Here is a 60,948-nt window from a genome sequence, read left to right as displayed (position 1 = left end):
CTGGCTCAGAGGATGTGAGCAGTTCTGCTTTATGATGACCTTCCACAGTGATGTCCTGCCTCACCTCTGGTCCTTGGCAAGGAGCAGGCAGCTAGGGGCCAGAGCCTCTGAAACCGTGAGCCACAATAAGCCTCTCTCCTCCAAGCTCCTTTTCTCAGGTATTGGGTGATGACAATGAAAAGCAAACACAGGAGGACCCCGGTGTAATGGGCCCTGAGCAGACCTGATTGTAATGATGATAGAGAGTTCATCTTTAGCAGACTGGGCAGCAAGCAAACCTCACTCTGCTCTCGAGGGAGGTTCTGCAGCCATCTAGCAGTTGGCCCACTCATGTCCTGGACAGGATGGTCAGAACCAAGGGCTCAGAAGATAAAAGGGAATGGAAGACACGCATGGAGAACCATCTTCCAGCAAGATCCCCTGGCAAAAGTCATGAGGAGTGGTGGAGGGATCGTTGCAGGGAGGCAAATAATACATTTTTATTGCAGTGGGGAAAATATTTACACAAAATGATGGCAGCTGCACGTATTTATTAAGTGATGACTCCTAAACCACGGATCTGATGGCTTGTGTACCTTCACTTGGTCCTTTCTCAGTGGCAGCCTCTTTACGAATTAATAAACAGGTCTTTTTGAGATGACTTCAAACAAAAGATCACTGTCAACAAAACCACTGGGTACAAAATGATGGAAAATGCTGCTCTCGGCTAAATGTGTTTCCTTCCCTTTTTTTGTTTTTGGAAAGAGTGGTGAGTCTCCACTGATTAATTTAATAGGATGATCACATTCTAAGCACATATTTTCAGCTTTTCGTGACTTTTTGCTAAATATTTTGCTAAACACCCAGAATTTTGTACCATTTCCTCCCAAAGAAGGAAGAGGAAACGGTGGGTGAGCCAGTGGTAGGGGTGGTGGTGGCAACTTGACCTCAATTAAGTTGAATTAATCAAGAGGATGGAAGTGGTGATAGCCCCGCTGCAGAGATCTTCCAGGGTGACAAGGGCCGGGGAGTCATGTTTATGGTGTGGTAGCAACGTGTGGTTTAGAAAACACCTCTTTTAATGTCTATGTTTTCCCCACCTGCGTATCTTAGTACTCCTGAAGCTCCCATTTATGTCTTTCCCCTCATGGGGTGCATGGATGCTCTCTGCAAACACTAATTTCCTTTTATTCAGTCCCTTAACGAGCTTGTACTGTGCATGTCCCAGGCCCTTGCCGATGGCTAAAAAATGTTAGAGAATGACGCAGGCAACAAACAGAGACTGAAATATGGTGCTTTTGTTCCGGCACCAGGGAGCTGGGCACCAGGCCAGGCTGCACCCCTCAGGCCCCCTCCATGAACGTCACATGTAATGGGGTCCCAAAACATTTAGTAATCAAAAATCGATGGCTTATTGATTTCATTTTGTAGTGCTGGGGATCAAAAACAGGGCTCTATGCGTAAGTCCTTTGCCACTGAGCTATGTCCCCTGCCCTGAAATAATAGTTTAAAGAACCAAAAATCAATGTAAAATCCACAGTGAACAAGATGCCAAAATTTAAATGTGTAATACGGTGTGGGGAAGACGCAGATGACACAGGATGGGAGGGAGGGCTGATGTATGGGTGCTCTTTTAGAGGGGACACGGAGAGACAATCGCCCTGGGAAGGAGACGCCCAGAGGGTTAGCCTGAGTCACGGGAGGGAGTTCCTGGGCAAATACTGGGGAAAGAGAAGATTCCGCCCGAGAGAGGTGGACAGCACACTGCTTGCTGGAGGTGGAAGCAGAGAATATTCTTAGAATATTTCCCTAAAACTAAAAATCAAAAGTAATTTTTGTCTTGAATTCCTTTAGTAGTCACCAAATTTCCACCCAGGCCTTCATGTTTGCTAAGCAAAAACTCTTCCTCCCACTGAATACAAACTACCAGTAATGTTTTGTATGTGCTCAGAGGCAGTTTTCTGAGGATAAGTCTAAAGTTTTCATCAAACTCTGATAGAGATCCAAGCACTCTAACACAGGTTAAGAAACACCCCGTTGTGGGTGGGGTACAGCTCAGTGGCAGAGTGCTCACCTAGCAAGTGTGAGGATCTAGGTCTCCCAGCATAAATGAAAAATAAATATGGGTTTCACTAGAAGTTGATCTTTTTTCTTTCTGTGGCCATACTCTTTCTTCAAATCCACAGCTCAGTAGGAACAAAGCTGTCCCCAAGGGTCCTTGTAAGGAAATCTCCTTTACTGCTTCCTTCAACAAAGTCAGTGGGGGAGGAAGCAGACAAGAATTACACCGGTTTTCTAGGTGGCTGCCAGAATCGAAGGGCACAAATCAGTAAAGTGCATACAGCACCCGACAAGGCAATCAGCTCTCACCCCCCAAATAGTGGCTATTCTGATGACAATAAGCCACACTCAAGTTTTATCTGGGCACAGTGTCATGAAAGCACAAAGCCTGGAGACCCATATTCTAAAAGAGGAAACCAAGGAGAACAGGGACCTCTAGCTGCCTGAGCCGCTTGAGCGCAGCTGACATTGCTTTTTGAGCTTTCTGAGCAGCCATTTAACACAGGCTGGGGTTATTCTCGGGATACAGATTTACATGCTAGATTTGGGATAAGCCTCTTGGTGGAAGAGTTTGGAGGGAGTCTTCATGTACCAAGAGCCCTGCAGTTCTCAACAGTTTTGGGGTCAGCTCGAACTTGGCTTATCATCCCTCTCCAAAGGAGCCTGTGCCTTCTTTTGGTAAGGAAACATTATCTGGAATACAACAAACAGACTCTTCTAGGCACTGAGCTACAACAGGGAATAACATAAATTCCTAACCTTGCAAGGATTACAGTTCTTGGGGACTGTCACTGTCCTAAACCAATTTAATTTCTGTCAATCACAGTAACAGATACACCAACCCCATAGACCCTTAAGTTTTCATGTCCAAATACTATTCTGGGCAACTGTTACCAAAAGGGGACTACTTTCAACACGGTCATTTCCAGGCATGGCGGTCTGCAATCTGGGCAGGGGAAGGGCTTTTCCCTAATGTTTCTGATACTTCAAGGAGCCTGACACAATCACGGATTTTGCTGTTCTCAATTCAAATAACATAGCTTGTCTCTTGGAATCAGCATGGAGATAACAGTGTATTCTTTATACGAACCAATGTACTGCATAACATGTTAATTATATACTTCTTCACACATAAAAATTATTTTAGCCTGGGCTTCAGAAGACTGTGGAAGAAATTTCACACCTGTACCATTGGCAATCTCCTATCACCTTGCAGCGGGGTCGTGGATGCTTAAGTCACAGCGCTCCACGCGAATCAATACACGCACGTATACCGAAACGACAGCTTCACAGGTTGCCCATATCTGCAGTCACACAGGCTAGGATGGGATGGGGCTGAAGAGCGCCAAGCGCTCCTGAGTCACCGCCACGCTCGCTGCCCTGCCCGCGCGTGGGCGAGCGCTTCCGAGCGTCCAGCAGGAGCCCACGGACCTAATGGAAAGAGGAAGAAGGGACGACGCACTGGAGCCTGGCGTGGCGGGACCGCCCTCAACCCGGCGCGCAGGAAGATCCGCCAGCTGTGCGTGGGCCAAAGCACCGGGCCACGCCCAGCAGTTGAAGACGCTCTCCATGGCAACTGGCGCTTGGCAACGGCATCATCCCGCCCTACCCGCAGCCAAGCCCCAATTCAAGGCCCGGCGCGTCACCGGAAGTGACGTATACAAGGAGCGCCGGAAGTGGCTGTTGCTTTCACTACCCGCCCAGGAAGTGGCAGCTTCAAGACTTGGGGGCTGGTTCTGACTCCGGTCCTAAGATGGGTTGCGACGGAGGCACAATCCCCAAAAGGCATGAACTGGTGAAGGGGCCGAAGAAGGTTGAGAAGGTCAGCAATGCACGGTGTTGGAGAGAATGTGGGTGGGCGCACTCAGGAAGGGACGGGACGGGGAAGGAGCCAACGGAGCTCTAGACCTAGGTAGCTGCGTTCCTTCCTACTGTCCTCAGGATTCCGCATTAACAATAATATTGACAAGTGGGAATTTTTTGAGTGTTTAAAAATGTTTCTGTTGATTTGATACTACGCTTAATGTGGGATATTTGTCTAATTCTCGAAACATTCCTGTGGCTACGTACCGTTTTTTCAGACGGAAATTTGAGGCTCAGAGGAGAGAGTTCCAGAGCTAGTTAAGTAGATTTGAAACCTACCTGCGATTAGTAACGATGATAAAAGTGGTTGTTATTTATTGAACTTTGTATAACTTACTTTCACTTTCTTAGAAGTCTTCCCAATGGCTCCCAATACCATGAAATCAGATCTTATTAAACTATTTTGTCACCGTGCACACTGATTTCACGGTTAATCCATATGTCTCCTACCTCAGAAGGTAAGTTCCTAATGGAGGAGACAGAATCTCTTTTCCCGCTGGATCTAGCAGAATTTCTGGCACAGTAAATATTTTGAATAAAAGAATGAGTGAGTAGTTTCCAGTTTTCATGAGTAATGGAGCAGATTATACATATTTTTTCATGGCAGAGAAATGAGAATTCAAGGAAGTAAACGTGCATGGCTAAGGTCACATAGCTGGTGGGTAATGAAGCCAAGATTCCCACTTTGGGATTATTTTCGAGTCCAAAGTTAGCAAGAGTAGTGACTTTTTAATAATATAATATATGCACAAAACCTAATACAGTGTCTGGTGCATGTGCATACTCTGTTTTGATTCAGCAGTACAAGAAATTGTCTTTACTATACTCAGTGTCACTATTATATTTGAAACACTCTGGTGACTTCCTGTCGCATTTGGAATAAAATCCTATCAAGCTCTGTGGGAACAGATCCTTGCTTACCTTTCTCTTCTCATTTTTTGTCTCAGTCCAGCTCTTTCATTCTGTTCCAGCTACATAGGCCTTGTACCTCAGCCTGGAGTATTTCATCAGCCTGGCGTTTTCTTCATTGAGAAACTGATACTATTTTCTTCATGCAGTTCTTTACTCAACGGTCATGTAGTAAAATACTCCTTAACTTCAGTCATTCCCTGTCTTACTCTGTTCTTTTATTTACCTTCCTTCCGTCACCTCTCTCTCCCATGGTGAGCAGGTCCTTGTATGACTTAGCTTTGTAGCTACTGCAATATGTCTACCACGTAATCAACACCCAATAAATGTGTTGAATTCAAGAGTGAATGAGCCAGGTGTGGTGGTGAACACTTGTAATCCCAGCACTTAAGAGGCTGAGGCAAGAGGATCTCTGAGAGTTCAAGGCCAACCTGGGCTACAAAATGAGTTCAAGTCCAGGCTGAACTACATAGTGAAAACTGGTCTCAAAACAACAACAAAAAAGAATATTCAAGAGGATGAAGTGTGCCCTCTGATTATATCTATATATGTACAGGTTAATTCTAGATATTTAGCACTCAGAGCTTTTGTCAAAAGAAAAAAGCATTCAGCTCACTTTTGCTATCTGTTGTCTAGGACTGAAAGGCTTGGCAAGAAACAGATGTCAGAAGGGAATAGAAAAAAAGAAATGATAATCCAAAACAACAAATTCTCAGGCAGGATGGATTCTACTAACCTTACTCAGAAAGACAGACTTACTGTAGTGTACGCTGCTTTTAACCAAGGACAAAATAGTGCACCTCTTATAGCGCTTATATTTCAAATCCTTGTTGTGAATAAGAAACATGTATTATATGCACAAAAAAAGTCTTTATCTGTGTCTGTGTCTTGTTCCTGACCCAGAGTTCCTAAATCCCTTGGAATTTCCTGGATGATAGGACTGTCACTGTTCTAAAGAGGTGACTTGAAGAGTCCCAGCTGGTCACCAGAAAGCCCAGTCATGATTAGAAGGTTGTCATTCTCAGCACCATCACCCATAGCTCAGGAAGGGGAGGGAAGCTGGAGGTTAAGCTAATAATTGGTCGTGCCTGCATGCTGAAGCCTTCATAAACACCCCTGAGCAGGGGTGGCCCCACTGGAGTGCGGCTCCTGTGCTTGAGACCTTTTTAATCCTCACCCCAAGTACCTCTACCTGACTGATCACTTGACTCATTTAAAGTACTTTGATAATAAGATTGTGTTCTGTGTGCCCCAAACTATCAAACCTGAGGATGGGCTTGTGATCCCTGAAACAGAAGGATCGCCAGGAGTTCAAGGCCACCCTGGGCTGCACAGTGAGTCTAAGACCAGCTTCAACTACACAGTGAGACCCTGTCTCAGAAAAACAACAACAATAAAAACAAAAACAGTCTAGAGCCAGCCTGCCTGGTAGCTCCTTCATTAGTTTGCCACATTGATTTGGGGCATGGAAGTTAACTTCTTGCTGCTTCGATTTCAAGTTCAGTTCTCTCATCTCCAGCAGTTAAAAATACTCCTTGGGTGTTGGTGATTAAAAAGCATCAGACTAGTCACTGCTTAGTGCAGGTCCTGACACACAGAAAGCGCTAACCAGCTGCCGCTGCAAAAAAAAGGGTTCAAAGCCTGTTCTTCTTCTTCACCCTTTTCCTGCTTTCTCTCAAGTGTGCTGTACTGTTAGAGCATTTGGGTGTGGTGCTGTGCTATTGAGGAGTGGATGTGAAATCCTCCTGGGGGATGTTGTCTGAGAGCGAGGAGGGTTTCACATCTGATTTCCTTAGCTTAGGCACTTTGACACATTTTTTGTAGCTGTAACAAAATATTGAAATTGAATGCTTTATAAAGAAATTTATTTCTTACATTTTTGGGGGCTGAAGAGTCCAGTGTCAAGGTCCCAACTGGGTGAGGCTTTAGAGATTGAACCCAGGGCCTTCACACTGAACTATGTCCCCAACCCTTTTTTATTTTCAAATTTTTAAAATGCAATTATTTTTGAGGAATTGAGATTTAACCCAAGGCCATAGCATAGGGAGACACCCTCAGCTACTTCTTACTTATTTTGAGGGTCTCGCTTTGCAGGCAGGCTGGCCATGAACTCATTATGTAGCCCATGCTGGCCTCAAACTCACAGTGATTCTCCTGCCTCAGCCTCCTAAGTGCTGGGATAACAGGCGTGCACCAGCCTGCCCATCCCTCTTTATAGTTCTTTTCAGACAAGACTCCCCATAAGTTACCCAAGCTGGGATTGAATTTGTAATTCTCCTGTCCCAGCTCCCGAAGGGCCCAGCACCTGCTCTTTTTATTTTAAGATGGGCTCTCCCTGAATCATTGAGTTGCCGAAGATAGGGGGATCCTGCAGTCCTCCTGCCTCAGCCTGCCAGAGCTCTGGGATCACGGGTGTGCAGCACCACACCTGGCTGCGGTGAGGGTCTTCTTACTGCAGACTTGAGAGGCGGCATGGGGCATCACCCCGTAAGAGGTGGGAAGAAAAGCAAGCTGGCCTTTGGTACACGCACACTTTGAGGCAGCCCACCAGCTGGTGTTAGCTCATCAGTCTAACTGGCACCTGGAGACCTGAGCTCTCCTGCCGCTCAGTGCCTCTCACCAGAGACTCGGTGTGAGTTTCACTGGGTCGTAGAAGCCACAGTAGGAGGCAAGGGTTTGATATGCCGCCCGCAGGGGACTCAAGAGCAGTGGCTGCTGTGGGATTGAGCTGGTGGTTTCGAAGAGAATTCCTTAGCCTTTGTTCTGAATTTTAAAAAAAAAGCAGTCTCTTCGTTTCTTGGTCTTTAAATTCTGCCACCGTGTTGGAGCCTTCCCCAGTATTAACAGTTAGTCTGTGCTGCTCTGTTGTGGTGTGGCCTTACTCCTGTGCTGTTAATGTTTGTACGTAGCTCACGTAAATGGTTTAGTGCTGTGATGTAAACTTTCGTGTTGTCTTTAGCTGGACCTTTGTTTACCATAGTGTTATTGACTTATGACTTAAATTTCCAACATCTTGTATCACTGTGATTTACAAACTAAAAACATCACTGGTAGGTAATATTAAATAAACTGTAATGTACACACACATGTCTTTTAGGGGCACAGTTAATTGAGAGTTTTTGTTTTCTTTTATTAGGTTGACAAAGACGCTGAATTAGTGGCCCAGTGGAACTATTGTACCCTAAGTCAGGAAATACTGAGACGCCCAATAGTTGCCTGTGAACTGGGCAGGTATGGTCCTGTGCTGAATCAGACGGGTTTATTCTGTGATTTCGAGAATTTTCACGTGTAAATATAGTTCCTGAGTCATGTAGTGGGATTCATTCCCAGCCAGCCTGGGAGGCGTGGGAGAGGAGAGTATTCCTCACCTCTGAACGGTATTTTATGCCCTGGTCAGTGTGGTTTATTTCATCTATGGTTTGGAAACCCAAGGGCCGCGGGAGGCGGGAGGCGGGAAGGGTGAGGCGCCTCTGCACCGGCGGCCGAGGTGCTTCCTGTTCGCCACGAGCTGAACCAGTGTTTCTGCAGAGGGAGAGCTTGGGGGCCGGGTCATAGCCCCTGAGCAGGAAGGAGCCGTGTGAGGCGAGGGCAGAAGGGACAGAAGAGGCCTCAGGTTCCGGGTGATGGGGAGAGGCCGCTCAGGCCAGTTCTTACAGTTCCAGAGCCCAGGCCTCGTGATTCTAAGTCTTCCGGGTTTTATGTCTGAAGAAAAACTGAAAATTGGAGCTTTTAGAGTCAGTTTCCCAGTTTTAAAAATCCTCGTTCAGGGTGCATCAACCCCTAGGCGCTGTGCTCAGGCAAGGCGGGCACGTCCTTCAGTGGTCAGGGCCTTCAGTGGTCGGGGCCTCGCTCGCTCCTGGGGCTGCAAGTGCACCCTGAGTCACGGCCAGGCTGCCTCTGCCCTCCTGCTGTCTGGAAGTGGGCTGTGGCCCCTGTAATGTGCCCGATCCTCCTTCCTGCAGGCTTTATAACAAGGATGCTGTCATCGAGTTCCTGCTGGACAGGTCTGCCGAGAAAGCACTGGGAAAGGCAGCGTCCCACATCAAAAGCATGAAGGTGAGCCAGGGTCCTTGGAGCGCAGCTGTCCCCTCAGCACAGACAGCAGACACCAGCAGCCAGCAAGCGCTTGCAGCAGGGAGAGCAAGCTCCTGCCATCTGTCAGACAGGTTTACCTGATTTACAGGTGGTCTCTGGCTTAGGGTGGGGCAGTTTAAAAAGTTTTGTTGTCATGCTGATGCAAAAGTGATCCACGGTCAGTGCAGTCATACTTACGCTTGGATTTTGATCCTTTCCTACTGCGAGGGGTGCAGGGTAGTGGCATCAGGGGCATCGGGCCACAGCCCCTGGTTGGCTTCGAAGACACAACTGGTGCTCTCGGAGCACAGGTGCCTGAGCTGAGAGACTGGGGCTGCAGGTTTACCCCAGGCCTGTCTGGGTGTCACTGCAGCACAGGTCCTAGAGCGTCTTGCTGGTCCGTGGGTTTTAAAATACCTTGTGTACAGTTTGTGATTTAATTTTACACTCACATTTCTTGATGGCCACGGCAAAGTGATTAGGAACAAAGGTTCCTAAGGGGAGGAAATGAAAGCCCTGTTTCTCTTTTGATCTGGGTGGTTGTGGAGGCAAAGAATGATCCGTGATGGATTCTTAGCATACCAGTTGCTTTCCACAGAGCGTGACGGAACTGAAGCTGTCTGATAATCCCGCCTGGGAAGGGGACAGAGGAAACACGAAAGGCGATAAGCACGACGACCTCCAGCGGGCTCGCTTCATCTGCCCGGTCGTGGGTTTGGAGATGAATGGGCGGCACAGGTGGGTGTTTGTGGGGGGACGCCTGGGGCGACACGGTCCCATCGGGGTTTCCCTCTGTGACTTGGCTGTGCCCACGAGGAAGCCCCTGCTTGGCTGCCACTGGGCCCCTGCCTGTCATGTCTGTCCGGGGCATTGGCCATGGCTGTCTGTTCTTCAGTCAGAAAACCTAAAGTGAACTTTGAAGTCTCCATGTGGTACAGGACCTGGGTGTGAGTATATCATCATCTCATTCTCCGGGACAGAAAGCGAAAGGCAGATGTTTGCTGTGAAACGGCTCGTGTTCCTTAGGGCTGTTAAGATCTGTGCATTGGTCAGCAGTATGACTGGGTGGCCAGTCCATCAGCTGAAGTCCCAGCTGGTGACCCCAACTTGCCCTGAGTTTGTAGCTAACACAAGAGTGTCGGAAATCTTGAGGTTGAGATTTATTATCACAGATATAAGTGAGCTGTACATTTTCCTTTTTAAAAAATAAACTCGGGGGCTGGGAATTTAGCTCAGCGGCATAAGCATCTGCCTTGCAAGCAGGTAGTCATGAGTTCGATCCTTGGTACCAATAAAAAGGAAAAAGACCAAAAAAAAAAAAAAAAAAAAAATATATATATATATATATATATAAATAAACTCAGAACAGTGGTACACACTGATAATCCCAGTACCCTGGAGGTTGAGGTAGGAGGATCTCCAGTAGTTCAAGACCACCCTGGACAGCATAGCAAGACTGTCACAAACAAAACAAAACAAACAATACAAATGTTAAATGAGCCACCACGTGCCTTTTTATAAGATGCAGGCCTTCAGCTCGGTGTGATGGTGCATGCCTGTAACCCCAGCATGCAGGCTGAGGCAGGAGGATCACTGCAAGTTCAGCAGCCCAGTCCATATAGTGAGACCCTGTCTTTAAAAGAAGCCTTTTCCCTGCCCTTTAGAAGTACCCTCAATAACAGATGGTCAGACTGGAGTCTCGGGTCTAACCCATGACCTGGAGAGACCGCGTTTCCATCATCTTTCCATCAGAAGAGAAGCCTCCCAGGCAGGCGGAAAGGTGCACTGAGCTCTCAGCAGCCGGCGTGGCCATGCGTTCTGGCCATCGGTGTCTGTCCCTGGGCCAGACGCCAGCGGGCGGCTCCCCTGGACCAGGCCGTGTGCTGAGCGGCACCCTGTGGCAGGTGCCACTGTACCCGCCTCGGGTGGCCTGCAGCTCGTGGCTCTGGGGAGGAGCGAAGCATAGGGCCGGGGACCTTTTGCTTTTACAGGTTTTCCTCTTCCAGTAGTTTGAATTTAAACCTGTGGGGCCCCAGACTTTGTATAGATTCACAAATTTTGCTGCCAACAACTTATAACTTCCTAGCTGCAGGCCACTCCCACCTCCCCAGTGTACTTCTAAAATCCTGCCTGTGGAATCCTTTCATGCCTTAAAAAAAGAAAATAATTTAGGGTCCACTCTATCAACCTCATCGCTGGGGTCAAACAGAGAATGTTCTGGCTTCCAGAATTGTGTACCTGACCTTGTCCCACTTTATTTTGTATTTTTATGTATATATCTGTGTGTTGGTGTCTTAACATTAATGGCCCATGATATGACACTGACCGATTAAAAGTGTGTGCACAGTGGCCATGATATGCGCCCATTGCTGGCAGTCACTGCCTCGGCCTCGCTCCAAGTCCACTGCTGTGGTCCTCGGAGAAAACCCCAGACCCCACTGCCCCTGGCTGCGCGCCTCGTGGGTTCCTTTTCCCAGGATCCTGCAGCCAGTGGCCTGCTAGGTCTGCTTCCCGCCTGCTTGAGAATGCGGTGGTTCACCCCTGGAGGGCCTTAGCCTGGGCAGGGCCTGGGCAGGGCCTGGGCAGGGCCCCACTTCCTCGCCTTCTTGGGCTGCTCCATCTGTGCTCCTTTTCCTCTTCCCAGTTCCTTGAACACTGCCTACTTTTCCCTCTATACATCCTCTGCACCAGAAAACGTTTTTTTGGGGTTTTTATAGTTTGTATATTTAGTAAACTTTAGATAATAAAGATTTAAAAGTACAGAAAAACAGAAGTAAATTTCTAGTGTAATGAAATTATCGAGTCTTGTTTAAAAGAAATTTCCCAATTTCCTAATAATTGGTAAGCATTCATAAAGTAGGATTTTTTTTAAGGTGAATGAATTCACTGCAGTGGTGCTAGATTCTTGTTGGGGGGAGCCGCGTGTGCTGGGCTCTGGGAGGTGAGGGGAAGTTTGTGCTGTTGTGCATGGGAGGGAATGTGCCCAGTGTGCAAGCATTGCCCACGCCCCCAGTTTCTGTGGCAGTCGCTCCTTCACCTCATACGTGGGCACCAGCTCACGCTTCTCCACCCTCCACGAGCCCCTGCAGACCCACCTGCTCTCCAATTGTAGTGTGTGTGCTGCCCAAGTGAGTGCAACAGAGTTGTGGGATCTGTGTGCGTGTACACGCGCACACTTGTGTGTTTCTAAGGCAGTGTCTTGCTGTGTAGCCCAGGCTGGCTTCAGACTACAGCAGTCCTCCTGATTCAGCCTCCCAAATGCTGGGATTGCAGGTGTGTGCCACCTCGCCCAGCTCTGTTACGTACCTTGTGACCTCCTCTTTGTATTTTATGTCTAATTTGATCGTGGTTTCATGGCCTTGTATGCTGGTTTACCTTTTATTTTTCTTGTAGTAAGGATTCAGTCCAGGGCCTTCATACTGACCTATATCCCACTCTCTTCGTTTTGTTTTGTCTCATTTTGTTGCTAATTTCAGGAGTGTTTTGCGGAGTCACCCTGGCTGGGCTCAAACGCGTGATCCTCTTCCCCAAGAGCTGGGATTCCAGGCGTGTGCCCTGTGCCGGGCTTATTCTGTGTAATAAGTACGTGGGAGTGCGTAATTTATCTACCCCTTTTCCTGCTGAGGGTTCAGCAGGCTTCCTCCTTTCCCTTAGCACAGCTGCTGCTGCGCTGCACGGCCGGGTAAGGACGCGTTTGTGCCCTGTGGGCGCAGTTCTGCAGAAGGGATCCTGAGCCGATCTTTCACTTGCCGTTGTGCAGGCTCCTCCTGGGATGTTGTACCCACAACCAACAAGTGTGTTTGCGTCTGTAGATAGTTTCCAATTAGATACTTAAAATCTATTTAATTATTAACTGATAGAGAAAGCATACGGCATAATTTTGAAATGCTTTTTAATACATTTGAGGTTAACTCTTTTTATAAGTGTTAACTTTAAATTTCTTTAGTGAACTGTATATTAATGCCCTTTGCTCATCTTTCTGTAAAATTACTTTTAAAGACCCCTTCAGGATATGGGGCCTGATGATACATAGCTATAATCCTAGTACTTAGGAGGCTGAGACAGAAAGATTGCCTGGAATTAAAGGCCAGCCTGGGCTACATAGTTCAAGGCCAGTCTGAACCATATTGTGAAACCCTGTCTTAAAAAGAACCCCAAAAAAGGAAAAATTAATAATAATAATGAAAGAGTCCTTCTAGGGGGCGATTAGCATAGTGATACACGAGGTACTGGGTCCAATCCCCAGCACTAGAAGGAAAAAAAAACCCTAAAGACCCTTTCAGATATTTGTAAAATAAACCCTGAACGTCACATAAATCTAAAATACTCAGATGAGTGTCTTCCTGAGTAGTCAGCCAGCCTTTGGACTCTGTGTGTGATTATAGTGCTTGTGTATGTGTGTCTGTGTGTGTGTGTGTCTGTGTGTGTGTGTGTGTGTGTGTGTGTGTTAGATTCTGGAGGTGCCTGTCCTGCGGTGCTGGGCCTGAGCCCTTGGCTGTGTCCTGCCCTCTGGCTTGATCCTAGGGTGGACACAGCCATGTCTGCTCTGCAGTCCTGGGCTGTGTGAGCTGAGCACACGTTGGTGGCGCAGCACTTGGCTCCGGTCCTGCTGAAGCCACCCTCCGTGTCGCCCTTCCCCTCCAGGTTCTGCTTCCTGCGGGGCTGCGGCTGTGTGTTTTCTGAACGCGCCTTGAAGGAGATCAAAGCGGAAGTTTGTCACACGGTGAGTTCCCGACCCCTCCGGGTGCCCCTTCTCGGCAGGCAGCCGAGGGAGCTGGCTGTGGGTCCCCCCTCTGGTTGGTGAGCATCCGTGAGTTCTTTCTGGAGCACAGGTCTCTGGGCGGCCGCTCTGTGGGAACCTATTACGCGACCTCACTGTGCCGCCATCAGCCTGCCCTGCTCGGGCTGCTGGAGCGGGGCCTGGACGGCCACATCCTCGCCTCGTCCTTGCTGCTGGGACCTTTGTCTCGGGTCCTTCCCGCTCCCCTGCACCTTCTTCCATCCCTGACCTCACCACAGTGCGTGCGTGCGTGCATGAGTGTCCCCGCCAGCCAGGCACGTTTGAGGGTGGGGAAGAGTGTGTTTGTCACTAGATCTCTGGGTTCATTCTCTCCGGGACGCCTCAGTAAACAGCCTGTACCTCGGCTCCTCTGAAGGGAGGCTCAGGCTTGGCTTTTGCACGGGCACCGCTGAAGCCCGAAGCCTTTGAGTCTGGCGTGGGCTTAGTGTTGCCGGTCCCCGCGATGTGGCTATAGGTGGCCTGGGTTCACTCAGCCCGAGTGTCTGAGGCCCTGGAGCGGAGCACTTCTCCCACGATGGGAGACGCAGCGGGCAGCCGTGCTGGACAGCAGCCCCTGTCGTAGGCACTGGTGGGGTTCTGAGGGAGAGCTTGTGCAGGCCCTGCCAGGCAGGACAGCAAGAGCAAGCAAAGTGCCCCTGGTGACAGAGGCCTGGAGGGGAGCATGTGGGGGCTGGGGCGGCGAGGGATGCCCTTGGGGGTTCATCTGAGGAAAGACCTGAGGGGCACAAAGGAGCCCGCTGTGAGCCCCGAGCATCAAGGAAGCTTGGCAGAGGAGGTCGTGTGCAGCCAGGAGAACCGAGACCGATGCTCTGGGAGCTCAGGGAGTGGGTAGCCCTGGCGGATAAGAAGGGGTGAAGTGGGAAAGACGAGACTAGGCGGTGGCTGTCTCATGGGGCTGGGGCAACCATCGGTGCTTAAGAGCAGAGTAAAACTGGCAGCCACTTTCGGCCCCACGAGCATACTTTAGACCTAAACTGAGCCCTGTGTCAAAGATGCTGGAGGTGGTGCGAGCCTGTACTCTCAGCACTCAACAGGAGGGTCACCACAAGTTTGAGGCCAGCCTGGGTTACACAGCAAGATTTTGTCCAAAAGAACCAGAAATGGAGGAAGAGACTTCATTTATACAGGATTCAGGGACAGTAGAAAACATTTGGCGAGGGACGTTGATGACGTTGATAACGTTTTGGAACGTGGCCCTAAGTGCATTTGGGGACTGATTCTACACTAGCTGGTGTGGCCTTCTGTCGCAGGGGTGTTAGAGATGTTCCGGGACAAATGAGGTTGATAGCCTGGGCCCCTGTGCTCAAGCAGGCTGCAGCCCTGCAGGAGCCGTGGCTGTGGACGTGTCACGCCATGCTTAGCCCTCTGTGTCGGAACCCAGCTGGTGGTGGCGGTGTGACAGGTGTTTGGGAGCAGAACGCTGGTGGGAAGAGGCTTCATCGGGGGCAGTGTTTGTTCTGGCATGGAAGGAAGGCTGGTGGGTGAGACTCTGGGGCGGGTAGGGGTGCTGTGGGGGCAGGGTATGTTCTGCAGGCAGGATGCGCAGGTCCCTGTAAGACTCATCGAGGGCGATGGCTGCTCCTTCTGTGCTCTCCTGCAGACCTGCTTGCTTCCTGGGTGAAGCCTGGGGCCCCCATGTTCGTCTCCCCTTTCTCACACTCACTGGCTGCATCAGAGGAGGACTTAGGCTTGGCGCTTTGGAGGAGGTCAGGACCTGGGAGACTGCTTTGTACTCTCTGCATGTGTCGGGTCACCTTGGAAGGGGACAGCAGCAGTTCAGGGGCTGGAGTGAGAGTTGCAGAGCTGGCCTGAGCAGGGCTCCTGCGGGAGGAGCACCATGAGGGACAGGAAGGCAGCGGGCACAGCTTCCTGCCAGCCCCAGCCAGCTCGGCACACAGCGTGTGCTCAGGTGTCTGCACGCTTAAGCAGAGGGGTGCAGGGTGGTAAGGGCTGGGCCCGCTGACAGGTGCACAGGTGCCGCCCGAGGGGCTGGGTTTGTGACTAGGGCTTGTGAACTGGGAAAGGCGTGGTCCAGCCGCAGTGCTGTGGGGTTAGAGAGCCGCGCACACTGGGGAGCCCTGCATTCTTGCTTGTTTCAGTCTCCTGTGCTGTTACTGCAGAGGACCTGGACCTGAGGGATTCAGTTTTTTGTTTCATTTTTTTTGAGGCAGTGTCCTCCTCTGCAGGGTCAGGCTGGCCTAGAACTCACTGTGTAGTCCAGGCTGACTTCGAACTTGTGGGGATTCCAATTGTGTACCAGCATACCTGGCAGAACTGGGCGATTCATAAAATGCAGAATTCTACTTCCTCAGAGATCTGAGGTGGGAAGTCAAGAGATACAGGAGCTAGGATAATGTGAAGTACACTTTTCTGAGTCATAAAGTAGTAGAAGCGAGAGGGAGCAAGGAGCAGCAAGCATGAGTTAGTGAGGGCCGGACCTGCCTTTTCCTGGAACCTAAAACTGGTGCCCATGACCTAGTTACTTTCCCGGCACCGTGACACAGTACCTGATGTCCATAAATTAAAGGTGAGGTTTATTTAGCTCATAGTGTGTAGTGGTTTCAGTCCACTTGGAGTCAGCTGGCTCCAAGGCAGGGAAGGACAGGGCAGCCAGGCAGTGGTAAACAACTTGCAGCGTGGTAGGAAGGAAGCAGAGTCCTCTGGGGAGGGTGGAGGGAGATCAGCCTTCTGGGCCCCCAACCAGCCATTCCCTCTTGATGTGATGTTAGCTATGAACTCAGCACTGATGAGTGTTACATACAACCCCCCCCCCCATGATCTAGACATCCCCCAAAAACCCTGTCTATGAGACCGGGAACATATGAACAGTAGCATTTGTCTTGGTTGCTTTTCTCCTGTTGCTGAGACAAAATACCCAACACCCAAAATTAAGGAAAGAAAGATTTATTTGTCTCACTGTTTGTGAAGGTTTCAGTCCACAATCAGCTGGCTCCACGGCAGGGTGGTGTGGCACAGGGGCAGCAGTTCATGGTGTCAGAAGACAGCAAAAGCAGCAAGAACAAAAAAGGGGAGAACAAGCCCCTTTCCTCTCTTACACTGTAAGCAGACTCCCCTACTCCAGGACAGGCTGGCACTCACACCAGCTGCTGCCCTCCTCTTGCACAGGATGAGGATGTTTACATACTGAGGGCCCTGAGTCTGTCAATAAGTTATTAAACTTCTCAAGTTGACACAGTGTATCGACCATCACAGTCCACCCCTTGTCAATTTGGCAACCAGATGCGTTTCTTTAAACAGGTTTCCAGATACAAAGGCATGCGTATTCTTATCATTTGTTGACTTGGACATGATAACACAGGTTTAACAATCCTTAGGAACCAATAACTGAAAGTCTGTCAACTCTATATTCCATTAGAACCATAACATTCCAACCCTGATCCCCTAAAGACTCATGCTCATCCCTTTATGCAAAGGACATTTAGTCCATCTGCAAGAATTGCTAAAGTCCTAACCATTTCAGCTTTGCTGAAAAGTCCAAGGCCCAAGTCTCCTCCAAGATGGAAGGCAGACTCCTAGCTGGATACTCCTGTGCAAATGAAAAGTTAAATATTGTCAGCGTACAGTGGCACAAGGTAAACATTTTCATTCCCAACAGTTACAAACTGGAATACACAAGTCCAGAATCCAGCCAGGCAAGCATTAAGCCCTGTAGTTCCAAGTGCACCATTCCAGGCAACCTGGTAAGCTGTGAGCTCGAGAGGGCTGGAGGAGCTGCACCCCGCAGCACTTCTGGTGGTGGTCACCCCACGGTTTCTCTCTTGGGGTGGCTTTGCTCCCACTTGCAGCTTTCCTTAGATGAGCCACACTCCTGTCTTTTCCAAACCTCTGGGGTCTCCACTGCACCTCTGGCTTCTCACTCACAGCACACACACTGCCCTCACGGAAGCACTGCCTGGCCTCCCAGGCCTTCTGAGATCAGAATGGAAGCCTCTTGAACCCCATAACTCTAATGTTCTGCATGACCTAAGTCCAGCAGCAAATGTGAAATCCTGTCATTCTGTGTCCACATCTGTGGCACGATGTGAATTCCAGAGGCTGGGGCGGCCCCGCCCTCCAGCTGGGCTCCGGCTGGCTTCACGCCCTCGTGGCCTCCTAGGTGGCGCCCACTCCTGCCTTCTCCACCATGCTGGGGTCTCCGTGCACTTGCAGTCTTGCTCCCTGCCCTCTCAGTCAGGAGCCCACTGCCTGGCCTCCAGGCCGTCCCTGACCCTTCCTGACCCCGCAACTCTTGCGTTCTGCATGGACCTAGCTAGAACCAGAACCAGAACCAGTGGGTGGTGCCAGCAGGAGCGGTAGTTGAGCCCTTTCACGTCTTGCACAGAAGAGATCCCAGCAGAGACAGTCACTGAGTGCAGGGAAGCCTCAGCAGCCTTGTGAAGGAGCAAGAGTCCCCACCCCAGGGTTGCTTGGTTTGATGATGCCAGGGGTTGACCCTGGGCCTGCTCACTGAGCCACGTCCCACCCCTTTTGGTTGGAGTGAGTTTGTTGTCTCGCAGAATCATCAAGTTTACCAGCCTGGGTGTGAACTTATGATCCTGCTGCCTCAGTGTCCTAGAGTGCCAGGACAACACATGAGTGTCACCATGCCCATGTCACCCCAGGTTAATTTTATTTTACCCAGAGAAGTAGACTGCTGAGTGTTTTTCTAGGGTTTGTCAGAATAAAGTGACACTGTTCTCATCCAACAGAAACAGCTTTAGATAAGCATGTTTGTTTTTTTAGTGGGAGGTTGTTTGTTTGTTTTGCCCAGTTAAGAGTTTGGTCTTTATTAGTATCTCATACACAGGACTCTCCAGGCCCTCAAACCAAAACGCATTGTTTACAACCCAGCGTGACCCTGGGTTATGCACTTGGTTTCCAGGAGTGCTGGGGCAGCTGGCCTCACCAGTAGCTGCTGCAGTTACTGTTCTGTGGTTTCGTCCCAGAGCTGGAAAGCCATCGTCAGCAAAGGCTTGTTGATAGCGTGTTTCTGAGTTCACTTCCGGGCGATCTGTGTCCAGGAAGTACCGTCCATCGCCCCTCCCTTGGTCTCATGCTGCGTGGCTTCGGCCCAGCAGGTGGGAGGGTGCCCATGAGGCTGCAGAGCCCTCAGTGGTGCGGCCTGGTGCTGAAGTGGCTTTGCTGTGGGAAATGCCAGTGCGCTTCTGTGGCGACTTCCGCCTGCTGCAGGGCCTTCCGTCTGTGCTGCCTCTCCAGGCATGTGACCACGAGGGGGTCTGCCGAGCGCTCAAATCTGTTGGCAAACAAGGAAGCTGACCGAATGATCCACGGCAGGTCTCCCAGGCCGTACACGCAGGTGTCCTGCACGTAGTGCCCTGCAGAGAAACACAGACGCTTAGCCGCCTCTGCCCCCCGCCGCTCGCATTCATGCAGACAGGGCCCCCCACCCCCTCTTCATCAGGAGGCCTCTGCTTCACATGAGTTCAAATTAAGCAGCTTTCGCTTGGATAGAAGCTATGTTGAATTGGGGGTTTACAGCCGAAAACAGCATTTTCATTCTTTTTGTCAGTGATTGGTGTTTGGTGGCAGCTGTAGATGAGCACTGTGGAGTTTCAGCTGGTCGGGGCACAGCAAGATGAAATAGTTTGCCTACTGAAGTCCGAGTTCTGGAGGGCTCCGGTTCTGACCTCTGGAATCCAGTGCCAGTCAGACCTTGTAGGGGTGGACACAGTGGCCCTTCTTAGCGCTGCATGCCGCGGCAGGCACTTGCTGCTCTCCTGGCGCTCCCCCACCACCACAGGGAAGTGGTTCCTACTGCACCTGGTTTGCAGGTGGACGGGTGAGAGCTCAGCTTGCAGGGGAGGAGCTGGCCTCCACAGTCCCGCCTCCAAGCCCTGTGCTAGAAGCCGGAGGCTCTGCGGCAGTCTGTGTTTGTAACACGGGGAGCCTTGCGCTGCAGCGCAGGTCCCTCCCTGTGAGGCCGGAGGCGTGGGGTGAGCTGGGGGTAAATGGCAGCCGAGGCCGTGAGCACGGTTTTTAGCTGCTAGATGTTCTTGGTTTAAAATCTTGGGCTCTTAGTAGAGTTTCGTTCAGCCAGTTAGAATCATAAATAGTAAGATAAGCGATGTTAAAGAAATTAGGATACAAGTGAGAAACAAATCAGCTACACCTTGGCTATAACTGCAGAACCGTAACGTAGTATACGTGGGTTTGGAGGGAAGAAATAAAGGGAGTGTTCTCAGATCCTGTTCGTGCCTTTCTGGTGACTGGAAGTGAAGGCTGTCCAGCCACACACTGTGACGGGACGCTGTCCAGCTGCAGGCGTGAGCCCACGAGCCCGCCCCACACCCCAGGCCACCGCATCTGTGCAGACGTCGCTGCTCTGCGGATGCTGAGCCACTGCTCTGTTAGCGGCACCACGAGCTTGACCTCATGCACCACCTGACGCCATCTCAGCGCCTTGCTTCGCCAGACGCTTGCTTACTGGCCCTGACAAGCCCAGTGAGTCATGAGTGCCCGGCGCCTGCTTTCTAAAGGAAGGGCAGGTATCAGCCTGGGGTCCTTTTCTGACTATGCGATGGCTCCCCAGTCAGTCATTGGCCGCCTTTTGAAAAACACTTTGCTAGCGAATCACCCCAGCACTCGGAGCCATCAGGGAGGTGGCAGTGTGCAAGGCGGCAGCAGTTCCCCACCTTGGAACTGTGGCACCGGAGCTGGCACCTCCCTTCTGTGTGGTGTGCAGCGTGTGTGTTCTGGGTCAGCTCCGAACAGCCAGAGCGCTGGCTCACCCCGGTTTGTTTCGCGTGTCTAAGGTGCCCTTATCAGAATTCCCTGAAGGGAAAGACTGTGAGTTGTTTGGCTTCACTGTGAGGTCTCCCTCTGCCAGTTAAACCTCACGGGAGGGGTTTCTATACCATGAATGAACTTAAGTCTGTAGCTCCAAGATTCTGATTAAAAAAAAAAAAAAAAAACAACTATTCAATACACGCACAGTTTTGAGTAGGCTGGAAAACCCTCCTTTGCAGTGTGTAAGCCTGTCACCGTGTTTTCTCCATACTTCCTCTAGGCAGCGTGCAAGCAGGACGCGGCTAAAGCATGCAGCTCCAGAACCCGCAGACTGTGCAGAGCCAGGCGGGCATTTGTGGGCTTTGTCCGTCCAGAGCTTGTCTCCTAACTGCCCAGTTGTGCCCGTCAGTCATAAACAGCACACTGAGTGGGTGCTGTGGCTGCGTTGCAGAGTAAACGATGCAGATAAGCGGCAGAGCGCAGGAGTGAAGTTTCTACCGCTCTGGTTGCTTCTGACAGCGAGCGGGCAGTAGTAGCTTGGTAACAACCTGCTCTGCACGTCTGCCTGTGTCGCCCTGGTTTATGATCTAACCAGGAGGCACAAGGAACCCAAGCCAGAGGTAGTGGGGTTGCTGTTTAAAGGCTTGTAAGTTACAGTTCTCTCCATTCTTGTGAAATTTTATCCCCCGGGGCCAGGGCCATGTGTAGCGCTGTGGTAGACAGCTTGCCTAGCAGCACACGACCCCGGCTCCCGCCCCAGCACCTCAAAAAGAAAAAGGAAAGAGAGAAGCCCATCGGTCTGGGTGCTTGTGACCCGCGCCTTCCGTGTGGATCACGTGTTACTGTGTAAATCGCCGCCCGGGCCGCAGCATCAGTGGCCCCCACGCCCCTTACTGAGCAGCGGCTGTGCGGTGTGTGTCAAAGGCTGTGTGCAGGGTTGCTTTTACCTTTGCATCCATCGTGCGCCTTCCCTTCCTCCGTTCTCCACTTCACGGCACGGATGTCTCCTGCCCAGCCAGCGTCTGGTGTGGCGCCCGGAGCATCTGAGGGGGAGACAGAACCACTACGTACTGTGCAGTCCGCTTCTGGGGCTTTGTTTTGCAGTACTGGGACAGAGCCAGTGGCCTGCATGCTGAGCTCCATCCCCAGCCCTTTTCATTTATTTTGAGACAGGGTGTCGCTGAATTGCCCAGCCAGGACTTCTCCGCCTGCCTCAGCCTCCCAGAAAGCTGGGGTTATGGGCACAAACCACTACACTCACAGCCTGGGTTTTCCGGGGTAATTTCTGCACTGTGACTGCATTGCCTCTAGATAAGGCAGTCGATGAGAAGCACTGCAAGGACACCCAACTGTGACATCAGACTAAAAGCTTGCACTTCTGGGGCGGGTGGCCCATGACCATTGGCTGAGCTACTGGTCCATCCCTGAACCTAGATCTCACTTCCCACGTGTTCCCCACCTCTTGTAACTCAGTTATGTGGGCTTCTTGGGCTTGTGTCTTCTCGATGACAGCCCTCTGAGGTGACTCGGAGTGGCACTTGCAGTGGGTATGGAAATTCTAGGAAGGCCTTAACCAGTTTCTGCTGGACCCTTCATCTGCGGGGTCTGCTCTGTTGGCAGCCACGTGCTCTGCAGGAGAGAGCTGTTCACAAAGAGAAAACCTCACTGAGGGCCTCGGATTGTACGCTGCCCCGGAGAACCTGTCTGAAGAATTGGCTCAGCTATGGAAGTATTGCTGGCTTTAATCATTGGCCTTCCTGTGGGACCCTTATCATAGTGCCTGGTACCAGTAGCTGTCCAGAGGTTTATGCTCAGAATCTTCAGAAGGTTTTATCTGAAAACAAGCAAAATTTCAGTATAGTACTTCTTTCAAACGCAGCCGTGCTGATGTGGGAGCATGACTCTGTCCACTGACTTTAGAACCCTGAACCCAGAGACCCTCCTGTGCATCCTGGTGGGAGCTCTGCGGGGCGGCCAGCATTCACAGTGCTGGGGAGAAGGGGCTGAGTGGGCGGAGTGGACAGACCTCCAAATTCCCGAACGGTCCTTACCTCTCAGTCGGTTCAGGGTCACCCAGTAGTGCCGCTCGGGGCAGCGGAGGTCCCCCGACCACCGGAGCATGTCTTTTGCTCGGATGTCAGTCAGTACAAAGTCCACAAACTTCCTTGTGAGTACGTAGTAAGCGCTTCCAAAGTAGACTGTCAGGTTATGAGGTGGCTCGTGTTTGAATCCTTCGTTTGGTGACACGTAGACACTTCCTGTCAGGCTGGACTCAGGGTCACTTTGACTTGCCTTGAATTTAGTATTTGATGGTTGGATAACTCCAGGAGTGATGTTTTTATTGTTCCATTTGCTCCTGATGTAGTGTATGATTTCTTTATTGGTTTTGATTGGGAAATCTTCCCCACAGAGATTAATGACATATTTCCATGGGAATCTGGAATGGACTAGATCTTCCATACAGTTAATGTCTGCCTGGAGCCTCGTAAGGGCAGCCGAGGCCGCTTTCCGCGTCTTAGAGGAAACGAAGACGTTCTCGAAGCAGCCGGCCAGGGTTTTCACAGCACTCCTGAACTTCCTCGGGGCCTTTCTGTCCACTTGAATGCAGTAAACATTTTGAGGTGCGTAAATAGCCCTGAGAAGCCGCACAAACATGGCCAGCTCCTGGGGAGGAGTTACAATGTACGCCAAGGAGAAGTTGGCCTCCTCTGCGGACAGGGGTCTGGTTAGGAAGCGCAGCCCCTGGGTCACCCGAGAGCAGTTTCCTGGAGCGCGTAAGTAGGCGGGTATTCCAGTCCCGCGAGGGGGTTTGCAGAGCGCTGCAATTTGGGGGGCCGCCCCTTTCCCTTCAGATAGCGCTGCACACAGTTCGTCAGGATAGAAGCCACACTCTGCCACCTCTGGGTACTCGGGCTCCTCCCCGGGCTCCTCGGGGTTTCTCAAGTAAAGAAAACCGAGAACGCAGATTACCGTGCATGCGAGGAGTCCTGGCTTGCTGGCTCGCAGCTGGCTCATGGTTTGAGCTCCACGGGCATTATAGCAGAGTTAGAAATTTCTTCCCATGAGCTTTCTAAAAGAACAGCAGAATTAACCTTAATGATGCTCACTACACCTACTGGAAGTGTATGGTCAGTTGTGCCAAGTTTTCATCTGAGACAGAGTCTCACTGTGTTGCCCCAAGGGCCTTGAATTCTGGCCTAGAGGACTCTTCCCAGCTGCCCAGGTGGCCGGGGCTACAGACCACGCAGCTGTGCCTGGCTGCATCACGACCCACTGTGTGCCACACAGCCGTGGAGCAATCAGCACATTCTGCGGGCACTTTCCTGCCCGCAGAGGTCTCTCATGTCCCTTTTAACCCATCCTTCCTTCCTCCCGTCTCTAGCAGTTGCTGGTGTGTTTCTGTCACTCCAGGTTAGTTTTCGTGGTCTGCAAGTTTACACGTGATGGGATCTAGCGCACCTGATTTCACTAGTAACCATAGCTGAGATTCATCCCTGTCATTCCCGTTTATCCGGCTCTTTTTCGTTACTGAGTTGTAGTCCGCCCTGTGGCTGTGCACAGTTCATTCATTGCGGGTGGGCGCTGAAGTACCTGCTTGTGAATAGTGGGATATTGGAAGACACCGTGAGCACTGTATGCGCATCTTTGGGCAGATCTCAGGTGGTGAAATGTCTCGTTACGTTGGTGGGTGTTACAAGCAGATTCAGTCCTTAAGACACTGCAAACTGCAGGACACGGTATGCGTGCCTGTGATCACAGCTCTGAGGAGGCTGAGGCAGGAGGCCACCAGCAGTTCCAGGTCAGCGTGGGCCATTTAGGGCCCAGGATATAGCTCAACGGTAAGGTGCATGCCAAGCAAGCACAGGGTCCTAGATGTAATCCCTGGCTACCCTCACCACCCCACCCCCTGCCAAAAAAAAAAAGCATGGACAGTTCAGCAAGACCCTTTCACAAAACCTATATAAAAGGCTTGGGAATACACAGCTCATTGGTAGACTGCCCTAACTTCACGCCCAGCACTGGGAGAAGAAAAGAGAAGGGACCGCCCAGCTGTTCTCCGAAGCAGCCTGTGTGTGTCCGGCTTCCCGTCCTGTCGGCGCGTGCGTGGTCAGTAGGTGACAGTAGGTGTGGGTGCAGTGCTCAGCCCTGTGGTTGCCCCGCGGCCCCCGGCCAAGGACGCTGAGCATATTTCCACGCTATTCCCATGGGTTTGTGTTATATTGAGACCAGGTCTTTCCTTAAGGAAAGGAGGGACTGTGGGATTATAAACTGAAATCTGTTGAAATGGGTTCTGAATTGTTTGCAGGGAAAACCTCCATGATTAAAAAAAAAACAAACAGGTATCCTGAGCTGTAGGTTGGTACGGCCCAAGCACAGCTGTTCCCCAACGCTGCACACGGGTGTCACCCTCCGGGGACTGGGGGGGGTGTAAAATGTGTTGCCAGGACTTGGTGTCTGTTGAGGGACCCTGACTCTCAGTCTCCATAAAAAGCCTTATTTATTCCTATTGCCTCTTTTTCTTTTTTTATATTTTAAAGAGAGGAGGTAGAAATAATAGTAAAACAGTTTCAAAGCAGGCTAGTAGGGTAGTAACAGTAAGCAGTACTTTGCATATCGTCGTCTACTTAGTGGCTATTGAGAGTACAAGGTACAGGTAGGAAATAGTGTCCACAAACAGTTTCCTATTGCCTGGGGTTTTTTGTTGTTGTTTTTGGTACTGGGGATCAAACTCACAACCTTGCGCTTGCCAGGCAGGCGCTTACGCCCCTGAGCTGAATCCCTGGCTCCTGTCGCCTGTCGCCTGGAGTCCTGCCTCGGCGTGGGCGCTGCCGGCCTGCCTTTCTGCAGCATCGCTGCTGGTGTGCCCAGGTGCTGTGCGGACAGCAGCATTCGGAGTTACACCTGGGGTCGTCCCACTCGGCACAGTCAGCGCTGTGAACATGTGTTGGGTGTGGAGTTTTAAAATGTTGGATTTATTTTCATTGTACAGTTACTTTCTACCAGCATACTTGCAAATTAAACAGTAGCACTGCCCAAACACATTGTTATGTTTTATACTGTTAGAATAAATGTTCATGGGTTGCACTAAACATCAAACCTTACCGCTTGTTTTTGTTTTATAAATTATATAGCAGTTAATAAATATGAACATCTCTTCATAAGTTGCTAAACAACTTGAGTCATAAAAGTAAATATTGTATGGAAAGATACTCCTAAAACTGAAAGGAAAGCTTTTTAGGACAGTAAAGAGTTTGGATTAAAGGGAAGCCCTAAGCTCTAGGGTCTGTGTCACAGCTTTTGAATCAGAGGCAAGGGTTGGGGGTTTTACTGCTGGTGCAGAATCCATGGCCCCTCTGTGCTGACTGAGTAAACCCTGTATGAACCTTGCCCCACACCAGAACCCAGGGGACTGGGTATTTTCAGTCGTTTATGTAATTAAATGAGGACAGGTCCCCAAGGTGGCCACTGTCCTCCAAGGTAATTCCCAGGCCGAGTGGTGTTTCTGCCTCCAGTGGAGCCGGGTGAGACCAGGCCACTGCCTTCACATTTGCCCCTGAAGTCCGGCTGCGGTGCTGCGATGTTAGTGTGGACGCTTGCTGGCTGCTGAGCGGAGGAGCGTCTGGGACCACCAGCAGGCTACCTCTGCGTTTCAGCCCAGGCGTGGTCAGGAAAGGTCTTGCAAATGAAGCCTTGGAGACCTCCCAGCTTTTGAGTATAAATACTCACTTTAACACCGTATCCAGCGGTAAAGCGAACATTCCCGAAGGAATGCTCTGCAGGGACCGGCAGGTTTCCCTGGTACTGCGGGGCTGCGCTCCATTTGCAGTTCTGTAAATATCGCATAATGCTTCTTTTTTTCTGGTACTGGGAATCAAGCAGGACCTTGAGCTTGCCAGGCAGGCGCTATGCTGCTGAGCTACATCCCCAGCCCTCCAGTGATTCTTGATTAACTGTGTTGTTTCTGTGTTGCAGAGTCAGCTGTTTTAGCCATAATGAAGATGTATTTTGTTGTTGTTTTTGTTTTTTAGTATCAGGAATCAAACTTGGACCTTGCACTTGCCAGGCAGGCGCTGTGCCACTGAGTTACGTCCCCGGCCCCTAGATGTGTTTCTTTTAACATGTGACTTTCTGTCGCTAAACTAATTTCTAAGAAACATAGATGGCATCTTCCAAGTGTAAGAACTCCATACTCCTAAAAGTCTGAGGTTTTTAAACATTTTTCTCCCTAAATGTCTGAAGTGGTTACTGCCTGGAAGGCATTAGGAAGGGACCTGTCCCCTGGTGTGTGTGCAGCAGACACGCCCGCTCTCTGTCCAGCCCAGGGAACTGGACCCTTCCCGGGTCCCGGGTCCTCAGCTGTGACTCTATCCCGAGGGTTCCTAACATCTTGGTGTGTGCAGGAGAGCGCTTTAGCACCGTGTCCAGGTGCTGCCTCCCCCAGGCCAGCTCTCCTGGACCCTGTGGCTTCCAGACAGTGGGCGCCATGAAGGCCACACCCAGGGCTGACGGCAGCCTGACACGCGGGGTGCTGTTGACCATCTCTGGAAGCAGGGATCGCAGCTGTGGTTATGACAGCTGACCGACAGCTCCCCCTTTATAGACTGCTGGGCTCTGCAGAAGTAGCAGTGTCCAGGCCGGGTGGAATTGCTTTCCATTTCACGTTTTTGTCCAGACACCAAAGGGTTGTTTCAGAGCCCTTCCTACCAGGTTAGAGCTGTCCCTGTCCTCGCCTCCCGCCTCACCCCAGCGTTGCCTGAACAGCCAGCACCAAAGGCAGCGTGGCGCTGGGTCATGAGGTACCCCAGACTGTTGGTGAGCGTTTATTTTGTGATGGGTTTGTTCTATCAAAAAGACTTTCGGAGGGAGTTGACAGTATCCTGTGGACCTGCGTGTGTGTTGCGTGGCTGTCACTGTTGTAAGGGTGCCAGGGATGGAACCCTGGGCACAGGCGGCTGAGGCAGGGACCCTGCCCCAGCCCTCGGCCAGCCTTCCTCCGCCACACCACGCTGTCCGTCAGCTGTTCCTTGCTTTGCCTCTTCACTGGGATCCTGGGGAGTGGACCCGGCTCACCTGCACAGAGAGCTGCACCCCTGGGCCCTGAACCCCCGCCCCACTTACCTCTCCTTTTCTGTTCTGCTTATGTTCTGGTTGGTTGGTTGGTTTTTGAGACAGGGTCTTGCCGTATAGTCCAGGCTGGCCTAGAACTTGGGACAGTCCTCCTGCCCCAGCCCCGGGTGCCAAGGTGACAGGCCTGTGCTACCATTCCTGGCTGTAGTGTTTACTTTAAAAAGGTAACTGTGGTGAGTAAGTGGCTAGTAATGGGCATCTTTAAAGGTGAACCTGGAATATGTAGTCTGACAGTTTAAAATATCACTGCTGTGTAGCATTGATGTGAATTTAATCAGCAGGAAGCATTTCTTTAGTGACCAAAAGAGGTTTTTCCCAGCACTTTCGTTTAAAACAATAAAAGCAGTGATGCTTGTTACTGTGTTACGTACTGAGAACCTAGCGCTTATCGTAGAGGGCAAGGAAGTGGGCTCTGTCTTGTGCTTCCCTGAATCACCGCGGCCACAGCCCTAGTAATCAATTCCACGCCTGTCACTTTTGCCGTCCCTGGCTCCGGGCACTGTCTGGAGCTCCGGGAACACAGTCAGTCTCCCTGGACTATTGGAGCTCGTCACGTTTGTGGGGCTGACTCTGAATTCCAAGTGTCAGGCCTCCTGGTCACACCATGCGTGTCCCTAGGACAGGCTCAGACTTTTTCAAGTGACGCGAAGAGGAAAACTTGGCTGTCTGATCTCCTCTCGGCCACAGGCAACTCGGCATGTTGTTTTCACTCTTAGCACAGAATGCGGACTGAGGATGGGGGCTCCGGGGGAAGAGAGAGTCCCCCCAGATTTACTAGGTTTACTAATACTCTAAGCCAGAGGGAGCGGCAACGAGGAAGCCCGTTTCCTTGAGAGATCGCACATACCTGCCCAGGTCTGCCCCTTCTCCGTGCAGCCGAGCCCCGCTCCACTCGGGCTGTGGTGTCCAGCAGGTGCTGCCGCCGCGCCTGCCTCCTCCCAATTGCTTCCCTCGCAGTGGGGCCGTGGTAGAGTTGCCTGGCAGGCTGCGTTGCCTTCCTGTCCCTGGAGAGTGTGATTCTTGTTGATGGTGACATGCAGGAGGAAAAACAGCTGCTGCTGTGGCCTCCGAGCCTGCCTGCAGCCCTGGATCCCATGGAAAGCGCGCAAGGAGGCGCGGCACCGGGCGTCCGTCGGGGCTGTGCTCAAGTCCCATTTCTCCTAAGAGCGTGCGGGAGAACCCACGCGTCTCGGCCTGGCCCCCAGCGCCTGGTCGGGATGCAGCAGAGCCCAGCATCTGTCCCTACCAGCTGCACCCCTGAGGGGCTCTCCTCCCTCTCCGCCCACCCAGGGGCGTCTTCTAACCAGCGTCCCCTCTGGGTTTCAGCTCCTCTCAGGCGCAGCATCTTGCCAGGTTCTCCAGGAGTGTGTCTGTTAAGAAAAGTGAAGCCACGGATCGGGGCCTGGCCTCAAAAATAAAAAGCTATAGAGCTAAGGAATATAAATCATACGTCATGAGGGACTGGGGTGTGGCCCAGTGGCACAGCACTTGCCTGTCATGTACTGGGCCCTGGATTCAATCTCCAGTATTGACCCAAAAGAAAAACCAAATCATCGCCCATGGAGATTTGGTGTGTTCCTGGCCCCACCGAGGCACAGTGACCAAGCCCCGGGCCACTCTTGCAGGGTGAAGTCCGAGCTCTATCTGAGTGGGTGGGGCGTGTCCTGCTTCCGGAGTCTGTTGGGATCCCGCGAGTCGCGGTCCCTGGATTAACCGTCTCCGGGACTGTTTCCACTCACTGTGTTGTTCTGGTCAGAGGTTCCCACACTCGGGTCCACAGCACGTACCCCTGTAAGGACAGCTGCTGGGGAGGGAGCCTCCATCCCATGTGCTTAGCTGATAGAAACGTTGAGGCCGAGTCCTCTCCTCCCCCTTGGTGCTTCCCTGGCAGCTTTTTTAAGTACTTTAAAAAAAAAAAAAAAAGAATTAGCATCTAATAGGGCTGGAGATTTAGCTCAGTGTCATAAGTGCCTGCCTGGCAAGCGCAAGGTGGTGAGTTCCATCTCTGGTACCAGAAAAAAAAAAGAGCAAGTGTACTTTTAATGTATGATAATCATTTTCTACATAGTTAAACTAAAATAACTGTGCTCAACCTTTTTATGAACACTGTGATTTATTTAACTTTTCTTCATTTCTTGGCAGTAACTATCTAAGCTTTCAGTGACCAGCGATGAAGGAAACAGATTTTAGGGTGAACACACAGGCAGTAGGGTAATGCAGTGCGCCTGGGTAGGGCACTGGTGGGGTGCAGTGGGTCCCAGAGAGCACAGCCCCCTGCACCTGAACTCTCTGGGCCGGCGTCAGTCAGCACAGATGATGGCAGTGCAGAGTGTCACGTGCCCAGTCCACAGGGGACGCTTCTAATGGGGTCCAGGAGCCGAGGCCCCGAGTTGTTACTGGGACTTTTGGCTTTAGAGAAAGAGCAAATTGGCTCAGTTTTTAATCTGAGAGGCCCTGGCACTTTGGGACAGTTCAGCTCTAGCGGTACATCAGCTCCAGCTGGTTACACCCCAAAAGTGTGTGTAGGCAAGGATGTGTGACCCCTGACCCTAGGAAAGAGGGCAGCAGGAGTCCCAGAGGAGGGCAGGGGCGGTGTGCTCGGAGCTGACGCTGTCTCTGCCTGCAGCCCCTGCCTGCAGCAGGGTTACCTACGGGGGAGCCACAGTGTGGGCCCCTGGGCCTTCCCACCCCAAGTGGTTCCTGCACACAACTTTTCGTCCCCTCTCCAAGGAAAAGACCTCTCCCCGGGGTTGGCAGCGAGGGCTGCTTCACCCAGACCTCGGGGCACGGGCTGCCCTCCTCCCTCAGCCTGGGCCCCAGGAGTCAGGCCCCACGGGATGTCCCTCCTGACACACCCCTCGGGGCACCGCTCTGCAGTACCGATTTCGGCCCTGTAGGCCAAGGAGCCTTCCGTCATAAACACAGCACAGTAGCCCTAAAGGTCTTTGCCTGAGCTGCCCCTGACCTGCACGTTCACTTTGGGAGAGAACCCGGTGAGTAAGCCAGCGGGCAGGAGCAGCACAGCCCACTGGCAGGTGTCAATCTTCTTCTGTTGGAGGCGCCAGAGAAACTGGCAGCTCTAAGAAACCGCTCTTTGGGGCCGGAGGTTTAGCTCGGCGGCGTAAATGTCTGTTTGGCAAATGCCAGGTCGTGAGTTCAATCCCTGTACCAAAAAAGAAAAAGAAAAGAAAGCGCTCTTCAGCGTGGCTTTTAGTTCGTTAAAGGATGTGCTGTGGCCAGGGGACCTTTTAAAGTTGCGGTTCCACTTACCTAACGAAGCTTCCTGGGGGTGACCGAGTGCCTGCCTGCCGTGCTGCAGAGGCAGGTCTGATTAGTAGTGCTCCCAATTTGGTGGTACTGGAGGGTGATCCCAGGTCCCAGCCCTGAGCTGGATCCTCGGCCCTAAGTGGTGGAGGCTGGCCTCTGCTTGTGATCCTCCTGCCTCAGCCTCCCAAGTGGCTGGTCACTGTACCAGGCTCACAACAGACTTTGCTTTTAGCATGTTTTCAGATATCTGTGACTGTAGTATTTAATTAAAATGTTTTTACAGCTATCAGTTCAACATTACGAGGCTAGTTCATTCAGTAGCAGCTTTTAAAAACCAAGATGCGTGGCAGTGGCACAAGGACAGGTGCAGCAGGTGCAAGCGGTAGAATGAACGGAGAGGCCGGAAATGCGTCTCAGGCGGGGCGGCTGGTCTCCTGAGCAGGCACCTCGGGCAAGGAGAGCCCCCCGGCAGCGTTGCCTGTCCGCACACCGAGGGCTGGATTGGGCCTCCACCTTACATCATGCACAGAAACAAGTGTGGACGCACAGACCTGGACACGCGCGCTGGAGCTATGGACTCCCAGGAGTGAGTCTCCAAGGTCTTGGGCTGGGCGACTGCAGATGTGGCGGCAGCATAGAGGTCGGAGAGGAAGGTGGTATGTCGGGTATCGTGAGCATCAGACACTTGTGCTGCAGAAGATGTCATCAGAATGTGAACGGGCAGTCACAGAAGGGAAAGGCCACTATGAGTCACAGGTCCTGGGAGGAGCTCACCAAGGTCGGAAAGCTGTGCTCTCCCCTGGGTAGGCTGAACCCCATCTCCAGCACGCGGCTCCGCGGCCAGGCCTTGGGAAGTGATGGGAGGTGGGGGCGCGCCCTGTGTGGAGAGGGGCCCGTGCCTCTTCTACCCTGTGTGGACCCGCAGAGACCTCTGTCTGCGAGGACTGGGCCCCGCCGGTCCCCAGGCCCACTGGCACCATGGCCGTGGGTTTTTCAGCCTTCAGGAGTGCAAGCAGTGAATTTTAGTTGCTCATAAATTATCCAGTACGGTATTCATTACAGCAGTGAGATAGAAGCTCGCGTCCAGAATGTATAATAAAGAGCTCTTTATTAAAGCCTGACATTAAAGAAACAACACAAGAGCTTGCAAAGGATTTATGTAGAGTTTCTCCAGAGAGGATACACCGATTGGCCCAGGAAAACACCCATCAGGGCACCACTCCTACCCACTGCTAGGGGAGGCATTTCCTCTGCAGCCCCCCGAAGTCTGCCTGTCCTCTGGCGCGTTGTCCAGGGTGGTCAGAGAGTGCAGTGCCCAGCGGCATGCAAGCTGCTAGGGATAGCTGTTCCTTCCGGGCTCTGAAGGCGTGTGGCTGTGATGCGTGCTGCTGCGGGTGGCGAGCCCTGAAGGCTTCACTGACCGTGCTCCACCCCTGTGTGCGGCCCCACCTGGGGGAAATAAGGGGACAGGCAAGCCTGCAGGACGCACAGCGGTGGGGAGCTGCGGCTCAGGGCCAGCCCCGCTTCTGGCTAGGACGTTGCTTCTGGCTCCGACGTTGGGTGGAAGCGCAGCGCTCTGAAACGCGCACCGCTGACTTCACACCCTGGGCTGTGAGCCCCGCGGTAGGCTGTGACTTAGGCTCTCAGGCCCCCGACAGGGCACTGCAGGTAGGAGGCACTAGTTAAAACCTGGACGGTGCTCCCAAAGCTTGGAAAGCCACAGAGACAGGCGAGGGGGGCGGGAGAGTTGGGTAGATCCAAGTGCTGACGGTGTCGCCCCTCTCCCCTGTCTGTTTTGGGTACCCTTACCAGCTCGGTGAGGGCGCAGAGCCCACGGGGACTGAGGCCCGGCTCCTGATGAGGGGACAGGGGGACTGAGGGCCTTCCCTGCCTCTGCCGGGCACCGGGTGGGGGAGAGCTCTAGACTGCATCGCTGCTGGGAGGCCGCGCTGGCTTCTCTGGTTCCCCATGTGCAGGATGCCAGGGCAGTACTTCCAGGTGCTCCTGTGCGGCGGGGTGATTGCTACAGGCCAGTGAAGCTGCCTTTCTGTCCCGCACGCCGAGTTGCATGCTTGGCGAGAGCCGGGCTGTGCGAGCTGGTCAGCGCCCTGTGCTCCGGCCTCCTGCTGTGCTGTCCCATCACTGCTGCTCTCCCGTTTCCCGTCTTCCAGGGAGGCGCGGGCCCAGTGTGAGCTCCACCCTGCGACACCTTGAGCACTCCCACAGCGATTTGAGCAGCCAAGTGACCAGGAGCTGCGTGTCCTGCCCCGAGCGCTGGCCCTTTGGGAGGCGTGGCTGGGCGGGTGTGCGGGGGTTGACTGACCTGCGTTGTGTGTGCTGGATGGTTCCTCTCGGCCCCTGGCGTGTCCTTTTGTGTGTTGACTTTGTCATGCTTCGTGGTAAACAGTGCCACTGTGTGGCTCGTGCCTTTTTCTTGCTTTCCATGACAGGGCTGGTCCGCCCAGCAAGTGGGTCTCCTCGCTGTTCTTTTACAGCACTGTCTCGCTCTGACGTGCTCAGGGTTTCTCAGCCTCAGCAAGGGTGGTGCTGGGGCCTCCAGCAGGTACCACCAGGTGCAGAATTGTTGGCAGGCGGCAGGCAGTGTGGCCGGGAGCAGAGCTGCCCGCAGCTGCGGACGGCTGCTCTGGGCTCGGGCTCTTTATAGCTGACGAATCCGAGGCCAGTGCGCACAGTCACAAGCTCCATGTGAGTCACAAGCCTCAGCCCAGCCGTAGGAGTGGGCCCTGCACCCCACCCCCGTCACTTGCTCCTCCTCCTGCCCCAGCCCTGCTGCACAGGGTCCCAGGGGCAGGCGCTGCAGAGTGTGGGCAACACTGTGCCAGGGCACCAGACCACTCAGGCTGAGGGGCAGAGGTGGCAGAACAAGCTCACGGGTTGGGGCTGCAGGCCCAGCAGGGCTTCCCGAGAGCGCGAGCTCCTTTCCTGGGCAGAACTTAGTGGGATTGGTAGGCTCTAGGCTGCGGTTGTTCTCTGGCTTAGGTCCCCCCCAACCCTACCCTGGCAGGGTGGAGTAGGAGACACAGGCTGCAGAGTCTGGAAGAATCCACCTCGCTCTTCCTCGTGCCCTGATTCCCTTCGGGGGCCCGGAGCGAACGCAGCCCAGTGCAGAGGGCGGCCCGGCGGTGCCCAGGGCTTTGCTGGGCGCGGTTACTTACCCTCAGCTGAGCACATATAGAATGCACAGAAGGGAAGCGGCTGCTCACAAACCACGCTGTGCTGAGCCTGAGTCCTGAGTGTCCACCACCTCGGTTAGGAGGGGGTAGGAGCCCTTCCTGAATCGGGGGGCTGGCATGGCCAGCAGGCCCTGCAGGGCGGCACCCTTGGGCACGAGGCTGGCACCTTCCTGGCCACATGGGCTTCCCAAACCAAGACTTTGACCCCAGAGCTGGCCAAGCTGTGATGCCAGGGGTGATAGCGGGGTCTCGGTGGCTGCCCTCCCCGGGTGACAGACTCTGGCACTCTCTGCCCTCCAGTGCGGCGCCACCTTCCAAGAGGAGGACATCGTCGTGCTAAATGGCACCAAGGAGGACGTGGAGGTGCTGAGGAAGCGGATGGATGAGAGGCGGCTGAGGGCCAAGCAAGAGAAGGTAACGGAGCGGGGCCTCGTTGACAGCCGGCTCTGCAGGCAGTGAGGCGGAGGGACAGTGCCTGCCCGAACGCGGGTGCAGGAAGGGGGCAGCATAGAGCCCGGTGCACCCTGGGGCTGCGACCACGCCGTTGCTATCACTGACTTCAAAAGAAACAAGGACAGTGGAAAGTCACCGTTACCCCGGTCACCGCATGTCAGTGTGAACAGGGGTACCCTGCAGTCGAGCCGTGGGAGCCCACACTTCTTCCCCAGAGCAGGGGTGCAGCTCTTAGAAGGGCAGGCCTGGGCAGCTGCCCCGCAGGAGTGCAGCTGCTGCACCTTCCTGAGCCCTGCTCACTGGCTCAGCAGTCCCATGACAGGAGCCTGGCTGAGCTGCTGGGCTGCAGCACTCAAGGCTGGGGTGTAGCCCGGGGAGGAGCGCCGGCTTAGTGTTCTGAAGTCCTGGGTTTGAGCCTCAGTGTCACAGAAAAAGCTGTCGATTCTGGGTCCCCCAGGACGTTTTATGATTTCATAATTTGTTAAGTAGGAGCAGATGTCAGCTGGGTAGTGCAGACCTCTTGTGAGTGGTGGTGTGTTTTTTTTAGTAGAATAGACTTAGGTTAAATGGCAAAAAATTTAATGTGATCAGAACTAAAGCACACAAATGCTGTGAGAACTCAGTGTCAGTGCCCTGAAGAGATAAACTTTTGAGGGGGAAATGGCCTTAAAATGTCTGCATCTGAAGTCCAGAATGGTGGCACAGCCTATAAACCCAGCACTCAGGAGGCTGAGGCAGGAGGATCTTTGGGAGTTTGAGACCAGCCTGGGCTACAAAGTGAGCTCAAGGCCTGCCTGAACTACATGGCGAGACCCTGTCTCAAAAACACACACAAAAAGTCTGTAGCCACTAGTTTTCTAGGACAGAATGATGCAGTAGTGTAGGTTTTTTCCAGAGGTTGGTGGGGGATTTTATTTTTGGTTTTGATTTTGAGACAGGGTCTTGAAGCTGACTTTAAACTCGCTATGATCCTCCTGCCTCAGCCTCCCAAGTGCTGGGATTACAGATGTACACTACCACACCCGGCACCTTTTCAGAGCATTGTATTTTGCTCTGTTTCCTTAGTCACAGAAGAATTTGTGGGACCCATATTACCTTTGAATAATACATAATCGGTGGTGGTTAGATTTAAAACAGCTGCTGATTGAGCCCATGGTAACATTGCTGTTAGGCCTGGACTCAGAGTTGCCAAGAAGAGTCCGATCAATGGCTCTTCCTCCTTTACTTAAGTACAGAGTGATGCGTGCAGAGTTGGGTCCGGATTTTGTGATCAAGCGCAGCTACTCAGTGCTACTCATGCTAATACGGCGTTACAGTGTGAGAGGCTGTGGAGTCATCGTCACGTGTTCATTCAGGGTTAAAGGCAGTGTAAGTGTGCTTAAGTTCTCAGTTGATCTTCTAAATTAGTCTGATACCAAGATCAGAACAGAAAAGGACAAAGCCAGAGCTGTCTGTGACCAAGGACCTCTCCCAAGGGGTCCGTTGGCTCCCTATCGCTGCCCTTGAGTAGTTTTAGAAGCACGCACACAAAAGGGAGGAATGGTGTTTAAAAGGAAGCCCCTAGAGGCATAGGTTTCCTAACCATCTTATTAGAGTGAATTTCTGTGTCTCGGGCTTCGTGCCAAGTTGTCCAAAGCCCAGTGGAGCTCACCTGCCCCTCTGCAAGACACCCACAGGAGCACCCGCAGCCCTCCTAGATACTGCTGCCAGGATACAAAATATTTCCCAAATACACCCGCCGCTGGGAGCTGGGAGCAAGCTGGTGTTTTCCACAGAACCCAGTGCTAAGTGGAGGGCTTGCGGTTGTTGTCTCCGATGTTTGTGTGTGACCTCCATAGATTTCGTATGCATGCATGGTTACATGCATGAAGGGAGCGGTCCTGTGGGTCACATTGCACAAGTGTTACTTACAAGCTCAAGGCCAGAGCGGACAGAGGTCCTGTTAGCTTTCTCAGGGACCCAGCCCTTCAAGTGTCTGCGCCCAGGTCAGCAGTGCCCCCTTCAGATACTTCAGAGAATAACACTTCATGGTAATTTAAATGATCATTGGCCTGGTGGTGGCTTCTGCACTCAAATTGTGCAGACACAGCTGTGTAACTTTCGAGTGGCTGATGCATTTTCACCTTCTTCCTGACCAAAATGACTGTTACAGAAAACAAAACTGTAGTGCCTAAAAATCTAACAAGACTCAGCCATATTTTAGGAGGGTGACTCAAATGTGTTCTTTAGAATGAGTCTCAGGCCTTTAGTTAGGTAAGTAAGTATCAAAGCAGCTTGACAGGTCCGAGGTCCGAGGAGGGTGAGACTCACCACCCTTCCGCAGCCCGCAGCCCGACTCCCACAGCCAGCAGAGTTGAGCTTTTCGCCGGGCTGCTGCACAGTGGTGTTGGTCGCGGCTAACACTGACTTCTGTCAGCCAGGCGGCTCGCTGAGGTGGGAAGGGTGCGAGCTGGGGGTGCAGACACAGAAGGCGGAGGGGCCTGCAGATGAGCCTGCAGGGGGGCAGCACGGGCCAACCGCCCCAGCAGCTGCTTGCTTCTTCCAGAAAACAAAGAAGCCCAAGGCGGCTGAGGCACTTTCGAAAGTGGATGGCAGTGAAGGTGAGAGCGGGAGGAGGCGGGCTGGGGCCGCACCCCCCAGAGTCCTGCCGCACCCCCCCAGAGCCCTGCCGCACCCCCCCAGAGCCCTGCCGCACCCCCCAGAGCCCTGCCGCACCCCCCCAGAGCCCTGGTTTGCCTTGGCCGCTGCAATGCTGTCTTGTGTTCCGCAGACCTGCCGGGGCCGTCCAGGGTCAAGAGCGGCAAGGCCGAGGACGCAGGGCTGGAGCCCCGAGAGAAGAAAGGCGCCCCGGCTCCCCGCGGTGCAGGTGGGTCTCCTGCAGGGTGGGAAGCCCACTCCCCATGCAGGCCTGGGACAGTGCCCTACAGCCCCTGGAGTAGTGAGCAGGGTCACCAGCCGGACCCACGCCCGGGTGCAGATGAGTGGCGCGGGGTGCAGCGTCCATCCCTAGGCCCGCGGGGAGACGTGCTCAGGGTGACAGGTGTCCAGCTTTGTGTTTCCCAGCAGCAGCAGCCAGCGGCACTTCTTCCGGGAAGGCGGGGAAGGCCCCGGGCGGGCCCCTGAAGAGGTCCATCGCGGACAGCGAGGAGTCCGAAACCTACAAGTCGCTGTTCACCACGCACAGCTCTGCCAAGCGCTCCAAAGAAGAGTCAGCGCACTGGGTCACCCACACGTCCTACTGCTTCTGAGCCTCCCGCTGTTATAAAGTCCTCCTGCCTGGCTCCGCGCCCCTGTGATCACTCGGGGGGAGCTGTTGGGGGGGGGCAGCTTGTGGCCACGGGGCAGGCCGTGCTTTCTGCTCAAGGTGAGGAAAGACCCTAGGCCGAGCCTTCAGGCTAAAGTCAGGTGGACTTGCTGCCAGCAGTCATCTCAGGAGGCCAGAGAAGCAACCTTAGAGAGGAGCTTCGGACAGCAGCCCCTGGGGGACGTCTGGCTGCCCAGCCCTGGGAGCAGCTAGGGCTGCTGTCCACGCCTGGGGGAGGGTCTGCTCCTATTCTGGATGTAGAGAGTAGCTAAGCACCCGATAATGTGATGCAAAATAAAGCCGGCTGTCTTTTCCTTCACCCTGGCACCTTCTTCCTCTCCCTGCACAAGCCGTTCTACTAAGAAAGCAGCAGACCTGCTGTGAGCGAGGGAATGGTGCACACCTGTCATCCCAGCACTTGGGAGGCTGAGGCAGGAGGATTGCTGTGCTTGGGGCCAGGCTGGGCTACCTAGTGAGACCCTGTCTCAAAATTGCAGCATTGCAGAGACGGTGACAGCAAGGATTCCATGAAGTCAGGGATTCCACCTCTCTCCTCATCAGAAGGATGGAGCGTGGGACCCGCACCCTGTGTGTTGTTAATGCATGGCAGCCCCCCAGCATCTCAACCTCCCCGAGGCCGCTAGGGAGGTACAAGGGTGTCCTCCTGGTGACTGGGACAGCGTTGTTGGTCATTCCTGCCAGGGAGGCCCTGAGGACCTTTCCAGGATGAGCCGGAAGTGGCCGCCTGATGCCCCTCACCAGTGTTCTGGGCAGCCCCATCATTCCTGAGGGGTTTTATTTGGCTAAATTGTTAGCGTAACCCTACTGTGTTTTCATTCCAAAGGGAGATCTCCTTTTCATCAGACACTGCTGGTCACGGTTTTTGCCATCACATTTTTATTTTGATGACTATTTTGCTAATTTTTTATTTTCCTTATTTTAACAGATCAGTTTTGCACTGATTTGGGGGTGGTTTTGGTTTTGGATTTTGGTTAAGACAGGGTCTCACTGTGTAGCCCAGACCAGCCTCAAACACCTGGGGACCGCGACCATCCTGCTTCAGCCTGGAATGCGGGCCATGCTTCGCTGACCAATCTGAACACATCCAATTCTCCCCACAGACCGGATCAGTGTCCCCAGCCTCGAAGCACAAGGGCTCCACTCCCAGCCTCTGGGTCTGCAGAGCCCTGTGTGCCTCTGCGGCCTCCCAGACCGGTGCCCACGGGGTCTTCCGGGAAGGGCAGGACTGTTTTCAGCCTCTGCTGGGTAGCAGAGGCGTCGCCCTGTGATCGAGCACTGTGCTGCTGCTTGTGCAGGCTGTACCGGGTCTGGACAAGGCGGTGGCTGGTGGAGGCTCAGGGCTGGCCTGGCTCTCAGCTGCCCTCAGCAGGGATCTGTAGCCTTGGTTCATGGGATTTTCAGCTTCGCACCTAAGTTTGATAGTGGCTGTCACCCTTCCCTGGTGGGTGCCAGGACCCCAGATCCACCAGTTCCAACAGCCACACCTGCAGCCCTGTGTCTGACCCACCCACCCGTGCCCAGGTGCATCAGTGGAAGCTGGGGGGACATGCCCCATCTCCCAAGGGCCAGGCCTCGGTGGCATCAGGGGCCCAGAAGAAGTGGGGCAGAGGGCGAAGGTCCCCAGGATAGCGAGTATCACTGTCCACTGCCCTGGGTTTCCAAGCGAGTATCCCTCCATGCAGGATGTGGCCCCGGACCTTCCCGGTGCTCCCTGCCTCCCCCGTTAGGTCCCCCCAGAACCTCTTTATTGCTGCCCAAAGCCCCAAGCAAGTAGAGGCACAGTGACACGAGCATCACTGAACTGTCTGTAGGAGGCCACTGCCCCGGGCCCAGGAGACAGGGATGAACCCTGTGCCCAGAGGTCTGGTTCTGTGATTTCTGGAGCGGCCTTTTCACACTCTTTGAAATCCAGGTTAATCCCCGATTTGAGGCTCAGCAGTTTGCACAGGGTGTGTCTGCACGCGGGGGCCTTGGAGGCCCCTGGCTGTCACCTCCAGGTCTCAGTCCCAACCCACCTCCCTCTCCAAGGTCCTCCTGGAGCCTAACTGGGGGCAGCCTCTGGTGCTGTTTGCTTAGGCTCTGCCTTGTCACTGTGGACTTTCACGAGCCGCACTGGGGCTAAATCCTCACCCTCTTAAAATTCCTGGGCACAAAACCCCCCATCCTCTTACCTTGGTAGAGGTGCTCCTCAGCCAGCTTCTCTGGATACCCCTGAGGACAGCCAGCCACTGTGGTGAGGTCGGAGACCTGAGGATAGACGGGGAAGCCCCGTGCTTCCAGGACATCTGTGTCTTCAAAGGGAGCTCACACTGAAGTTTTTAAACAAAGTCCCCAACACGTTGATGGTGGTGGGTCACGATTTGGGGGGTCGGTGCAGGCTTTGCAGAATAACTGTGGGCCTCAAGTTGGTGGCAGTAGCTGGTGCTGTCTGGAAAGACGCAGCCTCACGGGATCCCCTGCCTCCTGTCCCCCACCCTGGGAGGGAGAAGGAGCTGGCAGCCAGCCTGGCCCCCTCTTCCCGCCTGATTGCCTGCTGGGCATCGCTCGCCTGCCCTCAGGGCCAGCCCACTCCGAGGCGTCACAATGGCCACGGCCACCCGGGCAGGGCTCTATGACATCACCAGCGGCTGGAGCCCGGCGGGGGACAGAGCCACCATGCACGCTCACTGCTCACCATGCGGGTGCTGAGTGGGCTGCTCTTGCTGACTCTGTGCCTGGCCCACGGGGAGGCCTTTGTGTTCTCCTCGAGGGAGAAAGCCAAGGAGCCGCTGGAGAAGGTGCCCTGCGGGGCGCACTCCCGCGTCAGGCCCAACCTGCCGGCGCATGCACAGGGCTGGCTGGCCAGCAAATGGCTCGGGCTGCTCTTCATCATCACGCTGTACGTGGTCCTCAAGTTCCGGCTCCACAGCGCCAAGGCCAAGGCCAAGGTGAGGGCCCTCTCCGTTTCTGGTGCTGGGGTTTAAATTTAGTGCCTTCACCTGAAGAAATACAAGCCTGGGGCTGGGGGTTTAGCTCAGCAGCACCAGCACCTGCCTGGCCAGCGCGGGTTGTGAGTTCAGTCCCTGCTACCAAAGAAAACAGAAACACTAAGGCTTCAGAGCACAGGCCCCAGGACAGGATGCTGAGTTCACATCCTGCCTGCCAGGTCAATGTCTAAACAGGGAAGATCGGGGCACACTGTTCATGGGGCCATGTGGCTGTCCCTGGTCTGTAAAATCTCACTGGTTGCATAAAGATTACTGAGTGTCACAGAAATTTTATATATGTCTCCAAAATTAAAAAAAGCGGGGGTTGGGTGTGCTGGGGATTTAGCTCAGCAGCATAAGTGCCTGCCTTGCAAGTGTGCGATTGTGAGTTCGATCCCTGGTACCTAGACAAAAAATAAAAAAGCCCTGTGCCGGAGAGACAGCGGTGCAAGGAGGCATTGTGGGCCAGCAGCTCTGCAGCTCTTAGGGTGGAAGGGAAGGGGAGAGACGGCGCTGTCCTCAGAGCTCGGACTTGGTGACGCTGGCCAGAGTGACACTGGCACACTTGGCCTCTGAAGGGCCATGCTGTAAATCCAGCCTGCGTGGTGGGTCTGATGGCTTGTGTGGCGAGTCTGATAGCCAGTGTGGTGGGTCTGATGGCCTCCTGGTGGGTCTGATGGCCAGTGTGGCGGGTCTGATGGCCCACGTGGTGGGTCTGATGGTCTGCATGGTGACCACTCTGCTCCACAGCCAGGGTGCCAGTGTCACAAGGGAGTGCAGCTGTGTCCCAGTAAAACTTGACGTGGACCAGGTTTGGCCAGTTTGCCAGTCTGGGGACAGAAGCAGTGATAAGAGCTTTGGGGGACCCCTCTATCTCCCCGCCTTGCTCACCTGAGTGTCTCAGCAGGAGCAGAGCCCCACCGCCCTCCGGATCGCTCCGTCACGCTCTCCAATTAGGAAGAACCAGCATGACTGCCCGGGCAAGGACTACACGTTCCTGACCCTGACCCACCTGGAGAAGGACCTGGTGCAGTTCCTGTCCAAAGTGCGGGAGCTCAAGGCAGCCGTGATCACTGGCAGTAACCTCCGGCTGTTCAGCTCGGACTTCCCTGCGGACTCGCAGAGCTGTGTTACGATATATGAAGTGTGGGGGTCGACTGCTGAGTGAAGGGGTGGGTGTCGGCGTGGGAGAGAGGCTGGGCGCTGGCAGGCAGCACCCAGACGAATAAAGCTATTCTGAAGGACGAGTCCAGCACCAGGTCTCTCCCTGCCCCTGCACAGCAGAGGGATGAGCCAAGCCCGAGGCACGGCGCAGGCACCCGTGGATCTGTCCCGCCTCACCTGTGTTCAGAGCTGAGGGGAAAGGGGGCTGATGGTGGCCAGGGGCAGTGACAGTCCAGACCGTGATGTGATGGTGTGGCAGGGCTGTGGAACCTGGAGGAGAGATGCACGTAAACACTGCTGGTTTCTCCTGTTCAGCATCTGATTTGTGCAGCATAGGGAACAGATTCCTAGTCGTGACAAAGGACAGCTTTACAAAACAATGCGCCAGGCGTGGTGGTGCAGGCCTGCAATCCAGGCACCGGGGAGAGAGGCAGATCCAGGAGGAGCACTGAGTTCCAGGCCAGCCTGGGCTACATAGTGGGCTCTGTCTTAAAACTAGCCAGGCAAGAGGGCACAAGCCATCATCCCAGCACTCAGGAGGCTGAGGCAGGAGGACTGCTGTGAGTTGGAGGCCAGCCTGGGCTACACAGCAAGCCCCTGTCTCAATAAATAAATGAAATTTTAAAAATGAAGAGATAGGGAAAAGTGTTCTTGCCACCAGAAAAGTGGCTTTATTTATCCCATCCTATGAATTCCACTTAATAACTGTTTCTTTTAGGCAACTGGCTCATGTCTACAGCTGGACTAAGAAAACAGCCTCGCACTTTGTGTCTAGGGATTTGGGATGGAGATGAGCTATGCAGGGATTCCCAGATTATTCAGTGAGCTCTCCTGGCTTGTTAGGGCGGCTGCATATACTACTAATGCACTTAGGGGCGTGAAACTGCACCCCGAGTGTCCGCAGGTGTCCGGAGCTCTGCCTGCTGCTTCCCAGCTCATTCCTGGGGTTCGAGCTAAGGCAAGATGGAAGCTGCCTGTCTCGTCTCCACACTTTATGTCTAAGAGAAGGTCTCACTAGGTAGCCCAGGCTGCACTCCAGCTCACAGCAGTCCTCCTGCCTCAGCCTCCCTAAGGCTGGGATTACAGGTGTGTGCGTCACCCTGCCTGGCTGAATGGAGATTTTTTAAATGGGTACGTGTGTGCCTGTGTGTGTGCACATGTGTGTACAAATTTGTGATCTGAGTACAGGTGCAGTGTCCAGTGTTTTTCCATTTTACCAGTAGACACTGAGGCCGATGCTTGGCAAACATCAGCTCATGGACAGAATCCGACCCATTTGTCCATATGGTATGGCCAGTGAATTAATGGTGATTTTTAAGTGACTGAAAAAAAATAAATAAAAGAGGCTTGAAATTCAAAGTTCAGTGTCCATGGCACACCCCTGCCCTGTGGCTCCTCTGGGCCACTGCACCGGGGGTGAACAAATGGGTCAGAAACCAGGGTGGCGTCCAGGCACCGCTGGGCCTTCACGGGAAGCTCACTGGTGACCCTCCAGGTGCTCCTGCCACTGCAGCCTTGCCTGGAGCTGGAAGTGACAGCAGCACAGGACGAGCTGCCCCCTGGCGGCCCTGAGGACTGAGCCACAGCCTGGGAGACACCGTGTCCTAAGGCAGAGCCCGTAGCATGCTCGGCAGGAGGGGAGAGGGGAGAGGGCCCTGTCAGCGCCCTAAGGGACATCAGGCCCAGGTCACCACCTGCCACCCGGAGGACACTGCAGACAGGCGTGGCCATGGACCCCATCCTCAGCTCTTGGGGAGACACCGCACCGGAGGGGCCACAGTCATTGAAACCTCGGGATCCTCAGCGTGGTGACAGGCCAGCACCAGCTATAGACAGGAAACCTGAGTGCTCCTAGGCGACGCGATTAAGGACCTTCTAGCCCACACACCTGTCATCCCAGCACTCAGGAAGCCAAGGCAGGAGGACCACCGCAAGTTCCAGGCCAGCCTGGGCTACACAGTGAGCCCAAGGCCAGCCTGTACTGCACAGCGAGACCCTGTCTCAGACAAAACTAAGGCCAGCCTGAGGGTATCACGCGTGGAGCTGAGCCCTCCTCGTTTCCCGCCCACCACAGAGATGACTCCAAATGCGTTTGCCAGGTGCGGAGGACCCTGTGGACTCCCATTTCCTGCAGCCTCTGAGGCTACCTGGGGCTCACTGCTGCCCCAGGTCCTTTGCACTGGGCTTAGCTTTCCATGCAGTGTCACAGTTCAGACTCGGAGCTGCTGTGTGGGTCTGTCGGGCCCTGGGTGCCACCTCCCTTTCCCTAACCTGCTCTTTGTCCCTGGGTCCCACAGACAGGGGCAGTGAGGCTGGGATGTGTCAGATGGAGCAAATGTTGATTTCCTTCCTTCCTCAGGGGTGGCCGGCAGGGGGCAGGCTGAGCCCATCATAGGGCTCCAGGCCACACCTCGGAGCTGTTTCCTGCAGGGGCAGCTCCGGGCCATGGCGCTTGCCTGGGGAGCATGCGCCAAGGCTGAGGAGGCGGGTAAGGTGGGTGTGGTGGGTGATGCGTGTATGGTGTGAGCAGTGAGGTCTGCAAGTGGGTGGGTGCTTAACCCTGCATGACCAGGAAAGGCGTCTAGGGAATGGGCGGCCAAGCACCTGGGAGCAGCACGTGCAAAGGCCCTGAGGACGCAGGAGTGATTAGAGACAGCTTCGCAGACACTGGAGGCCTCAAGGTCTCTGCCCCTTCCTGGGGACAAAAGAGTGCCAAGGGGCTTATATCACATCCCTGGGGGCCCAGGAGTGTGCAAATCTAGACGAGGCTCACCCGAAACCCCAGGGACCGGGAAGGCTGAGGCAGGAGGATCCCAAGCAGGAGAGCCCAGCAATTTAGCCGAGATCCTTGACTTCAAAGAGCAAACAGCATTGGAAAGGGCCAGGGATGGATCTCAGCGCCCCTGGGCTCCACCCCCACATTGAGGCCCTGCCGTGCTGTCCAGGACGCACCCGGCCCAGTTCCAGGGAGGACCAGAAGTGGGGGTGGGGGGCAGAGGCGTCGTGTGCCCGCCCAAGGACACAAGAAAGCTAAACTGGAGATGCCTTCCAAAGTGGTGTGGGGGACTGGAGAGCAGACCAGAGAGGGAGCTGCACGCTGCTTCCCAGGCTGGGGCCTGGGAGGGGTCAGGACCCTGCACAACCCAGGTGCAGTTGGAACAGTAGAGGCTAAGTTTCTAGGCTGTGTGTTTTGCTGTCCTTGGTGTTTTGTTTTTTTTTTTTAAGCCACAATAATAATTGGAAAAGCAAACCTGTTTCTTGTCTGCACCAGGCATACAGCTAGCGGGATCAGGGTTGGGGCCAGTCAGGACCCTACACTGCCACAGCGATGGGGCAGTGGCTCGGGGTGGGGTGGGCAGGGCTTGTTGCTAAAGAGAAAGGAAGCCACGTTTGGTGGCACACTTCTGTAATCCCAGCACTCAGGAGGCCGAGGCAGGAGGGTCGTTGCGAGTTTGAGACCAACCTGGACTACAGAGTGAGCTGAAGCCCAGCCTGAACTGCGTAGCGAGACAAAATCATAATAAATAATAGTAAAAGGGAAGGAAAAGCTGTCCTTGGTGGCTGAGGGCACACACCTGTCAACAAGCACTCTAGGAAGCTGAGTCAGGAGGATCAAAAGTTCAAGGCTGCCCGGGCAACTTAGTGACCCAGCAAGATCAAAATTAAAACAATGTTTAAAGGCTGGGTCCCTGGCTCAGTGCAGTGCAAAGGCCCTGGTTCCACCCCAGTGCCGTGAAGAAGGGGAAAGCAGGGGTGTGGCAGGTGGGAGCAAAGGCCAGCGGCCAGCCAGGGGCCAGCGGGGTCAGAGCCTGCTCCCTCGTGGCTCAAGGGGCCTCGGGAGTGAGCAGTAGGGCCGGAGGTGGATCAGCGGTGGATGTGTCACCGCTGACTCCTGGCTGTTTGTGGGAGACTTGCCGTGAGATTTTCCCCTGCTGGGCCACCGCCCAGACCTCCAGGGTCACTGCCCTGCCACACACATAGCCGGTCCCCTCGCCCAGGGCACAGCTGCTGTCTGCCTGGGCCTTTGGTGAAAGAAAGATCATCACCATTGTTTGCCTGATACTTTCCAGAGATTAAACTCACTCTTGTAAAGAAGAAAAGGGAGGTCTGTGAGCTGTCAAAGAGAATTTTATTTAAGAACCGTACTTAGAAGATCAGCCAGGCGTGCTGGTGCACACCTGTAATCCCAGCACTTTGGAGGCTGAGGCAGGAGGATTGCTGTGAGTTTGAGACCAGCCTGGGCTATCCAGTGAGCTCTAGGCCAATGGAACTACATTGAGAGACTCTGTCTCAGACAAACACACATGGAGGAAACCCAGTGAGAGCTGACATCAGCAAGTGCTCCAAGAGCTGGACACGGGGCGTCTCCTGGCCACCACTCTGCGGGTGGCTCCGGATCCTCCTGCCTGTGCTATACTGGGCCGAGGGCCCCAGAAGCTGCAGCCCCATCTCAGAGGGGCCACGTGGCACACAGGGGCCCTCTCCTCAGGGGCCCCTCGGGTCAGGAGTGTGGGTGGACGGGTCCACTTCGCTGGCTGTGTGTTCCTCCTAAGGTGATCAACGCGGGTGCCCGATTTGCAAGTGTCCTGGCCGCTTCGCTGTGAGGGCAAAAGCCCAGAGCCAGCACTGTCCTTTGACAGGGGGTCAGCTGAGTGAACTGTTTCTCCAGGAGCTGCAGGAGAAGAGCAGAGACCCTGAGGGTCCTCTACCCTTCACAGTGAGACGGTCTGCAGATCTGTTCTTGAGCACAGGCAGCTGGGGTGGATCCGGGTGCCACATGCGTCCTGCAGGGGCAGGCAGGGGTGGCGCAGGGGTGGAGCTGAGCCCGGCCTGTGTGCAGGGCCCCATGTCCACCCCTAGCCCCGGGGAGGAAGTGATGGAGGAAAACTACACAAATATGCACACTCTGCACATGTGTGTTCCATGTGTCTGTGTGAGCCTTGTGAGCACATGCAGAGTCACGGAAGGGGAGCCAGAAAATGGAAAGGTTAGTTGACTTCGGTCACAGGGAAGTGAAGGGGATGTTCTATTTTGGTTCTTTGAGACAGGCCTGGCTGTGGAGGCTGGGCTGGCCCTGAACTCCTGGATTGTCCTGCCTCAGCCTCCCAAGGGCCACTCACGGCAGGGAGCAGTCTTGGGACGCACACAGAGAAGTAATTGCAAAAGTACAGGCAGGCTGACACCTCGAGCCTCCTGAGACCTGAGAAAGGCACCAGAGGTGGCTCAGGACCACACACGGAGGCCAGCATGCAGGTGCACGAGTGGGGCCAGCAACTCGGTCCCCAAGCAATGCCACCTGTGACCAACATCACGCACCTGTACCCACTCGCTCAAGAAGCTAATGGCATCCAGCAGTGTCCGCAGCAAGTGTTTGAAAGGAGACGGGGACAGGCAGGAGAGGGCGCTGACCTCCCCGTGAAACCCCCAGGGCTGGGCCCCAAATCCCGAGGACCGGCTTGGTCGCTGTCCTGGTCCCCGCCCCACAGAGACCTGTGCCAACCCAGACTCCCGCTGCTTTCCCGGGGAAGGGCTCCTGCAGCCGGGGACCCCGTGGGAAGACCATCCTCACCAGTGAGCGAGCTGTGGAGACGCAGTCACAGGGTGGGGTGGCGGGTCCCCTGCTGGCCCTAAGGCCCGACAGAGCCCAGCAGCAGAGCACAGAGCCCCCATCTCTTCCCGTCTGGGGCCCTCAGATTTGGTTGAAGCCCTGGAGCTCTGTCCCCAGGTCCCTGCAGGATTGTCCTAAGCCATTTGCCCCATCCTGGGGGACTTCCAGAGAGGAGTTCCCCAGCGGCTTGCTGTCTGGTGCTGGCCACTTATGAACCAAGTGGCAGTGGCTCTCCGGCTGATGCTGTGGAGAAATCACCAAGTCTCTCGTCCTTCTTCAGATTGGTGACGGTCACACACCCCTGCTGCTGGGGACTGGAACCCAAGGCCATCTCACTGAGCTCCATCCCCAGTCTTGTACTTTTTTAGTATGTATATGCATGCGTGTGTGTGCGCATGTGTGTGCATGTGTGCGTGCGCGTGCATACGTGAGACACAGTCTTAAGTTGCTAATTTGCCCAGCCTGGCAAACGATCCTCCTGCCTCAGCTTTCCGGAGTGCTGGGGTGCAGGGGGCGCCATCGGGCCTGGCTTGATGCTTGTTTATTACAGCGCCAAGTGAGCTCCAGTGTGAGATGAAATAAAACTGCCAAGCCAGGAGATCATGAGAAGCGCCTCTCAGTCCCGCCTTGGCGGCGTCCCCAGTGGGTATCCGGGTACCCTTTGTCTCTGGAGGACAAAGTGTCTGCACCCCCACCGCGTGCCCGCTTGTCAGGCCGCCGGGAGCCGGGTTACGTGCTTTCTTGGCGACCTTAGTCCAGCGGAACCCACAGCACCCAGCCTGCAGTTTCGTTGCCGCAGGGGCTGTGACCAGCTGTGCTCTAATTGCGACATTCTTGGGTAAAGGCCTCTCCTGGTCGGGGCAGAAACCCCGGCTCCTCCAGCGTTTTGGGAGTGGGCTTTACTTTTGCACTGATTTCCCCCGATAATGAACGGGTACAAGAAGATCTCCGGCCCATTGCGATGTTATCTTGTGTGCGAGTCCTGGCTTCAACTTTGACAAGCATTACACTCAGGGGGCGGAATGCGCTTGCCTGCCGCTCTGAGCAAGCAGCAGGAGTGCGGGACATAGCAGGGAGTCGGTGTCCCCGGGGTGGCCAGCTGGTGGCCACGTCCAGTTCCCAGTGCTGGCCCAGCCCGCCTCACTTGTCAGAGCCCCAGAGGCGAGCGCTCCTCAAGCCCTGGGCATCCAGAGACAAATGATCCCCCGGATCGTCCTCGAGGAGGCTGCTGGGCTGGGCAGGAGAGACCCTGGTGACAGACACACCTCATGGCGCCAGAGGGGCTGCCCACTGCAGGGGGCACCCGCGCTCCGGCTCAGGAAGCCCCTGCAGCCCAGGGTGGCCCTGCTGCGAAGGACTTGGTTAAGCTGGAGCCGAGGCCTGCAGCTCTGCTGCCCAAATCTTCCCTCTGCCAGCAGCTTGGTTGGATCTCTGGTCCGGGAGGCTGCCTGAGGACAGAGCTCAGCAGGCCCGACAGGGCCAGGACGCAAGGAAACGCCCCATGCAGAAGCCACCACCGTTATTCTGTAGGGGGGATTTGGCCATGGGACCCCAGAACACAAATACGCGTTTAAAATCAATACATAAGAGCCAGGCGTGGTGGCTCACACCTGTAATCCCAGCACTTGGGAGGCTGAGGCAGGAGCATCATTGCGAGTTCAAGACCAGCCTGGGCTACAAAGCGAGCTCAAGGCCAGCCTGAACCGCACAGAGAGACCTTGTCTCAAAAAGACCAAAAGCAAAAACTGATTCATAAAAGCTGAATATATGGGTGAATATATCCTTATTTACAGAAAGTTACGCAGTGTCTAAACACAAGTAGACATGTGTAAAGTTCAGATCAGGGTAAAAGGTTTTTCAGTTTTAGGTTTTTATCCGTCCATTTGCTGTGTATAGTGATTGCGTTCTGCAGGGGAGCTGGCAGATGGATTCAGACGGTTTAATTCTTTTTCTTCCTTTCCCCTTCTTTCTTTACCCCCTTACTCTATCTCCAAACCTCTCTCCATATCCACTATTATCATTTTTTGTCTCTTTGAGACAGGGTCTCGCCGTGCAGTTCATCTGGCCTGTAGATACTTTATAGCCCAGGCTGATCTTGAACTCATGATGATCCTCCTGCCTCAGCCTCCCGAGTGCTGGAATCACAAGTGTGAGCCACCACACCCAGCTCTATTATCTAGCTTTTATTTTGCTCTTTACTTACATTTTGAGTTAGTCGTATAAAAGAAACCACGTATATTGAAGCTTGTGTGTCCAACCTCACTCAACACTATGGTCTCAAGGTGCATCACTCAAATTTATCCTTCTTTATGGTAGTGTAGTACTCCCCACACCCCTCCACTCATCTGCCAATGGACGTGTAGGCTGCTTCCGAGGTTCAGCTGTCATGAATTGTGTTGCTATAAACATGGGTACGCAGGTGTCCCTGTAGGACGAGGTCTCTAACTTCTGGGGAAAGACACCTAGAGGAGGAAGAGCTGAGTCAAATGGAATTTCTATGTTTAGTTTTTAAGGAAACTCCACACTATTTCTAGACTGATTTTACTAGTGCACATTCCCACGGACCATGTTTTGTTTTGTTTTGTATTTTGAGACAGGATCTCTAGTGCAGGCTGCGTTGAATTCACTATGTAGCCCAGGCTGGTCTCAAACTACTCGTGAGGATCCTCCTGCCTCAGCCTCCAGAGTGCTGGGATTTCTGGCCACCGCAGCCACCACGGCCCACTCCCACCAGCAGTACAGAGGGTTTTCTTCCCCGCAGCCTCCCCAGCGTTTGTTATTATGCTTGATGACCGGCCATTCTTTCTCAAGTAAGGTGGGATCTCAGCGTGGCTTTCATCTGCACTTCTCTAATGCCCAGGAACATCTTTTCCGAGCAGCAGCCCCTCACATCAGCGCCCACCTGCTGATTAGCTCCCTCATTCTGGGCCTCTTCCTTGAGTCCTTTATAAGTTCTAGGCTCGAGCCCTCTGAGAACGGCTGGCAGAAGCGTTCTCCGTCCTGCAGGCCGTCCCTGCACTCTGCTGGCCGCTTCCTTTGCTGGGCAGCCGTTTCCCAGCCTGACATCAGCCCGCCTGTTGGCTCTCGGTGTTATTTCTTGAGCACTTGGGATTCCGTTTGGAAAATCCTTGGCTGCACCTAGATCTTCAAGACCTTGACCGCATTTCTTTCCCGCAGTGATTGTTTCTGTTCTAACATTTAGAACCTTGGCTCACTTTGATTTTAGTTCGGTGCATGGTGAGTGACGTGAGTCTCTGTGCAATCTTCCATATTTGCGTATCCGGTTCCCCTGGCATCAATCTTTCCTCCAGTGTGTCTCTGGCTCCTTTGTCAAGGATCAGATGATTGACGGTGCCTGGGATTGTTTCTGCTTCCTTTGTCTGTTCCGCTGCTCCGTGGGTCCGTCTTTGTGCCAGTGCCATGCTGTTTGTATCACTGTAGCTTTGTACGGTAGCTTGAAATTTGGGATTGTAATGCCTCCTGCTTTCAGGGAAGAGATTTATATCTCTTCAAATATTTATATTTCTGTATTATTATTACTGTAGCTGGGTGTGGTGGCGCATGCCAGTAATCCTACCACTTAGAGGCTGAGGAGGTAGATCAGCCAGGATTGAGGCCAGCCTGGGTTACATAGTGAAATCCTGTCTTAAAACACCAAAAAAAAAATTATTATTTCTTGCCTGTTGTGGTGATGTCCATAATCCCAGTTGCTTGGAAGGCTGAGGCAGGAGGATCTCAAGTTTGAGATCATCCCAGACATCTTAGGAAGACTCTGTCCTGGTCGCCTCACCCCACGCCCTCCACACAGGACCCAGCAGGACCTGGTGCTGCGTCTGCAGTGTCTGTCCCTCTGTCCCCTCCTCGGCCGGGTCGTCTGTCTGACTCTGCCTACTGCGCCTGCCCTGGCCTGTGCACCTCTGGGAGCAGAGGTCCTGCTCCCTCAGCCTGTGGGGTGAAGGACACCGTGAGCCAGGCGATCCGGGACTTTCCACATTGAGAAAACCGCAGGCATGGCCGCCGGCTGCCTTGATTTCCCTTCTGCCCCGGGCCCCAGGGTTGGGCTGCCCCTGCCCAGCTGGGCCCTGCAGGGCGGGAGCTGCCTCGCTTTGGCCTAGACGTCGCTGGCCATCTGTCTGCTCAGCACCTATGGTCTCACTTGCTTTATTTTTGCAGTCTGGGGACAAAGTGTCAAACCCAGTCAGCACTAATCCTGGGGACAGTGGTTCCGGTTCCTCCCCGTCCCATCCCAGCCCGTCCGGTCCCCGCCGGAGCACCTCAGGAAGATGGCACGGGTCTGTCCATCCTCCCCATTCTTCAGGTCATCGCAAGCACTTACACCTCACGAAACGGAAATGCCGCATGCATGCTGTTGCGTTTCATTATTTAGCAAATCATGCAAAAAGTAAAAGAAAAACACCCCATGTACACATTCCGCACCTAAACAGTTTTTCCTCTCTTTTCTGTTGCCTTTCAGTACTAGAAGTTCAACCCAGAGTCTTCACATGAAGCTACAGCCCTGGACCCCTCTTTCAGATTTTTATTTTGAGAGAAGGTCTTGCCAAGACACTAAGATGCCCAGGTTGGGCTCAAACTGGTGACCCTCCTGTCTCGGGCTCCCAGAGTGCTGGGATTACCCTTGGCTCCAGTTTAAATAACAAACCGTGATTGATTAGATCCAAACCCTTGGAAAGATGCGAGAGGGGGGCGGCTACATCCTTTTCCCCAGCCGCGGAGATCTTTATCTGCCCGGCTGAGTCAGAAGTGGCTTCCTGCATTCATTAGCTATCATTTAAGTCTTCCCTAGGGCTGCTGCCCCTCGGTACCACAAGCTGAGTGCTTTCAGACATCAGACAGGCCAGAGGTCTAGGGTCAAAGCTGCCCTGCCCCTGCCCCTGCCCCGGCCTCTGCCTCTCCCCTCAGGTTTTCGGACCTGCCATGCACAAGACCCTGGGTTCGATCCCCAGCAGCACACAGCTGTGCCCGGCTTTGTGATGCCTTTGTTATCATTTGCCCATTTTAAAGACTGAGAAGCCGAGACCTAAGCAGTGCATTGCTTTGACAGAAGCCGGACAGCTGGTGCACATGAGGACTGGAACCCATCTCCGAGTTTCAGGTCCAGCCAGGTCACTTGCTCCAAGACGGGGGACAGCACATTACCCAGACACATGGAGGGTGACGGTGGGACTTCCTGGGGAGGTAGCTGGTGCTGGAGGGGATCTCGAACCCGGCAGGTGGGAACCAGGAAGACAGGCAGGCAGGAAGGAAGGGGACACACAGGTGAGGCCCGCAGGGCCAGGCCAAGCTCTTCTCTTCGGCCCCGAGGAGCCTGGGTACCGAGGCCGTGCATGCCCTCCAGTTAAAGGCCCAGGCTCAGGAGCCGTGGGCTCCTGGCTGCAAAGCAGGTTTTTCCCAGAAGGATGCCCTCCCGGGCCCTGAGCTGCCATCTGTGGGGACAGCAGGTGTCCCATCCCGAAGAACAGGACAGAGCATAGCAGCTCCCAGGGGCCGCTTTGCCCAAGCCCACTTCCCCTGACCTGTGGCTGCCCAGGCTGCTCCATAATCGGGCAGAAATCGTAAGGATTTTAGGTCCCGTGCACGTCCGTTTCTGCCCCTGCCACCCCACTGTCCTGGTGACAGCAGGCACTGCTCACAAGTTTGCCTGGGGCTGCCTGGAGGACTCCATGGGCTGCAAAGCCTGAAGCCTGCCAGCCCTGCCCGTGGGCGATGGGCATCTTCACATCCTCAGGACCGCGTCCACTTCCCTTCCTGCAGCCGACTCCTGCTGACTTCCCGGCAGTCCCCACACTGCTCTTGCTGAGGGAGGCACCCTCTGGACCCAGGCCATGGGCAGCCCACCCCCAGAGCCTGTGCGACCTTCTCTCTGGCTGGGTCCTAGCAACTGAGCCCTGACTGCAGGGAAACAGGCACCTCCTAAGCCCTTCGTCCTGTCCTACACTGGGCAGCTTTGCAAACCCATGAAGAGGAGGCCTCCTCCTGAGGAATCCTGCCGGGCTTGTTGGGACAGGACCCGGTCAGGGCCTTCTGCTCCCTCTCACCCCTTCCCGGTCACAGGCAGCCGGGTCTCAGCTGATTGTAAGAAGCTCCCAGAACTCTCTTTGCCCCTTAATTACAGTTTACAGCGGGCCTTATGGGAACAAGCAATTTCAGGCTCGCCCGGGGCCGTTATGACCCACCCGGGTGGGTGCTCTGGGTGGGGAGGAAGACAGGCCCAAAGCTGGAACTTGTCTTTCTAGTTCTCAGGCCCTTCTGGGCTTCTTCCCTGCATGGCTTTTTCTGTGGACACGGGACTGTTTGTCACCAAAGATTCCTCGGAGGCCAAAGGTAAGTCGCTGTTTGCCAGGTGCTGCCTTTTAGACCTCTCCCTCTCTCTCTTTTTCTTTTTCTTTCTTCCTTTCTCTCTCTCTCTCTTTTTGCTTTATTTTATTTTTTTTTGCATGTTTTGAGTTGGGGGTCTCACTGTGTAGTCCAGGCTGGCCTCAGACTCCTGGCCATCCTCCTGCCTCAGCCTTCTGAGCGCTGGGATCACAGCCTCACCTGGAACCCTAGTGCCAGCATGTCCTCTGTTATGGTTGATACACTGTGACAACTTGAAAAGTTTAGAAGTTTAACTAAGCGACTCAGCAGGGAGTCAGGTTCTTACTTTGTAAAAATCCTCATCCTGTGCAAAGGGGGGCAGGGAGATTTTGTGGGTGCTACACCTGCCCCCAGGGAGGGGGAGGCGTGGCCTGTGAACCGTATAAAGAAGAGGCTTGTTTTCCCCTTTTTGCTCTGCCTCTTTTGCGGGCTGCTGCCTTGAGCGTGGCCCCAGTGCCACGCGGCCCTGCTTTGGAGCCAGCTCATTACGGCCTGAAACCTCCATTAACTGTAAGCTAAATAAACCTTTCCTTCCTCATTTGGGTGTCAGGTATTTTGTCTCAGCAACAAGATAAAGTAACCAAGAAACCCTCTTTCTTTCTTTCTTTCTTTCTCTTTCTTCTTCCCTTCACCTGTCCTTCCTTTCTTTTTTATAAAAGAAGCATTAAAATCTTCACTTCCATAATCCGCTGGCACAGTCTCCTCCTTTTCTCCTCCAGCCCTGAAGGGCGCCCCTTACACTGTGGTGGGAGTTTCAGGCCTGGCTGAACCTTGTTTCCCACATCAGACACCCCGTCTGCAAATGTCTCCCCCACTCCCCCGCCAGCTGCCAGCCACACCGAGGAAGCCAGGAGAAGGAAGGGGGATGCTGTTGTCAGATCAGCAGGTGCGCGGCACTGTGGGAGCCCAGCAGCCGAATCTGCTAGACGTGACCTGCAGTGGTGCACAGACGGGCGCCCCGAGCTCAGGCAAGGCCCCAGACAGCGCCTGTGGGAGGCTGGAGAGGGGACGGGTGCCGCCATCCAGGAGGAAGGCTTGGCCAGGAAGTGGTTCTGAGCCGGATGGAGTCAGGAATCTGGACCTGGACCGCCTGTCCGAGCCACTTGAGGGGCTGGGGCAGGAGGATCCCTGAGCCAGAAGTGCGGGGCCAGCCTGGGTGACGCAGTGAGATCTAGGCACAAAACAAAGTGAACAGGCAGGCAGAAAAGTTCGTGCCTGTAATCCTGGAACTCCACCAAACGGATGCAGGAGGATCGTGAGTTCAAGGCCAGCCTGGGTTTCCTAGTGATTTAGGGGGATGCAGACTCCATAGCAACAGCTACATGGCAGTGCCTGGGTTCCCTGCCTGGTCCAGATGAATAAATAAAACCAGGTAAAGGAAAAGAAAAAACAAAAGGAGAAAGAAGAGTGAGATACACAGAAAGAAAAGAGCCTGTTAGAGCACTCAGGAGGCTGAGGCAGGAGGGTCTCCGCTGTGAGCTGCCTGGAGAACTTTCCATACTGTTCCCTCCAGGCATCTTCTCTGTAGAGGACTAGTCATCCTCGAATAACAATTTAACTTCTTCCTTTCCTGTGCGCATCTCTTTGGTTTCCTTCTCTTGCCCAGCGGGCCTGACATTTCACGAGCTACAGTGAACCAGGACGGGTGACAGAAGACGTCTCATTCCTAATTTCACAGGGAAACCTTCAGCTTCCCTCCATTTAGTGTGATTCTGGCCATCGGTTTGTCACAGAAGGTTCTTAGCAGACTGAGGTAAAGACCTTCTCTACCCATTTTCTTCAGAGTTGTTATCATGAATGAATGCTGGTTTTGTCAAACGCTTTATCAACCTCTGTTGATCCTGTGAATTTAGTCTTTGCTTCTATTTGCGTGGTGAACCACGTTTATTGATTTGCATATAATCGAACCCCCTGCACCCCTAAAATGAATCCTACTGCTCCCTGGCCCCATGTGTGATCTTCTGGATGATTTGCTGCATTGTGTCTGCCATTTTCTTTTGAAGATTTTTGCATCACTGTCCATTCAGGAAATTGGCCTGCAGTTCTGTTTTTTGGTTGAGTTCTTTGCTGGTTTGGGGACCAGGGTGATGCTAGCTTTCAGGAATAACTTTGGAAGCACTGGTTGCTTTTCAATTTCATTAAAAAGTTTGAAGACAGCTGGTGTTGGATCTTCTCTGAAGACCTTCTGCAATTACAAGAATCAAGTGCAGTGAATCCATCAGGATCTTGGGTTTTTGTGGCTGGTAATTTTTTTTTTTCCTTTTCTAATTAATTTTTCATTGTATTGAGTCATGGATTATTTGGGACTTTTTTTTTTTTTTTTTCTTCAGCTTTGGTAGCTCAAATGTGTGTAGGAAGCTACTTCTTCTGGATTCTCCATTTTATCAGTGTACAGTGAAATCTTAGTTTGTGAGAATAACTTGATCTTACAACCCAAAGCACAAACCGCTCACTGTTGAATTCTACTTCCTCCCCGAGTCACTCTCCCCCCGCCCCCCTTCTTCCTCCTCTTCAGGCAAACTGTCTTCTTTTATTTAAATAACGGTGATACAAAGCACTTGTGTGTCAAGGCAGAGCGAGACACCAGCTGAGATCACACCTCGTCCTGGCTAACGCACACTGATACCGCAAGACCTGGCTCGTTCGTCTAATTAAAGTCTCTCAGAGACGCTGGCTCGCTTGTCTTGCAGGGCACTCGGTCCAAGTGATCACAAGCAAGGCTTTGACTGTGCAGACTCGGAGTAAGGGCCAAGGGTCTTCTGGATTTAGCAGAATCTGTTGTGATTTTGCCTAATTGCACAATTTGCATGTTTTCCTTATTTTGGGCCAAGGGTCTTCTGGATTTAGCAGAATCTGTTGTGATTTTGCCTAATTGCACAATTTGCATGTTTTCCTTATTTTGGTAAGACTGGCTGAGGGTTTGTCCATTCTTTCAAGGAACTCACTCTTCATTTTTTTAAGTCTTTTTAACATTAATTTCTGCTCTGATCTTTACAATTTTTTATACTAACTTTGTATTTGGAATGTTCTTTTTCTAGGTGCGATATTAGGTTTTTTTATTTAAACTCACCCTTTTCCTGATGTGGGCATTCATTGCCGTAAAGTTCCCACGTAGGACTGCTTGCATTTTGTGTCATACTAGCATTATCATTTGATTGAAGGAACTGTATAATTTCTTACTTAATTTCATCTGTGACCCATTAGTTATTCAAAAAGGTGTTATGTGATTTCCAATTGTCTGTATAATTTCTACAGTTTCTTTGACATTGATTTCTGCTCTTATTTCACTATGATGTAATAATATGCATGGAATAATTCTGATTCTTTTTTATTTACTGAAGTATGCTTTAAGAGCTAGTATGTGGTCTGTTTTAGAAAAAGTACTAGGCGCTGCTGAGAAGAATGTGTATTCTGTTGGTTTTGAGTAGAACACTCTTGTAGATATCTATTAAGTCCATTTATTCAAAGATTTGGTTCAACTCTGATATTTCTTGTCTAGTTGAACTACTTACAACATTGGGGTATTGAGGTCTCTCATTATAGTTGTACCAATGTTTTATGGTTTTTCATGTCCATTAGTGTTTGTTAGAGTTGGGTGTGCCAGTATTTGGTGTGTATGTGTTTATAATTATTGTCTCTGCCCACTCGATTATTCCCTTAAACCAATATGTAGTGACTGCCTTTGTGTCTTCAGTTTGGGCTTAAAATCTATTTCGTCTGAAATTAGGATGGCTACTCTTGCTTTTTTTTCTTGATTCTAATTGCATGGATATTGTTCTCCGTCCTCTGATTTTAATCTGTGAATTTCTTTTGGAAATAAACCTGCTTCTCATATACTGAGTATCACTGGGTTTTGTTTCTTGATTCATTCTGCCAACCTGTATCTTTTCATTGGGGAATGAAGGCCATCCACACTGAACGTTATTACTGAACGATGCTGAGGGACACCTGTCACTGCATTCTGTTCCTGTTGCTGACCTCCCTAGTTTTGTCTTCCTTTGGCTTAGCTGTCCATCCTGCCAGGTGTGTGTACTGGCCTAGACTCACTGGCATTGTGGGCTTTCTCGTCTCCGTGGGTTCTCTGAGAATGTTTTGCAATGCTGGTTTGATGGTTTTCTTAGCATCACTGAGACATAATACCGACAAGTAAAAGGAGGAAACCTTTATTTCAGCTCACAGTTTGTAACGGTTTCAATCCCTAGTTTGTGTCTCCAAGTCAGGCTGGGATGGCAGAGGGGAATCACAGAAGAGAAACAGTCCATAGCATGGCAGACAAAGCAAGCCCACCTTTCCCTTTCATCCCCCAAAGGCTACACACATTTTGCGTGGTACCACCCTTACCCAGGGCAGGGCCTTCAGTGAATTCTTTCAGTTACACCCAAAACTGTGCTGATTCTGATCGATATCATACACACCCTGGATCCAGTCAGCCCTGTGAGTCCCTGTATGAATGAGGCTTTGGATGGTCATCCAGATGCAAACCATAAAAGTCCATCTCTAAGAGCTGCCAGAATCCTAACAGTTTCAGCACTGCTGGAAAGTCCAAATCCAATGTCTCCTCTGAGATTTAAGGCAAACTCTTATCTGCAAGACCCTGTACAAATGAAAAGAAATTTAAGCACTGCCAACATACAACCAATGGCAAGAGATGAATATTACCATCCTGAAAGGTACAAATAGGGAGACAAAAAGGAAGGGGAACAAAATAAGTCCAAAATCCAGCAGGGCAAACGTTAAGGCCTACAGCTCCGTGTACAGTATCCAAGGCAATCTTTCACAGATGTGAGCTGCACAGGCTTGGGTGACTCTACCCCGATGGCATTTCCAGTGGTCAGAGCTCCCACAGCTTCTCTCTTGGGCCAGCTCTCCTCCCTCCTTGCAGTTTTCCTCGGTTAATCCACATTTCTGACTCCTACAACCTTCTGAGGTCTGCGCTGCATCTAGGGCTCCACACTCAGAGCTTCACACTCTGTCCGCTCAGGGACACACTGCCTGGCCTCCCAGGCCATGTTCTGAAATCTGGGTGGAAGCCTTCCTGACCCCACAGCTCTTTCATTCTGCATGTGCCTAAAACCAGCACTAAGCAACCACGAGGATGACCCCAAGGTCTGTCATCACCTGGAGCAGCAGCCAGGCTTCCTCCTTTCTTAATTGTAAGGCTTCAGTGCCCCAAGTGCTGAATGTTATGAACCCAACCTCAAGAAGCAAATTCCCTAGGCTGCTGCCATTCTGGAACATAGTGCTCTGGGGCTTTATTCTCAAAGAAGTCTTTCATCTTTACAATTTTGAGGCTGCCAATGGTGAAGTCTTGATTGCTCTTGAGATGTCTCATCCCATCTTTTCTGTTCTGTTCCTTTTCAGCAACTAAGTTTTCCTCAGCTCCATCTTTGTAAACCACAAGCTTACTGGAGCTTCCTTTCTGAGCAAATTCAAAATGTTTAAAATCATTCTGATGGGCCATTGATCTTAATTTTCAATGTAAATCTGGCTAAGAGCCTCCAAAAGCAGCCCTGCCACAACCTCAGTATTAGATTACTTTGAAATTTCTTCCACCAGATTAGTAGTCCAAGCCCTTAAACTTAGTCTCAGGCAAAGTCTCTGGGAAAGAGCAAAATGCAGACAAATTTTCATCAAACTATAATATGCACAGTCTGGAGTCCAACAGCCGGTGCAAGTCTTTGTTCCTAACTGAAATCTCCTAAACGTATGTATCAGCATTTTGATTTCCCGAGCTTTGACTTGAATCTCTGTTAAGCTCAGCTTGTACCATTCTAGGACTGCTGATCCTGCTGGATTCTTCTCCCAAGACAGTTCCAAAAGCTCCTAAACTACATGGTCAGGTAGATTTGTAGCCACATCCCCACTCCTGGTACCAAAATCTGTCTTAGTTACTTTTTCATTGCTAAGATACAATATCTAACACCCACAAATTGAAGGAGGAAACGTTTGTATCAGCTCGCAGTTTGTAGAGGTTTCAATCCATAGTCGGCTGACTCCAGGGCAGGGTAGGAGGCGACAGGTGTTGCAGAGGAGAAACAGTTCATGGCATGGCAGGCAGAAGACAGTAGCAGCAACAGAGCAAGCTTGCTTTCCATTTTTATCCCAAACAAGCTACGAACATTCAGGGTGATGCCACTCAGCCCAGGTGGAGCTTCTGTCTTTAGCAAATCCATTCAGCTACATCCAGAACTAACTAATTTAGTATCACACACCCTTGATCCCAGTATCACAAACCCTAGATTCAGCCCACTAAGAATGCTCAGTTACGAACACATGAGGCCTTGGCTGGGGGCATCTAGATATAAACTGTGCCAGTGGTCATGAATATCTTGAAGTGTCCCTTGTCATGGAAGCACTTTATTTCTCTAACAATTTTGAAGGAAAGTTTTGCAAGATACATAATCAGTTTTGTAAATTGACTTGAAATACTTCACTTTAATCCCCCCAAACCTTTAAGGTTTGTGTTGAGGAGTTTGCTCTATATTTATTGAGTTTACCTATATATGTAACTCTTTGACTTTCTCTAATTGCTCTTGGGATTTTGTTCCTGTGATGAACTTCTGGTATTACGAGTCTAATATTATTGGAAATGTTCTCTTTTGCTTATGGCTATTTGGGGTTTTATATGCCTCACTTATCTGTATGCATATTTTTTTCCACATGTTTGGGAAGTTTTCTGCCATTATTTCTGTGAGCAAGTTTTTAAGCCATTTGTGTTGTCTTCTGATTTTATTCCACCTACCCTTTGATTTGTCTTCTTTGTATCATCTAGGAGCTGATGGATCCATTTTTCATGCTCTTAAAAAATAATAATAAGAGAAAAACAGGGATAGAGAATAAGAAAATTATGAGGAGTAAAAATAAAAGATAAAAAATTAAAAAGGAGGAGAGAAAGGAAAAATACAGGGAAAAAAACAGAGAAAAAGAAGTAAGAAAAAGGGATAAGAAACAAACAAAAAAGGACAAAGAAAAATTCACCAAACCCAGATAAACTGGTAAAGAAGAAAGAGGATGAAAAAAGAAAAATAAAGAAA

General features: G+C 52.7%; 3 protein-coding genes across 6 annotated transcripts; 2 read left to right on the top strand and 1 right to left on the bottom strand.

Moving 5' to 3' along the window:
- Window positions 1-3,682: 3,682 nt before the first annotated feature.
- On the top strand, window positions 3,683-38,099 carry Rtf2 (replication termination factor 2). 3 transcript variants are annotated; one of them, XM_005000839.4, is made up of 9 exons: window positions 3,683-3,862; window positions 7,949-8,043; window positions 8,775-8,868; window positions 9,485-9,624; window positions 13,531-13,609; window positions 34,324-34,437; window positions 37,022-37,076; window positions 37,247-37,342; window positions 37,543-38,099. In XM_005000839.4, the coding sequence occupies exons 1-9, from the start codon at window positions 3,794-3,796 to the stop codon at window positions 37,722-37,724; spliced, it is 924 nt and encodes a 307-aa protein (XP_005000896.1). In that variant the 5' UTR covers window positions 3,683-3,793; the 3' UTR covers window positions 37,725-38,099. The 3 variants fall into 3 exon arrangements, with proteins under 3 accessions (XP_005000896.1, XP_013001099.1, XP_013001097.1); XM_013145645.3 differs by having other exon boundaries at window positions 37,540-38,099; XM_013145643.3 differs by having other exon boundaries at window positions 37,525-38,099.
- Window positions 18,454-23,449, bottom strand: LOC100726086 (beta-1,3-galactosyl-O-glycosyl-glycoprotein beta-1,6-N-acetylglucosaminyltransferase 7). Its single transcript, XM_003463646.4, has 3 exons — window positions 22,486-23,449; window positions 21,382-21,477; window positions 18,454-19,023 (listed from the first exon to the last, which is right to left on the bottom strand). The coding sequence occupies exons 1-3, from the start codon at window positions 23,447-23,449 to the stop codon at window positions 18,797-18,799; spliced, it is 1,287 nt and encodes a 428-aa protein (XP_003463694.1). The 3' UTR covers window positions 18,454-18,796.
- Window positions 38,100-40,476: 2,377 nt separating the features above from the next.
- LOC100720115 (protein FAM209) lies at window positions 40,477-43,290 on the top strand. Of its 2 annotated transcripts, none has more exons than XM_003463629.5 (2): window positions 40,477-40,728; window positions 41,675-43,290. In XM_003463629.5, exons 1-2 carry the CDS (start codon window positions 40,477-40,479, stop codon window positions 41,933-41,935), a joined length of 513 nt encoding a protein of 170 aa, XP_003463677.2. In that variant the 3' UTR covers window positions 41,936-43,290. The 2 variants fall into 2 exon arrangements, with proteins under 2 accessions (XP_003463677.2, XP_063104194.1); XM_063248124.1 differs by having other exon boundaries at window positions 41,672-43,290.
- Window positions 43,291-60,948: the final 17,658 nt, after the last annotated feature.

Source organism: Cavia porcellus, unplaced genomic scaffold (genome assembly GCF_034190915.1).
Source record: "Cavia porcellus strain 051 isolate PalLab524CR breed Dunkin Hartley unplaced genomic scaffold, mCavPor4.1 scaffold_5, whole genome shotgun sequence".
In the NCBI taxonomy this organism is placed as follows: Eukaryota; Metazoa; Chordata; class Mammalia; order Rodentia; family Caviidae; genus Cavia; species Cavia porcellus.
This window is presented reverse-complemented; position numbering and strand designations above follow the sequence as displayed.

What these genes read in the sequence shown, in the direction of transcription:
- Rtf2 (XM_013145643.3), top strand. Translation starts at nt 3,794, where the DNA reads ATGGGTTGCGACGGAGGCACAATCCCCAAAAGGCATGAACTGGTGAAG. An exon ending in GAGATGAATGGGCGGCACAG is followed by an intron (nt 9,625 to 13,530) that starts GTGGGTGTTTGT and finishes CTTCCCCTCCAG; the next exon opens with GTTCTGCTTCCTGCGGGGCT. An exon ending in CCCGGCTCCCCGCGGTGCAG is followed by an intron (nt 37,343 to 37,524) that starts GTGGGTCTCCTG and finishes ACAGGTGTCCAG; the next exon opens with CTTTGTGTTTCCCAGCAGCA.
- LOC100726086 (XM_003463646.4), bottom strand. Translation starts at nt 23,449, where the DNA reads ATGAGCCAGCTGCGAGCCAGCAAGCCAGGACTCCTCGCATGCACGGTA. An exon ending in GACCCTGAACCGACTGAGAG is followed by an intron (nt 21,478 to 22,485) that starts GTAAGGACCGTT and finishes TCTCCCCCTCAG; the next exon opens with ATGCTCCGGGCGCCACACCA. An exon ending in GGCGCACGATGGATGCAAAG is followed by an intron (nt 19,024 to 21,381) that starts GTAAAAGCAACC and finishes GTTTCTCTGCAG; the next exon opens with GGCACTACGTGCAGGACACC.
- LOC100720115 (XM_063248124.1), top strand. Translation starts at nt 40,477, where the DNA reads ATGCGGGTGCTGAGTGGGCTGCTCTTGCTGACTCTGTGCCTGGCCCAC. An exon ending in GCGCCAAGGCCAAGGCCAAG is followed by an intron (nt 40,729 to 41,671) that starts GTGAGGGCCCTC and finishes TGAGTGTCTCAG; the next exon opens with CAGGAGCAGAGCCCCACCGC.